The following is a 72089-nucleotide window of genomic DNA, read 5'->3' on the forward strand; positions in this document are numbered from 1 at the left end:
CATTACGAAATGCGTGTATTAGCAGATGCACGTTGTTTCTAAAATTGTTAAAAACTGGTAACATGAGGAAATATAAATTCCTTGTATTGAGTATTTCATCAGCGCTTTTAAGATAAACGTTGTTTGTGGAGTACAGTTTTCAACTTAAATATAATAAAAGGCTCTCTCTGATAAACTGTTCTAATAAGAGCATACAATGTCACCTGAACCATATGGGTCACTGTCGGTGACCATCATTTGCACACAAAAAAGCAACTCATATTTACATGACAAATTGAGCACACACTCAACGTGTTATCAGTATTCAGTAGTTCAAATAAGGGCGTATATAAAACATCTTTGTCTTACCATTGACAACGAAAAACTTCGATTGGGTTGCGAACAGTTGACATCGATCACTGTTTTGCTATAAAGTGTTTGAGTGTCATTTTAAACATTTTATCCTAACAGCTATCTTCCGGTCGGTAAACTTCTATGAGGAGAATGATAAAAATCACTGTTTGCCTTTTGCGTGATGATGCTTTCGGGAATTAAACCTATTGCATGTAATTTGTTTCATATAATTTAGAAATGAGATTTGTTTCTTGCCGTAGCTGTCCCATGTGTAGTTCCCTCATCAAGGTGTCTGCCAATCAATAGTTCTGAAACCATATGTGTCTCCTTCTTCGATGGGACTGGTCTGGACTGGTTTCAAGCTAAGAGCAAGTGTGAGGCGGATTGAGGACGTCTGGCACATGTCGGTAATTACAGCTCCGAGATTGGATTAACAACTACTGCATTACATGCAGAGAGAGCGAGTAATGTTCGTGTTGGAATTATGACATCAGTTAGGGGAGATGATATGACATTTATGACAAATACTAGCGGTAATGTTAGATTATTATGCAATGTGTTGAGTTGTAAATGAAATTTAGCTGTTTTTACAGGCTATCAAAACTTAAAGATTATTTGAATCGTGTATGTTGAAATGATGTCGACTGAAATTGATTATGTCATGCCTAATGATATATGCTATATAGAACAAAGAAATACTACGACCAAACACTTAGACCTTCTTTACTGTTATGCCGCCCGAAAAGACCTGAAATGCACGAACACGATATCGCAACTATGTTCTTCGACGACGTCACCATCCGAATGCGCTGCGTTGGGATGTTGTTTCAACGGTTGCATTTGCCAATATCCAGGTTATAGCATACTGATATTTACATTGTGCTCAATGTAGGATATTAAAAAACATGTTCATTTTTTAACCGGTGTAATTTGATAGTTGACCTTAAGGATTATTATGTAGATTTATTGAACAATTCCTCTCGAACCGCGACTTATTTTTTTATAGAAACATAAGCATTGGTTATTCTGCAACAAGCAAAAGGCGGAACCTAATGTGATGAAAATATTTTTTGAAATTCCCCACATTAATTCTATAAAATGCACATGGTCAAGCGCGCGATCTAGCAAGGTTTTAATAATCTGATAATGTCTGCGCAATGCTGTACAGAAAACAAAACATTATTAAATCAAGTATTACGTCTAAGTTCATCAAAACATTGACGGCGTATGTATTTAGAATTTACTTCGCATTTACAAACATATTATTTCCCCTTTATTTGAGTATGCTTGTGAATGTATATGAATGCTAGCGAATTATTCGAATTATTTGATGTGTTCATGTCACGGACACGCATGTGTGTATGTTTTAGTGTTGCTATAACGGTAATAACTAAAGGTTTGTCGTTCCGATTATTATTATAAAACCTCTCAGGCTATCGCCCACATGATTTAACTCCGAAGCATCGGAATCAAAACCAGCACTTAACCTGTAAATACTTCTTAATTCTTTATTAATAACAAACAAAACGACAATTCAATAATGTCTAAATAAGTGAAACATTACCTCTACTTGTTGAATTTTTTTTCTTCAAAAAATCAATTTGTTGAATCGGTTGATTTGAATTTCACTCGCCTTCTAAGTCCAATTGTGACTGAGCGTTCATGCGTTCAATTGAACAGCAATCATGCATGGAGTCCATTCAACTGTTCAGAACCCGGTGGTATAGGCACGGTCTACGCATGTGAGCGCAGTAAGTTACACACCACTATAATGTTTGCTCCATGTAATGACGATGACTATACAGGTTGATAACATTTACACCAAGCTTATGTTGTACTCTTCACTATGAACAGAGTCTAACATGAAAAAAAGAAGAGGATTAATTATGAAAACATACTTCGCTTGACAGTATCTAACACATTAATATTTGTTATCGCACTTATTTTAGAATGTTCAGAAAACTTGCCCATCGAAACATATCAAAACGTTACTTGGATCGCTCCTGTGACAGCGTCTCTTCTGAGGCCGAAATGTACCACACCTTTGGCATCACATTCTGCGTCAGGGACATCAACTGCAATGTCTTCCCGCATGCCTGACGGCGGTGAAACCGGTGGATCATCAAACACCGCACCAGGAGCTTCATCTACACGAACATCACCTTATTTAGATGGAGTAGCTACGGCTGGTATGTCTCAACATTCCATTCCATCAGATACCTCTGCATAAATTCAGAATACAACTGCTGCTAATGGTGATGGTAAAACCGGTGAATCATTAAACATCACACAAGGAGCTTCATCTACCGGAACGTCTCCTTATGTACATGACACGGCTACTGCTGGTCGTGTTTCACATTCCATTTCAGGAAATACCTCTGCCAAAATTCAACATACAACTGCTCCTCGTGTTATTGAAACTTCGACGGAAGGCAGTCAGAGCGCCGCCTGTCAATTCAAAGTCCAGGTAAGCATTTGATACTGATCTTTAGTAGTAATAAAATACATATAGACGGTGGGGAATAATGTTACCGATACAACACATGAATGAGTAAAGTTTACAAACGATCGTGAAAAACATTATCGTCATTTCTCATGTATTAAAAAAGAGCTTGTATTGCGCTAAATAATAATTACACATGTATTCTTACGCAACTGACATAATAATGATGCCACTTGTAATACAAAATGTTAGTAATTTTATCAATTTTGTGTCTGAACTTAATGCTTAGTTATATATTTTGTATAGCATTTATGAACAAAATGTTCGATGAGGTTACTTCTTTGCGATCATTAGACTAGTATTCATAATGTTCCAATAACAATTACTTTGAAAAGCTCGTATAATCATCACGAGCCTTATTACACGACAAGTATGCAATAATCCTTATATGCCGTCCCTTGAAAAACAAATGTTTAATCAATAATACTAAAATAGGAAACCGAGTACTTAAACATTTGACGAGGAGTATAGTTAAAGCAACATTATCTAACGATTATACATATGAATACTGATAATGACGAAACATGCAGTAAATAGCGCATCACCTTATTCAACAAGCATAACCACTATCATTATGCATTTATGGTTTCTTATACTAATTTTTCACTCTTTTATTGTAGGTTTTTCGGATAACGAAATTGCTGTCAATGTCATTAACTTGTTCATAAAGAGCACTCTCCAAAGTTTACTATCGGACGTTTTACATTTGCTCGATATATTACATATTAATTAAATGCATTACATTTTTTTTTATTGGTAATCGTACAATAATAAACTAACTTTATTTTACTTAACGGTATTTTTTTCTTATCAACAATAGGGGCGATCCTTAATAGTGTTACTGACGTCTTCATATTTTTCATTATTTTTTACTTTTCGGTATTAAAGTGGTTGCATTGGAGTTTTCACCAAATATACAACATGAGCGCAGTTTAAACAACGGACTATTTTCTTTACACATAAATGTTTATGGATGAAAATATCATTGTATCATTTAATAAATGACTTTATAACCGTGGTAATTGTTTGTTATTCGACCCCTGTTTCATGACCATATGCTGAGCCTATGTGTTGACCTGTAATGAGTACTTACCTGTAAATCAATGTCTGCTTTTTCTCGCTTCACGTTAAAAGTAATTTAAATCCCGTGTAAATTAAATTTGTCAAACGGGGATATGCAAACGAACTTGCCTCATTGTAATGCCTCAGAAAAATGAGTCGTGTTCTGAGAAAACAGGGCATAATGCATGTGCGTAGAGTGTTGTCCCAGATTAGCCTGTGAAGTCTGCACATGCTTATCAAGGACGACACTTTCCCCCTAAAATTGATTTTCGGAAAGGAGGGACTTCCTTGAAACTAAAAAATACCATAAAAGCGGAAAGTGTCGTCCCTGATTAGCCTGTGCGGACTGCACAGGCTAATCTGGGACGACACTTTACGCACATGCATTTTGCCCAGTTTTCTCAGAACACGACTCAAATGATATTTGAAATATGCGTATGTAGAATGCGATTGAGTAGGTCAGCTGCAAATATGTTACGAACACTAAAGTTGATTTACGGCCATGGTACTCATCGTAAATAGTAATACTAAAGCATGCAATCACACATGAAATATGTATTGTGTTTTAGAAGTGAATCGGTATGAAGTGAAAATGTATCTTTATTTCTTTTAGTCAAAATGACTCAATTGTATGATGTTAACATTTGGATTTGAGGTCATATCCGAGTGTGAGCAACATGTCTCGTAAAAATTTGCTTGAGTCGCTTGATTCCGGTTCGTAAATTTAACAATTTAATACATTAAATAGAACGCTTTCAAATTATATTCTTATCTGTGAACGATGCTCTTGAATGTTCTCGATGGTTTTCAAAACACAGTCTTGATTTATAAATATATTAATAACACAAGAAAATCTCAAATTTAATATTCATGGATATAAACAGCCTCGGAATATTTGTATAATTGTGTACATTTTAGATTACTGCACTATAATATGTATTATTTTCTTTTAGGTGCGTTGGCTCATGATATTGATGGCAATGTCGACAGTGCGTTCTCGAATAACATATGTCAACTCTTCTGTTTGATATTTCAAATGTTAATAAGCTTTCGGCAAATGTGTTTATTTCAATAATACATTTATGGATGTGACATTAACGTTCTATCTAGTTTGAACATCACATTGAAAGTACGTACATGTACTTCTTACTAGATTTATATATTCCATTGTTAAATGTAGAAATGCTTCTTCATAACTTAATCATAAACACGTGAATAAATCTATCAAAATTATTTTTTGTGTGGTTTCTTCATTCAGTCTGGTTGATTTATTGCGTATATAAAAAAGTTGACCATAAACATCATAAAAATTCTGACTATGAAGAAAAAGATTTTGATCAGTAACAGCTTATTACATAAAAGAAAACATGTTAATTTACTCAATTCGCATTAATACATTTCGTATGTAGTTAGGACTAAAAAAACGACAAAGACTACTGGGTTGTTTAAATGTTATATTTTACCGGTGCAACTTAATTACATAGGCGCAATGAAATGAAGTAGATACAAGTATTACAGATTTGTGTCGTTGACCCCGAAGTGATGGGCATTGGTTCTGTAAATCAAAGTCGAATAAATCATAATTATAACTATCGTGTTTGTCTTTATTGAAGGATATAGAGATGGTATTCCTACGTTTATGCAACGTTTAAATTCAGAGAAGAAATACCGGTACAGATAAAGAGGTTTCCATCTTCAAGCTTATGTCATTTAACGGATGTTTTATTGTCAATATAGTAGTTTACGTGCACGTTAGAAACATCTTAAAAACGAAAAAGAATTTCTTATAAAGCGATTTCCATCAAACATTATTGGAAAAAAAAAATCTAAAACAGCTCTATATTTACAATAAAGGAATAACATTTTAGAGGGCATTTTTCATTACACAGACCATTATACATTTTATCAGTTTAATGGATAATCAGATCTCGGAATATGGACATTCAGCATAACAAACGCATGCTATCACATTCAAAGTAATGTTTTGAGACAAAACATTAACAACATAAGTATGTGTCTATACCCTCAACAAATTGTCTAATGAGCAACATTTTGTCTGTTTTTCCCTGAAAACCGAATCGACGAATTAACATGATAATTTGCCGTATTAAATTGTCTTATCTTACATCCGTTCTTGTAAATATATATGAATAGGACGGTCTTTTTGAGCGCATATTTCGAGCAACTCGAATGGTATAATTTTTACATTTGAAACATCCGGTTCTTGTAAAAATCGTTCGAAATTTGAATAAGTACCTCACAAAGTATAACTCATCTATCTATAAGTGTATTATTTATAAATATATCAATTCAGGAATTTCTTTTTTTTACCTAACGACCTCCGTTCACACAGATTCGAATGCGGCCTTGCTTTGTCAAATAAGCATTCTGAAAATTTTTCTCCAAAATTGCGTTAATAATTTGGCTGTACCGAACAACGTTTCAGCAATATTGAGCCGTACGTGAATGATACCGAGGTATATATTGACGATAACACGGTTTGTTTTCGTTTCGTTTTGGTTACTAAATGTTTGACTCCACTTGACCGAAATTCGAATACAGTTATACTTGAAACCAGTAACATTCAAAGTTCAGCACAGAGTGTGATAATATAGCATACCCAAGCCATTTAACATACGATATCGATGCCAGAATGTGATTGCAGCTCAAGTGTTTATCATTCAGATAATTGAGTACTGACTGCGTGTATTTTGTGACTTTAAATACACAAAGATGGTTTAAATTTATATGTGTACAATAAAAACATGAACGCCACATAAGATGTTGTCAGAATAGTTGTTGTGTTATGTATTTTTTCATTTGAGGTGATTTGTATGATTATGTCGACGAGATAGTTAATGGTACGCTCATATACAAGGGTTTCGTCGAACATTGTATTTTGGCACATTTATTTTCAAATGTTGATCAAGTAAACTAGTCTTAAAAGTTATATGTATCGTGTCATGTGATATCGTAAGAAATTTATTTCTACTAAAGACATGAACGAAAATTTGCAGATTGTGTATCTGCGGGATACAAACTACTTTACGAATAAAAACCTTGAAATTTCATGAAAAAAAAACGCCATTATTTATAATGTATTTGATAATATCGTTTTGTATATTTTGTTTAAATATAAGTATGGGTTGTTAAAAGGTAACACACACACACAAACACACGCACGCACGCACGCACGCACGCACGCACGCACGCACGCACGCACGCACGCACGCACGCACGCACGCACGCACGCACGCACGCACGCACGCACGCACACACACACACACACACACACACACACACACACACACACACACACACACACACACACACACACACACACACACACACACACACACACACACACACACACACACACACACACACACACACACACACACATATATATATATGTGGGGCGCGTATGTATGTCGTTTTCTATAAACTCGTTTGTACAAGTTAAAACGTCTTTACTTGTGTAGTATTATTATTCTACCCTTTCACTTCGAGATGTGTTAAAATATAGTGTTCCTTTTTATCATAAATATACATTTGTTGGCTACCTGCCATTAAATAAATGAGCGGATATAAAATTCCCACTTGGATTATAATAGTTATTCTCCGCCCATAGTGATAAAAGTAATAAGTTGCTCGATATATTAATACATATTTGTCATTTTGCACGCACGGTAATAGGAATAACAGCTGGAGAAATCATATGACACTTATTAATTCTTTAAACGTGACGTTGATAAGGAAAATGCTATCTCGTGAGCAATATGACTTACCGAGCCGTTAGTTGTTTACAGTGCAGATCTCGAATATGAGAAATTCGCAAGTGTAAAAGCAGCATGAGCACCTTGTGTGTGAGATAAAGCAAACATATCGAACACATGTTAATAGTTGCAACTGGATCGAAAAAGCAATAGTCTGAAGGTTGATTTTGTAAATTAGTTCACTTCATAGTGCCACTTTATGAAAAAACGTTCTAGACCGAAATATGGTTATTTCGCTAAACATGCGTTAAGATCGTCGAGCACAACCCGGACGACTATATGTATATTTGCGTTCAAGAAAAAGGGATCTTTCCGATAAAATTCTTTGTAAATCAGGGCCATAATTCAATCAATACCACACATCTATAATATCATAAAATATAAATAAAGTAACCTTAAAAATATGAAAAAAGTAAAAAAAACTATCTGATCGGCAAAAAAGACATTGAAGTTCATGACATGATCAATCATCTTTAAATTTTGAATTTTAATCGTTTAATATAATATACAAGAGAAATAATACAGAATACGTCCATATAACATTATCAAGCGTAAATAACACACGCAACATCTTAAAAAGTAACATATTCGAAAGTGAACGTCCGAAATAAGGCTTCTGAATAAGGAACTTACTAATTACCAATTCCTATTTCAGAGACCATATTTTCGGATACTTTTAATGGATCATTATCGCATAGTACAGCCACAGATCCATCAGAAAAGCGAAAACAAACTCAGCAAAACGAGGACATTTCAACCAAAAGATGGGAAAATAATGCAAAATGGCTAAAACAGTATGAATAGTATTTCATGAAAGACCATGAAAATAAAAATCCATGTTTCAAAATTCAAGGCCAGGTAGAACGACGAAGAACCTACGCTTCTGTAGTTCAAAATAAACAACTTGAACATCAAAGGTCTAAATATTCATATGGGTCAAGACAACACAACCAGACGCGAAGAATTAAACAAAATTACAGCAACCAGAGGAACGCTTTCACAGACTACGAGGTATCGGAAGACCACAACAAATCAGAAATTATAACAATTACCACTGCCAGAAGCAACACCACCATTCATCATTTGAAAGAGAAACAGACCATAGGCCTTACAACAACGAAAGAAGAAATTACAACCGGAGAAATAGCAATATTAACAACTCCATCGATCCAAATACTGACTCAACGCCAGAAGATCCAACAATTGATTTTTTAGACGGGAGAACGGGTGGAACAGTCCAACATAAATATAGAAGGTAACCTAGCTGAAATATCTAAACATCATACTAAAATATTTTATTTGTCAAAAAGAGAATTAACCGATATTAAAATTAAAGTCTTGTTGAGGGGTTTTAAATTTTCACCAACGCCTATTCATAAAAGTGATACATTTGAGGTAAATGAAGATATAGATAATTTCCATCGAACGTTAAGGCTTAAAGAATATTTTAATTATAACCAAACATCAGATAACATCACACTAGTTAAAAATAAAAGTAATTTTGTCCACCAAGAAACAGAAACGAAACATTATAAAAATACATTGTTACAACTAAAACTTTGTGTCCAGAATACAATCATGTAAAACATAAAATTAAACACAACATTACACTAAAAGAAAGGCATGCGAGTAAATCACTGTCTGAAGATAACGGTATAATTATTAAAGAGGCCGATAAAGGCGGTGGGATTGTCATTATGAACAGGGATTTTTATGTAAGACAAATTTGGGATATGTTAAACGATATTGATCATTATAAAGAAATACCTAATTCTGGTAGCCAACAAACATTTACCAAAATACGAACATTAATCCATATCAATAATAAATGAACTAATGATGAAATAAATTATCTCTTAAACTGTGAATGGAAAACAAGTCCATTCTATGGACTCCCAAAAATACACAAAAGCAAAATTATCCAGGACGTTGATAAGAAATAAAACGCAGAATATATTGAACTTTTAGACCCAGAAGACTTAACTTTCAGACCTATTGTTGCGGGTCCAAGTTGTGAAACTAATAGACTTAGTAATTTATTAGATATTCTTCTAAAACCTTTTGTTCAGCATATAGACAGTTATGTTAAAAATAAAATACATTTTATTCAACATTTACCTAAGCAAGTACCAGAAAATACTATTTTAACGTCGTTTGATGTTATAAATCTATACACAAACATACCACACATGTTAGGATTAGAGGCAATAGATTATTGGTTGACTAAATATCCTACTCTTATTAACCAGCGTTTTTCCAAGCTTTTTATAGAGGAAGGTCTCAAAATAATTCTTGAAAACAACAATTTTCGCTTCAACGACAGATTTTATAACCAAATAAAAGGAACAGCTATGGGTACTAAGGTAGCCCCTACATATGCAAATTTCGAAATGGGATATTTAGAACAAAACTTAAATAATCAAATCAAAATAACATATGACGAACATTTTGTTTCCGTTTTTAAACATTTTGGAAAAAGTATTTAGATGACTGCTTTTTGTTCTGGATGAAAAATATAAATGAAATACACTCTTTTCATAGTATACTTAATAATTTGCACCCTGATATTAAATTTACAATAGAAATTAACAACTGCAAATTACCATTTCTTGACATACTTATAATTAAAAAGCAAACGCATATTATCACGGATATATACTACAAAAAATACGGATTCCAGGCAGTATCTCAGTTTTAAATCATTCCATACTTAACATACAAAAATAAATATTCCGTACACGCTGGCTAAAAGAATTTGCACTATTGTCTCCGATTATGAACTTAAACTGAAACGCCTAAATGAACTTGAACAATCACTTTTGCAAAGAGAATACCCTAATTCTGTCATTAAAAAAGGTATCCAAAAAGCTCTTTCGGTTCCGCGTGAAATTTTACTAACAAAAAAACCTGCGGAAAATACATATGTTATACCATTCATTTCTAGATATACTTCTAAAAATAAAGAAGTTTTCGGTGTAATGAAGAATAATATTGACATTTTAAAAACTAACCCAAGTATGAACCAAATTTTACAAAATGCAAAAATAATAAAGCGTAAAAAACAATCACCTAATTTAAAGCAGTTACTCACAAAATCTAATTTTAACAAAGTCCAGCCCACTGTGAAAAAATGTAACAACCCAAGATGCTGCATGTTTGGTTATATGATAGAAGGCGAAAACTTTAATTTTAATGGTAGAATATTTAAAAAAAAACAACATAATGTTATGCGATGTCAAAAATGTTCTTTATGTCTTAGCATGTAGTGTTTGCAATAAATATTACATTGGACAAACTGGGGATAAACTACGTAATCGACGAACTGTTCATGAACAACAAATGCGCGATCCCTCAACAAGACAAATGCCATTAAGCAAACATCTTGATGAATGTCATAAATGGAACCAAAATTTAAAATATTTCCATTTTATAAGTTATATTCGGTCTCTATTTCAGCTAGGTTAGCAAATAAACAATTTTTTATTGATTTATTTAACCCCTGTTAAATTCATTGTTATAATTTGACGTTTGACGTCATAATATAAGTAACGTCATTTGACGTTGTTACTTAGACAATTTGACGTTATTGTTGTATATTTTATATGCCCTGATGAGCTGTGCGAAACCGGTCGGCATATATTAATGCAATTTTTTATACTCATGCGACGTTTGTTTATTTTTTCAATATATATATATATATATATATATATATATTGTAATATGTAGCAGTTATGAAATTATTATGTGTAGGAATACGACCTACATTTTCAATTGCACAATATAATTTGTTATTCCTAACTATTGTTCTCCAAAATTAATGGCTTTCACTTGTATTATTAATCTAAGGATGCATTTGTGTATTGCATTTTGGTAAAGTTATGTTCCAGTTGCAAATGCTTTGGAACTATTTCGTTAGGCGTAGAAAGCCTATTCATCATTTAGTTTCATGTTTCCATTGTATTATTAAAATGTTTAACAGAATTTAAATGCAGAACATTTCTGCCTGATATTATGTATTAATGTTATGTGTTTTAATACAAATTGCTTTTTATAATGTCACAACTCATATTATTGACTTACTTTGTTGATTTAGGATTCCGAAATGCTGTTTAGGAAAATGGCTCTTTGTAAACTTGTTTTATTGGTTAAGGAATTCCTAAGTGCACGTTGATTGGTTGGGACGCCTAAGTTTCGGAATCCTAAAGCATCTTCACTATAAATAGCGCGCAGCATCACGGATTCTTCACCTCGGTCAATGACTCAAAATCCACGTCATTTAAAAGTCGGAAGCCTACCAGCTTAAGCTAAAGCCATCATAATGGTAGGGAATAGTTCTGTAAACTCTTAAGTATTCTTATAAGTTATTTAAAATATTAATCAAGTAACAGTGAAGCTGCGCACCTTCATCATACTTATAGTAATTTATTCGTAAACCAAACTTCTTAAGTCGCGTTCTACGATTTGAATAGATTTGTTAAACCTTAACTCGGTCGTTTGTTCTATCCTGACAACTTAGAAGTGTCTAAGTATTGCAATTGGTGTCAGAAGCGCGGTTTATTTTTAAATAATTTTCCGAGTGATACGAACCCAGCCTAACGTTAGAAAGAAAAACAAACACATTGATATTAAAGCAGTTTAAATTATCCAATCACACAAATCAGTAAACCGAGGTCACACTCAACTATTACTACGTGCAACTACAACTAATACATTATCTACACCACATAAAAGATGGCATCCCCAGACCCTGATATCTCATTTAATCTTCGTTCAAATAATGACACTTAAGACAACATAAACACAGAAAATCAGCACCATGAGAATGACGAAAATGATACTCAAAACCATCGCCCTTCAGTTGATCGACACATGCCCGATGACGATCGTTTTTTCAATGTGACAGGCGATGCAGAACACTATTTCTCTTCAAACAATAACAGTTCACACACACATCGTGAAACACAACTTAGTAGACCACGATTCGAACATCGAGGTAACTTTGCACCCCCTGCAATTCCAGTAGTTCATCCTTCATTGATAAGGCCAGATAATTATGAGGGCTCCGGTGACTTTGAAGCATACATGTCACATTTTGAGGACTGTTCAGAGCTCTCTGGATGGGATGATAAATCCCAATGTCTTGTCTTGGCCAGTTGCCTACGTGGCTCTGCAAGGTCATTCTACATGAGCTTGCCCCAATCTGAAAAAAGGGATTATTTTCTGCTCTGTAGAAGACTTGCTTCGCGCTTCAGTAACAGCAAGCATCAAAACCTTTGGCTTTTGAAGTTCGAAAGCCGGCGCAGGCAAAGGGGTGAATCAATTGCAGCTCTAGCGGATGACTTACGCCAGTTGGCCCAGAGAGCCTACCAAGACCTGGACATACATTCCCAAGAGCGCCTTGCACTCAATCAACTTTATAAACAGGTTTCACCCGATATGCAGTGTCGGTGCATTGATAATGGCTGTCGCACAATCACAGATGCTGTTAATGTTATTGAGCGCTACGAGGCAGTTCTTGGTACGCATTCCACATTTGTAAGGGCACTCAGTGAAGAGAGCTCTACAAACTCTGACACTGATATGCGCAAGTGTCTTCAGCGTATCGAGTCACGTCTGGACAGGTTAGAAAAGGTCTGTCCTAGAGGCCCACCATTTCAGAACTCCCGCCACAAAAAGCCCCAATCACCTGGTTGCTTTGGATGCAAAGCCAATGATCATTACTGGCGCGATTGCCCGAACAACACTGAGAGAAACAGGTTCACAAACACCAACAATATGCTACACCACAATCAACAACCGCCCAATCGCATGTTTGAGCAGAAACACAATGTTCTTGATGGCTCTTCATCTCGCCGCCAGATGAACGACAATAGGTCGGAAAACTAGTTTCAACCGACTCTGAGGGTCAAGAGTCGGTGCAGATTATTAACAGACCCACACCTTGTTATGATAACGTTGTTCCAATGCATTCTGCACGAGCCGGTGCGGATACACACACTTATGACAATGGTTTCTATGTTACCGGCACGGTTGCTTCTAAGCCTGTTAGATTTCTTGTTGATTGCGGCGCGACAACTTCTTTGATTTCCACTCAAACATTTGCAAATATCCAACAATATTGCAATTCTATGACCCCAGTTACTCAATCTTTTCACACGGTGAGTGGGCAACAAATGAACATCCTTGGCAAAGTCGACCTTGTGGTTCAGCTTGGTAAGGAGTGCTACGATGTTACTTTTGTGGTTGGTGACATTAATTCAGATGGAATCCTAGGTCAGGATTTTCTTCGACAAAATTTGGACCACATCAATTACGGAAAGTCCTGTTTGGTGATGGGGTCCGATATTGTACCACTTCAAACTGTGGGCGGCTCCAGTCAAATATGTCGTGTAGAGGTTCGTGACACGGTCAAGATACCTGCACATTCTAGAATGTGGGTTCCAGTCAATATTCCCCTTGCTGAATATATGGCACCACTTGGTTTTGTAGAACCAGATCCTGATGTTTTGGCTGAAAAGGATGTTTTTCCCATGAGCGGTATTGTTGAAACACACTCAGAGAATGTTCTAGTTAATGTTGTTAACTATGGTTCAGAACCTGTCACAATCTTCAAACGAATGCATCTTGGCACCTGCAAACCTATCTTTGAAAACACGCAACAACATCGTGTTGCACGTGTGACACAACAAGTTGAATGTTACACTTTGCCACAGCACCTTACTGATCTGTATGATCGCAGTTCAGTCCATCTAAATGATCAGGAAAAATCTGATCTTCAAAACTTGCTTTGCAAGTACAGTCCTGTCTTTTCCAAATCTTCTGAGGACATTGGGCGAACCTCACTAGTCAAACATGTCATCAACACTGGTAAAGCTGCACCAATTCGGCAACCGCCAAGGCGTTTACCACTTGGTAAACGTGCAATTGAAAAGGAAGAAGTTACCAAAATGCTGGAACGTGGCATCATAGAGCCGTCAAGCAGTGCATGGGCTTCTCCAGTTGTTTTAGTGACCAAGAAAGATGGCACCCCGCGGTTCTGTATAGACTATCGACGCCTAAATGACGTCACCATCAAAGACGCATACCCGCTACCAAGGGTTGACGATTGCATCGATTCACTTTCTGGCGGCAAATATTTCAACTCGCTTGATCTTAATAGCGGCTACTGGCAGGTCGGTATGAGTGATGCTGACAAAGAAAAGACCGCTTTTGCAACAACTATGGGGCTGTACCAATTTACAGTAATGAGTTTTGGACCTGCAAATGCTCCATCTACATTCGAAAGGCTGATGGAGAACGTTCTAAGAGGTCTACAGTGGGAGGAGTGTCTCCTATATATGGATGACATTGTTGTTCCATGTGCCACTGTGTCCGAAGGTTTAGCCCGCCTTGAACATATCTTCGAAAGGCTTCTTGATGCTAACCTTAAATGTAAGCCCTCAAAATGCAGCTTGTTTCAAAAGAAAATAAAATTTCTTGGCCACATTGTCTCAGAGGATGGTATCTCTACTGACCCAGCAAAGATTGAAGCAGTGCTGACATGGCCAACGCCGAGAGATGCAAAGGAGGTTAAGAGCTTTCTGGGACTTTGCTCGTATTATAGGCGCTTCGTCAAGGACTTTGCGCTTAAAGCGAAACCTTTGCACAAGGTTTCGGATAAGAGCTCCAAATTTGAGTGGTCACAAGAATGCGACGAGTCATTCCAATCTCTAAAGACTTCTCTAACTTCCTCACCAATTCTAGGTTATCCGGTTCCTGGTTCCAAGTTTGTCCTGGACACTGACGCCAGTGACATAACAACTGGTGCTGTCCTCTCACAAATTCAAAACGGGACCGAAACTGTGATTGCATATTACAGTAAGGCTCTCAACTCCCATGAAAAAGCATACTGTGTTACACGGAAGGAGTTGCTTGCTGTAATAAATGCGTTGAAAGCACTTCACTCCTATTTGTACGGACAGCCAGTCCTTGTCCGGACAGATAATGCAGCGGTAAGCTGGATGAAAAACCTGAAGCACCCTACTGGGCAAGTTGCACGCTGGCTACAGGAGCTTGGTACGTATAACCTTGAGGTTACGCACCGTAGTGGGTCACAGCACAGGAATGCTGATGCCCTTTCACGCAATCCGTGCTGTAATTGTGCCCGGCAACAACGCCTCAGTGATGAAGTGTCCGAGCAACAAACTGCTACACCTGAAAATTGTCTCCCTGAGGTAGACAAGCATGACAATGATCGCTTAAGGGCCGTTACACGATCCAAAGCAAATGAAAAGTCCCAATGCAAACCTTCAATGGCTACTCTTAGTAACTGGTCACCCACAGAAATCAAAACCGAGCAGCTGAGAGATTCTTGCATTGCTTACCTCATTCAAGCTCTTGAAGGTTCTGAGACAAGGCCACAATGGCAGGCTGTCAGTGACAAAGCATCTGCTGTCAAAATCCTTTGGCGCATGTGGGACCGATTGAACGTTAGTAGAGGTTTCCTAGTACGTACATGGCATGAGGATGAGCTTCACAAATGGGATCAGATTGTCGTACCGTCTCACAGACGAAAAGATGTACTTTATTACTTCCATGACATTCCGTCTGGTGCTCACTTGGGTGTCGAGAAGACACTAGGAAAGATTCGGCAAACTTTCTTCTGGCCAAGTATGCGAGAAGACGTTGAGAGGTACTGCGCGATGTGTACACACTGCGTTTCACGCAAGAAATCTAAGCCGCCTAAGTCACCCCTAGGTCAGAATCACACCTTAGCCCCAAGGTATGCTGTGGACATATATGGGCCGCTTCCCAGGTCTGCATCTGGAAATGCATTTGTCCTTGTGATATGCGACTGCTTTACACGGTGGACTGAAGCCATTGCGATACCAAATCAAGAAGCCAAAACTATTGCAAAAGCATTTGTCGACAATTATGTTTCGCGATTTGGAGTCCCTCTATCAATACATTCGGATCAGGGTAGTTGTTTTACCTCATCTTTTTTTAAAAACATGTGCGACTTGTTGGGAATAAGGCATACTCTGTCCACTCCATTGCATCCGCAGTCCAACGGAACGGTTGAGCGCTTTAACCGCACTCTAGGTACCATGCTCACCATGTACTCTGCCTCAAACCAACGAACTTGGGACCAGTTTCTGCCACAAGTACTCATGGCTTACCGGTCTTCCATCAACACTAGCACCGGACAGTCTCCCAACAAAATGGTTTTTGGTAGAGAAATCACATTACCCTTGCAGGCCTGCATTGGACTGCCACCAGGGTCTGGTACAAACGAAAAACCTTTTCCTGACGATTATGTGTCAGACCTACGTGCAAATTTGGAACACATCCATGATGTTGCTCGTAAAGTTCTTGCGAAAAAGGTGGTCTACCGCAAGCGACATTATGACCTTCTCGCAAAAACTAGGCAATTCAAGGTTGGTGACCCTGTCTGGTTACTGGATTCAACACGCAAACCAAGTGTATGTAGTAAACTACGTCCACAATGGCTAGGGCCATATCTTGTATTAGGAAAGATAGACGATCTTGTCTATCTTATAAAGAAGTCCCAGAAACACAAAGCTAAACCAATCCATGTTGACAGGTTGATGCGATTCAACGGAAGCGAAATCCCTAAGTGGATTCTTAACGCAAAGTAGATATTTATCAGTACAATTTACACAGCTCACAAATTGTTATCTTCACACAGACCACTTCTCACAACAATACAATCTGCACTTTATTATATATATATTGTTTAATCTTCGCTGTGGTTGCAATCACTCGATGGCAAACTTCTGAAATTTGCATGAATCCTGCAATATGATAATTTGATACCGATACAAATGATGATGCTTAAATAAAGATTGAAGTCTATGATGAATGGTGCGCACCATACGCTGAGTAATGAAGTTGGCTTGATCACCCGATTGCGATTTACTCCAGAGAATGATTAGATTCTACGTTAAAGCATATCAGCTCATCAGTAAGGTATTTCCCTTGTGTACTTGCAGGATACAAGCCAATTTGGATATCAACTCATCTGCCCCTTCTGTGTTGATCATCGACCCAAACTCTTCAGCCGTTCTGGTGATTTACGCTACCACGCGAAGTCAAAGCACCCCATTGAGCTCCGAGTAGCACCAAATGACCTTTTCAGCAATAAGGTGGCCTTCTACTTCTCTACGGAGCCAGCTGCATTCATCAAGTGCCATGAAGTTGAAAACCCCAACAGCGCCACTGCGTCCTACGCAAAATATCTTGTAACAAAGTGGGCTGCAGGTAGATCTCCTGGAATTTCTTCATGGATTATGGGTTGGGAGTTGGGATGTGAATCGTCTGCAAAATCCAGGAAACGAAAATCTTCTGAAAGTGTTTCATACATCCGACTAGATGAATTCGGTGCTGTGGCGTATTTGGAAGATGGACCTTCCGTCTATAAGGCCACCATTAAGAAGGGGATCTTCCAAAATCAAAAGTCTTTGAGCGCATTGAAGCGGCGACAGGATTGTATCGCTCCTTCGCAGACTCAACCTCAAGGTCCCTGGGCTGAAGAGGACTATCCAGATCTTTATATGGATATCGCGCAATTGCTTGGGATTGAGGACCGGTTGGTTGCAAGGGTGCAGAAGAGGAGCGACATTGTGTTCCAGGCAATAAGAGAATCGGAAATCGACATTATACCGTCTCCAATGTCGATCCACCTATCTGATCCATCATCACCCGTCCAGCTACCCCTCCAATCCATGCCATCCTTTGATTTGTCTCCCCTCCCCACAGTGTCTGCATCTTTATTGATCATCCCTGTACCAACTTCAACCCCCGCAATCACCCCTCTCCGAAGGACCAATGAGGTTACTGCCGTCATCGCCTCCACAGCCAACACTTTACTCTCCAGCCAGACTCCATCATCAACTACCGCAATCGCCCCTCTCCGAAAGACCAATGAGGTAACTGCCGTCATCGCCTCCACAGCCAACACTTTACTCTCCAGCCAGACACCATCTTCAACCAATCTGTCACCTATTAACACATCTTCCGTCCGTCCTGTTCCAGCCATGATGTCGACGCCTGCAGCCACACTCCAAGCACCCATCACTGCCAACCTGCCTTCCCTGCCAACAGCATCTGTTTTCAAGCCACCACCAACTAATAGGAGTCCCATCACCACTTCATCAATGTTACCCACAACAACAGTCCCTTTTTCTGTCCGATGCCTTCTATCACCTATTAGAGGTTCAACACCTGTATATCATCCAACATCCCCAACCACCGAGGCTCAAAGCGAGGTCGCGAGGTATTCCCCTTCTCCATTGTCTGCGGTGGAACACTACGTGCCGACCCCTGCCAACACACTCCTACAAACACATGCGACGGCACTTCTGGTCAGTGGGGCAATGCCTCTGCTACCCCCTTCCAAACGTGATTGGTCTTCTGTTCCGGATGAGGCAATTACGCTCGTACAAGGTTTACGCTGGCCACCAAAAGGATGGAGGAACCTATCTCCTGACTGCCAATTACTTGCACTGGAGTATGCTGCAACATCCATCCTTCAGTCCACTGCTGTATCATGGAGCATCACCAACCGATGTCTGTTGGTCCACCAATTTCAGCACCTGATGCTCCCTGGTACAGCAGGTATTCTCCTGGACAACAGTGGAAAGGCCCGCCACTACTTACACGAAACAGTCCGAGAGATTGCCAGCGGCGTCAGCTCTCTTCCAACTGAAGTCAAGTCGACGATACTAAGGACCCTCCCAGAACATCAAGACGATCCTCTCCTGTCCATCATCAAGGACATTCCAGTCAGGCCCTGAAGGAAGAAGATGTCATGTAAACTTTGAATGTTTAAAGTTGTTTAGTATAAATAATTAAATTTTATTAAATCATATGTTTTAAATGACTGTTTAAATTTAATGACATAAAAAAAGTACTTGTGCTTGTACATTTCAAACTCCAGGAGGAGTTTATTTCTTTAAGGTAGGGGAAATGTAATATGTAACAGTTATAAAATTGTCAATTGAATCTACTTACACATGTTTTATTAACTCCAGATACTTGCTAACAATCCATTGTTTGTCACAATTCAGTAATTCCAATCCAAAAATACGCTCCATGTTTGTTTACTATGACGCTGTCAGCCAGCTGTGTAGGAATACGACCTACATTTTCAATTGCACAATATAATTTGTTATTCCTAACTATTGTTCTCCAAAATTAATGGCTTTCACTTGTATTATTAATCTAAGGATGCATTTGTGTATTGCATTTTGGTAAAGTTAGGTTCCAGTTGCAAATGCTTTGGAACTATTTCGTTAGGCGTAGAAAGCCTATTCATCATTTAGTTTCATGTTTCCATTGTATTATTAAAATGTTTTTACAGAATTTAAATGCAGAACATTTCTGCCTGATATTATGTATTAATGTTATGTGTTTTAATAGAAATTGCTTTTTATAATGTAACAACTCATATTATTGACTTACTTTGTTGATTTAGGATTCCGAAATGCTGTTTAGGAAAATGGCTCTTTGTAAACTTGTTTTATTGGTTAAGGAATTCCTAAGTTCACGTTGATTGGTTGGGACGCCTAAGTTTCGGAATCCTAAAGCATCTTCACTATAAATAGCGCGCAGCATCACGGATTCTTCACCTCGGTCAATGACTAAAAATCCACGTCATTTAAAAGTCGGAAACCTACCAGCTTAAGCTAAAGCCATCATAATGGTAGGGAATAGTTCTGTAAACTCTTAAGTATTCTTATAAGTTATTTAAAATATTAATCAAGTAACAGTGAAGCTGCGCACCTTCATCATACTTATAGTTATTTATTCGTAAACCAAACTTCTAAAGTCGCGTTCTACGATTTGAATAGATGTGTTAAACCTTAACTCGGTCGTTTGTTCTATCCTGACAACTAAGAAGTGTCTAAGTATTACAATATATATATATATGCTGAGTAATCCGCTACCATGTTTGTCTTTTCCTGCATCTGTTGTTGAGTGTGGAAGAGAAGAGCCAGATCACCGGAAAAATCTAGGTCTTCTTACTGTTTCCACAGAGTCCACTGAATTCCATTCCGCTTCTGCTCCGTCGATGTCTTCATAACCCAGTCTATGGCCAACAGGAACAAGAAAGGTGAGAGTAAGCAGCCTTGCCTCAGTCCGGTTCTCACTTCATAGGCGTCCGCGAGCTGTCTTCCATGAACGATTCTGCAGGTCATTCCTTCATAAGACTTCCTGATGATCTTGGTGATCATTTCTGACACTCCGTAGTGTCTCAGAAGTCTCCAGAGGGACTCCAGGTCAACGCTGTCGAATGCCTTTTCATAGTCAATGAAGTTCACATACTACAGTGAATTCCACTCCAGGGATTGTTCCAGAATGATGCACAGGGTTACAATCTGATCCGCGCACGACCTCTCCTTTCGAAAGCCTGCTTTTTGGTCACGGAAATGCGGGTCTACTGCGTCTTTCATTCTGTTCAGCAGGATGCGATTTAACACCTTTTCTTGGACGGACAACAGTGTGATTCCTCGGTAGCTGGAGCAGGAACTGAGGTCGCCTTTCTTGGGAAGCTTGATGAGGTAACCCTCTTTCCACTCTGATGGAATTTCTTCTTCTTACCATGCTTTACTGAAGAGCCGATGTAGTAGCTCCACACTGGTCTCCACGTCAGCCTTAAGCGCTTCTGCAGGTATGCTGTCAGGTTCTGTAGATTTGCCGTTCTTTAATTTCTTGATTGCGCTGCTGATCTCTTCTTTTGTGGGAGTGCAGCACTTGATTGGCAGATCGCTTATAGCCAGGGGAATCTCCGGTGGATTCGCAGGAGCTGGCCTGTTGAGTAGCTCCTGGAAGTGCTAAAATCACCTCTTCTTTTGCCCTTCATCATCTGTTATTACTCCTCCACGTGTGTCCCTTACTGGCCTCTCTGGCTTGGCAAACTTTCCTGCTAATCTCTTGGTGATGAAGTACAGATCTTTAGTTCTGTTCTGATAGGCTGTTTCTTCCACCCCTTATGCAAGCGTCTCTAGGTAGTTCCGCTTGACTGCTTTAATACTTTGCTTGACGCTCCTATTTGCTTCGGTGTTCTCTTCTTGTGCTTTCATTTGTGCGGATCGTGTTCTGCTGTGGTTGACACTTGCCTTCTTGTTTAGTCTTTCCGCAACTTTCTGAAGTGTCTCTGCTGATAGCCACTCCTTGTGGGAGTAAGACTTGGAGCCCAGTATTTCTTTGCATGTTAAAGTCGCTGCTTCTTTCACGTTCTGCCACTTTTGCTCTATCGTCCCTTCTTCAAGCACCTCCTCTAGGACCTGGAACTTGTTAGAGAGAGTGAACTTGAACTCTTTTTGCTTCCAGATGTCTTTTAGTGTAGCAGTGTTGTAACGTTGGCGTTGGCTGCATCACCTTGCCCAACATGACTTCAGCTTCAGTTTCAATCGGGAAACAAGGAGCTATGGTCCGAAGCCACGTCTGCTCCAAGAATGACACGTACATTCTGAAGAGAGCGACGAAACTTGCTTGCGATGGACAGGTGGTTAATTTGGTTCTCTGTTGACAGGTCTGGTGACACCCAATTTGCCTTGTGTATCCTTCTGTGATGGCAAACATTTCTTCCGATGACCAGATTACTTGTGGCGCACAGGTCGGCGAATCTCTCCTCGTTGTTGTTCATCTCGCTTAATATTTGCTTCCCCATGATCTCATCATAACCTCGGTTGTCACTGTCGATCTTGGCACCCATTAGAATGATGAGGTTTCTCTTTGTCTGTCTTGTATAATGGTTGACAGCCTATTGTAAACGTTGTCCTTCTCATTCTCTTTACTGTCGTTCTTCGGCGCATAGCACTGGATTATGTCTACATTGATCCTTTTCTTTTTGGTAAGGAAAGAGGCCGCCATGATCTGTGGTCCATGTGCCTCCCAACCGATGAGCGTTCTATATGCCGAGTAGGAAAGCATCAGGGCTACTCCCTGGGTGTGTTCTGCATCCTCCTGCACACAGCATCATGTATGTAAATAAACATACATAATTAACCTCACTTCAGCATTCTTAAACAATAAAAATAAGAACTATTCGTGAATTCTATCACACAAATGCGTACCACTCAAAACCGAACTTGTGTAAGCATATAATGTTTAGTCACTAACGTTAATATTAGTAATTTATAGCCACCACAATAATCGTGAACAACAAACAAACATTTAACAAGCTGTATATAAAGCAATTCACTTAAGAAATTCAAAAGTTCGCTAAACACAGTAAAAACTACCATTTAACATTGAACACCTAAAATACAAGTTTATATTTAACCTTCGTACATCGAATTGAAGGAATAAGTCTTAGTGAATAAAATCACCATACAGCGTGGGTTTGAGCGAATACAATGCATTTTAAAATAGTATAAAAATCAATTTGTTACCAAAATTATCAATCTATATATAAAAGTAACATTCAGTTTTCTGTATTCAATAGAAAGGATTTTAAGATATGTTGTCATTTGTGTGTCATACGAAGCAACACGCTGGAAGTTACTGTCTATCAGTTGAGCCTTGTTCTGGGAATACTGGACTTCATGCATATGTTTTTCGCCCAGACTAATCAGGGACGACACTTTCCGCCTAAATGGTTGTCGTTGGTGTTTCGTACGAAGTAACACGCACTGGAAGTAACTGCTCGTCCTTGGTTTTAAGTGGTGCAGGTATGTCTGTAAACTGCGATGCAGTTACCAATGTAAGGTACCCGTTGTCAGGCTGCGATATCGAACTTGCGACGTCCTCTATTTCATCATAGACCGCACCATCCAGCCCGAGGTATGAATGTCTGGGCTTCTGTTCAGAACGATGCTAGGTTAGACAATGTACAGAATATATTTATTAACAATATACGCCTTTCCTTTAAATATCATTTTGTAAACTCTTGCAATTAAATACTCTATCATATGGAAATTAACAAAATTGTTGTTACTTTCATTAAATGTAAGTATGTCACTTTTTAAAACATTTAAAACATTTCATTCACTATTATTTAGTATTAAAGCGGGACAACATATTGCCGTCATTTCACAGTTTTAATCCGGCATCGTAAACGGTAATTTTCATGTAATGCACTAAACCTAGCTATACACATATATACCAATACAACACTTTTATCTTAATAATATTTTTATAATTAAGTATTTAGCAAAGATACTTAATTATATATGGCGGTATCATAGTTACACATTGACTGGACATTTACTTTTTAGGAGCTGGAGCGAAACCCAGAACAGTTGTTCGTTTCAGATTGAAGTTTCTTAACATTTACTCACCATGCATGAAGGAATTATAAGTTTTTAAGAGCTATAAATATATTTTCGTTAACTTAATCAGAAGGTCAGAAGGGAAGGGAGGGTTAAGCAGAATAGATTATGAGCAGCAGTTTTATATTTAGTCGTTCTCTCATCACCGAAATGCGTTGTTTCCAATTGTATAGTAAACTCTATACTCTGCATTACTTGTATTTTTAAAGCAATATCATGTACACGAATGTTTGCTTACAATTGGTTGACCACTTACGGGAAGGGGCTTCGGCACATTGTCAGTGTCTGTGGGCACATCACATTTATCAGCTTTTGGAGAGTACCGGGAATATGGATCTTCAGTATGCAGCTGTCTTCGGCGTCTTCAATTACACATGTTAAACTTCAGACATATAATTATACGACAACATGTGTGTACACTTATTCCAAATTATGTGCACAAAAACTCGTGTTACTTAAAGAGTGCACTATCTTAAATGACTGATTGAAGAACTCTCACACGTATGAGCATCACATACATAGTAAAACTAACTGAATTGTTGCAGATATATTATTTGACAGCATGTAAAGCAGAATATTTGTTTTACTTGTCAAATATATATTTTTTCACGCGAAGCGCATACTTGAAATTTAAAATAATGTAACTTAGCTTACCTTTTGTAAACGAAGACAACAACTGCTGCCGCGACGAGAACTATCACAAAGACACCAATTCCAATGCCGAAGTATCCAGATGTCGAAACTGAGCGTGATGCAGGCGCTTGAGTGAAAGACACAGGCGCTTTGGTGGTAAAATCCGCTAATTTGGAAGTAAAATCAGAATGATGGTGATGAATAAACGATCGAATTTAGCAAAAAGTATTATTACAATCATTAATCCGAACGAAAGCTGAACCTGGTATACCAAAAACAAGGTTAAGGGTCGGCATTCAAAATAAGGGTCGGCACGGTAATGCAAACAAAAAACGTTTTATTTTGCGCCTGAACATTATTTTTGTTCTCATTAATGTGTTGAGTTTTTTAATGATTGAATGATTGAACTTAATTCCGTTTAAACCTGGAATAAAACATAAGTTTTAGGTGAACTATATTTAAAGTATAATTGAATTTCACAGTAAATTAAACACGACGTAACTTTGCAAGTATTATTGATTACATACAATATAAACTTGTTTAAGATTTGGATAATAAGTAAGATGACACGAAATGTTATTTAACGTAGAGAAAAAAAAAATCAGGGGAATTAAAAATAATAGAAGTAAACGTAACTTTTCATGTCGTGTTATTTTCTGACAATGTTAATCAACAAGTAAGCTTAATTTGCCCAAAAAATCACTTATTTATTACACGTATTGTGTTAAGGAATATGTGCACTGACGAAAATAAGAGGTTGTACTTGGTCGAATGATGCACGGTACAGATATGAATAATAATATTGTAGTAAAAATCAAATTAATTATGCGTCATGGCGTCCGGACAATCTAATGTTTGAAATTTTTGTTCATAGGTATGAAGAGATAAAAGCGGATACAAGAAGACTCGTGATCAGTCATCTTTGTTCTGCAGCTGTATATCTAGAACAAAAGACATCCGTATCCATTTTAAGGCCGATTGTCTCAAGATATTTCATGTTCAAATCCATTTTGATAATATTTCGAAGGTACATTAGACGATGATATTCGTAGTAAACTAAAACAATAGTAAAACAATAAACTAGGTCATTTTTTAATGTACCATTGCCGTTGAAAAGTTGACACGTGCCCGTGGGTTCGGGATAAGTGATGACTCCTTTCCATAACACGTGGAAGGACCACTGGAAGTTGGTGAAGTCCGTGTTGTTTTCGTTTGTCAGGACGAACACCTTGTCCGGCCTATTGACGCTTGCGAGGGACAGAGTGAGCATGTTCCAGTTCTGTGAAACAGAAACATTTCCAGGTAATATGAGTCATGTTCTGAGAAAACTGGGCATAATGCTTGTGCGTAAAGTGTCGTCCCAGATTAGCCTGTGCAGTCCGCACAGGCTAATCAGGGACGACACTTTCCGCTTGAACTAGATTTTAGGTAAAAAGGGACTTCCTTTAAACGAAAATACCATTAAAGCGGAAAGTGTCGTCCCTGATTAGCCTGTGCGAACTACACAGGCTAATCTGGGACGACACTTTACGCAAAAGCATTATGCCCAGTTTTCTCAGAACACGACTCATATGATAAATCTGTAGCGTGGGTGTGCACCAACAACGGCAGCTACAATTAGATGCATAACTATTAGAAATACATTCTACGGAACTACAATTGTAATGTGTAGTTAAGTTATCGATGTCCCTTCATTTTCGATACCGTATTATTTATGGAGATGTTGATTGCGAAATTAATATTTTTTAATTTATTTAAGTTTTACGCGACATCGTTGTATTTTATGATTGTGAAGGAGAATATTACATTTTAAAAATAACATAAAAATACACCACTTATTTTTTTTTCTATTTATAAATAATAAATAAATGTTTTCATCGACCGTTTGAACAAACACATTATAAAAAAAAATCGCCTTGGATTATGTTAAAGCTAACAGCAAAGTTGATTGATATATAAAAGCTTACCACGACATCTTGCACGTCTTGATTGAACATGACTAACAATATCGCCATCCTGCCGGCAACCAATCCTATTTGTGGTGCGCGGAAGTTGCAGTAATACTGGATCCTAAGTAAACCGGACTCTTCGGACCACGGATTTGAGCCGCGCTCAATCGGAACTGAAACCCATTTTAATGTTTTTATGGGTTAATTTCATAACAATCAATTTATAAACGCAATTTTATTTAAGTGTTGTTATCGAAATGACTCTAGTGTAAATGATTGCATGTTCTGAAATAATTGTGAAGCTTTAATAGGTTTCGCATTAATTGAACACTTCAATATTTTTATTATCTCCAACTTTTTGTACATCTCTTATTTGAGCTCTATAATATTAACATTTTGTATTCATTTGAATGCGGAAAAGTAACGGTGTGCATTCGACCTGAAAAAGTAATTTATCAATTGTAATTGCATAAAATAGTTTATGAAACCAGTTAAGATTTCGCAAGAAAGTGTTTTGCTTCAAGACACAAACGATTTGATTATATGATAAATTGAATTCTTATTTCTACAATGAATCTAAACTTCATATAAAAAATGTGATTAAACTTCACATATAATCACGATTACGCTGAGTTAAAGGGTATCTAATGGTACTGATATAGGCTTGCGTTTAATGTGAGGCATATAAAGACATGGCCATTTGTTCGCACTGGCATTTCCAACAAAAATAGTTTAGGTAGGTCGAAAACGTTAGTTTCGCGAGTTCGAAAAATTGTTTGCAAAGTTAATAATTAAATAAGGAAATATGCAGAACTGATTGACAAGTTATGTACTGAACTATTTTTAATGACCAAAACATTAAAGTTTGCGTCAATAAAACATTCTAAAAGCATGTGTGTCTGTTACAGAAAAGTTTATGATCGTTACCAAATATAGGATGTGTCGACTTAGTGGAAGGAAACAACATTTGTATTTTACGCCAGAGCAGTATTTAAAGTTTAATTAAGTAGAACAGTTTGTTAAACTTGACGTAAAATTGGAAGAATGATTGGACTTAAATTCATTTAAACCTTCATGGTCGACACTTTCCGCTTTTATGATAGTTTCACCTTCAAGAAAGTTTCTTCTAAGCCAAAGTCAAGTTTAGGCTGAAAGTGTCGTCCCTGTGCGGACTGCACATGCTAATCTGGGACGATACTTGACGCACGCACATGCATTAAACCCTTTTTTTCACAGAGCACGGCACATATATAACTCAAGTTTAATGTAACATGTATTAAAAGTATATCAAACACGACGTAAATATGGGAAAATAACTTGACTAAACTAAATGTTACCTTGTTTAAGACTTAGAAAATAAGTAAGAAGTATATGCTCAGACATACAATGATCGTTTTAGTTAATATAAAAGGAAACTAAACATTCTTTTTCGCGTTATTTTATGACAATAATCATCAATTATTTTGCTATTTTTTGCCGACAATTCATTTATCATTTTTACGTACTGTATGTTAAGTTTATATACACTTACGAACATTTTAGGTGGTATATGGTCGAAATATTCACGATACAGATCTTAATGATGATGGAATTTATCTCTAATTAATTATGGGCCATTAAGTACGAACAATCTAGTGTTTGTGAAAATTATCATTTATAGCCGGAAGATAAAAACGGGTGATACAAGAAAACGCGTTACCAGTCATCCTGGTCCTGCAAATGTATTTACAGTACAAAAATGGCATCCATTTTAATTTCAAGGCAAGCGTCTATTTTTGTAAATTTCGTGTTTCAATCCGCTCTGAGACATATTTCGAAAGCACCTTTGACGATGAAAAATAATAATGAAATGGTAATTATAAAATAACGAAACTTTTGGGAGTAAACCGTTACACAAACAAGTAGGTCTTTGGAAAATGTCCGATTACCAGTGACGAAATCAGTGACGAGCTGACATGTTCCAGTGGGTGCGGGGGTGGAAGTGCGGACGGGAGGACCATAATCGATGTCTCCTTTCCATACCACGTGGAAGGACCACTGGAAGTTGGTGAAATCCGTATTGTTTTCGTTTGTCAAGACGAACACCTTGTCCGGACGGTTAGCGCTTGCGGGCGACAAAGTAAGCATGTCCCAGTCCTGAGAAAGAGGAAAACTTCCGGGTAATATGATATATCAGTTCCGTGGGTGTGCAGCTATACAAAGTTTTTTTCACATAGTGTTTACACTCTTCGTGACCAACATTGCAATTTAAAGTTTAACTATCGATGTCTAAGTGTTTGTGGTATCGTCTGACATACAGTGGTGTTTATTGCAAAATCTTCGTGAAGAGGGATCGAAACAAAACGATGTGTTATTTCCGATGACTTTTTGATCGTGTTTTCGAATGTTTATTTAAGTGTTAGATATACGTTTTACATGACATTGTTGTTGTTGTTTGTTCTCCAGTGATTGTGAAGGAGAACAATACCGGTAAAGCATATCATAAAAATGCATGATGTTTTAAAAAGAGCTGCGCTAAATTTTCTCTATCACACATTCAAACATTCTTTCAATTCACATTAATAAATACATTCATTTATCGACCGTTTAAACTAACACATTATATAAAACAGAAATATTAAAAACAATATACATGGTGTTGATGTTGATTGATTTTTTTTCTTTTGTTTTTGTTGGCTGAAAACGACCGTAAGTAAATTCAGTAAGATTACAGAGTTATGAGTATTGGCGGAGTTTTTTTCTGAACAATTCTTTGCCGCATTATATCTAATTCATATAAATCAGGAGGAACGTATTCACAATCTTACGTAGATTTTACTCTGAGAGTGTAAAATCCGAACAAAGGCTAGTATTTGTGACAACAAACTTGGAGCTGAAAATGTGGTGTGCCAATGTTTATGAATCGCCTTGTCCATCACAAAACTTGAGGGCGCTAAATATTCATTAAAACTCGGTTCAGCAACTCGATAAGTACCCGTGTATGCGGCGTTGGTCGATCAACATCTATATATGGTCTTGATTTATTTTTTTATTCAAAGCTGGATTTTCATTAGCAAATGAATATTTTGCATTTAATAGTTTTTTTAAGAAAAACTAAATGCATTTCACGACAAGAAGTAAAATCACTAAATAATAGTGGGTCTCAATTTCTGAACGGCGTACATCCTTAACGCTATATTGCACAACACATATAGTCAGGTTGTTTTTATCTTAAATGTAAAACTTGCTGATGTAAGTGCAGAACGTTTTCTATTTAGCTTAGTTAAGATATTTTAACAAGTGCGATTGTTCCAGTCATTCATTCGTGCATACTGGCGTAAAATTTCTACAACATTTTATTGGCCGTAAATAAAGGTCAATTAATGTGAAGACATGAGTAAGACAGCTACGCCAAATAAGCCTAGGATAATATTCACGCTAATAGAGCAATAGATTGACATATCAATGCTTACCAAGATATCCTGTACGTCTTGATTGAAAATGACTAACAATCTCGCCGACCTGCTGGTGACCAAGCCTACTTCTGGTGCGCGGAAGTTGCAGTAATACTGGATCTTCAGTAACCCGGTCTTGTCGGACCAGGGGTCCGGACCGCGCACAAATGGAACTGAAACTGGGGTACAGTTATGCAATAGTAATGGTATTATATATATAATAACATGGTACTGCCCTCAAATTGTGTAATATATCTGGTGAGGCAAAATAACGGCAAGGCTCGCCAAGCTGTTGTTTTATTCGCGCCGAGCCTGATATTTTATAGAATGGTATGGGTCTGAATGTGCTTTTCTGTGGTCATACCTTTACTCCCGATTTATTTAAAGACAGAACTAAAAATAATCGCTAAGACGCTTAATTTTCTTTACAGCGGAATGAATATGTTGTATGACTTGTGTATTGTTATTGTTTCTAATTTTCTCGGTTAAAAATTGTTAATTTAATTGATCTGATTTTATTATCAAAAGTGAGAAATTTATATTAATTCAGATTATTTTGACCTACTTATAAACCTTGACAGATGCAAACAATGTTAACGTGATATACCGAATATACTAGACATCTTTTATCAGGCAGATATTTATGTTGTTGGATGATTAATTGTTATATTTTTTTATCTTTAATTACGCATGTAACATACATGGACAATTGTGTTGTTCCCGATCAAAGTTCATATCAAAATACTGCCGTCTTGACCAATAATGATTGTGATTTTTTTAACCATTTTAATTGTAAGGGGAACAAAATACAATCCAATTATACAAAATATGCACTGATTTGAAATCTTTAGAGAAGTTTATAAGATCCATCCGCACACGAGGCTGCATTATGTGATGACTCAGAGTGCGGTGCAGCACTGTTACATATACATTTACTGGACTCAGGAATGTTTGGTGAAAAAATTAAATAAGGTTGCAATTTCCTGCCATTTACTTTTTTAATAAAAGATATTCCATGTAAGTGTAGTCTTGTGCTTACAGGAGAAACCGGCGTACCCGGTAAAAGAGCATCACCTATCCGATATGTTTACTACGAACCAAACGCACATGCGCCGGGAGCGGAGATTGAACCCAGGCCCCCTAGGTGAGAAGAGCGTTTTCAAAACACTGAGCTAAGCGGACAGCCCGATTTTGCTTGTGACGGCAGTGGTTATTAATAAAAAGAGACAATTACTGCGAGGATTGTAGAAATTAAGTATGTTGCATATTAAGTTATAAATAGATTGATTGTCATCACCATTGAACCCACATACCGCATTGCTGCCCTTTAATGACTAAATTAAACATTTAAAGAGGTGCTTTATTTTAATGCTTACCTAAACAAAATGCGTTTCCAAATAAGAGCACATACATCGCCAAGTGCATATGTCCATCTTTTCTCATTTCTGAAAATAAATTAAAATAGATATAATAAAGGCAAAACTATGTAAATTTCTTTAAAACAAGTAATACTAAAGGCAATAAAATCGATAAAAACCGTGCTAACAGCACATGTAGCTTAAAACTGAACTGAACTTGCTTTCAATGAATCATAGTAATACAAATCAAACAAGTCTTATAAGAGAATTTTATGATATGTGGGGACAATAACATGACGGTGGGATTCTTGGTATTTTAAACAGCTAAAACGATTTATAAAAAAATCCTTATGCGCGACAAATCTGACATGTCTAGCAAAGTCTTCAAAGGTTAGCGGAACAGTAATAGCGTAGAACTTTCCAGGATACATACTACCAAGACATTATTGGAGACGAAGAAGGGTTTACAAGAAAGTTCGTTGCAATAAAATCCTTTTTACTGGGTAGATAGCAGGACAACTTACGCCCACTACATACAAGCGAAGTAGCTCTTGCTAATTACTTCATGCCATACTTTGCAGATAAGATTATAAAAATAAGTACAGACCTGGATAATTTACCTCTCTTGAAACCAATACCTCCTCTTAATGATGATATAAAACAACAAATATATCGATTCCATGCTCACCACAAATACTTTTTAACTGCACTGGTATTTATCCGGGAAAATACAATGTGACATATTAAAAAAAAGATAGTGTTGGCCTCATTCCAATATTCGTTTGAGCATGTTTATTTCGGTGTTCAATTGCCCCTTTATTAAGCACAAACCGATTATCTCAATTTCATCAGATATGGTAAAGGCACTTTCTAAGTAACACCAGGATGTCATAAATCACAGTTCACAGGCGAATGTCTGATCATTAAACACAACTGATATAACGGGAATGCACGAAAAAAAATATTACCTACCACCACAAAGGTGGTAAACGCTATTTACAAAACAGGAAAACAATATAGATTAATGATATAAACAACTTGATATTTATCAATCACAATAAATAGTAAAGATGGTTCTTGTTACACTTATTGGCAGTTAAATCTGCGTTATGTGTATGTTTTTCTTTCAGTCTAATGTTCAAATTTATCAATACTGTAAACAAATTATTCAATTTAAAAGAAAATGAAAAAAAAATATTATCATGTACTTGCTTTATTTAAGGCTTCGGAGTATGGTTGATTCAAAGCAAAGCTTGCATTTTCGATAGCCCCTTTAACATTATTAAAAATGCACTGGCATACCCATTACATTTAAAATAATAATTATATAATTATGCATATTATGATAATTATAATTTAAGTTATTGAAATCGCTGTTCCAAACATTATACGGCTTATTTATAATGATAACTTTGCTTCCTGACATTGTCAGTGATGAGTCCTCAGACCAGCTTTACTGAGACACTAATGAAAAACTCGTATTTTTATAAAGATGCAATTAGATGTATATATATAAATTATTGTTACTAAATATGATAGTTTTGTTGTTATTATTATTTAGTTGTTATACTGTTTATTGCCGCATTAATTGTCGATTTAGTGAATAAATAGATGTCTGTATGCACATGTTTTACGTTCCTGTAACTTCATCTTGTGCAAGTTAGAGCGCATGCGCGGACAATACTGAATGTAAACAATAACAACTAACATGTCTATATTGGAAGAAATTGTCACATGCAATAACTAGCAAACACTACTATGCATTTAATTGTTTGCATAAGCTGCAAATAAGCATTTTAAAATGTCCATATCATTCACGGTCGGGCTAATAAGCTGGCCAAAGATTTTTTATGGTACAGAAAGTCAGTATAGACGTTTGCCCTGTAAGTTACACTCTGACCGTGAATGAAGCCATGTGGTTCTTACGCGCAACAAATCGTATCATATATGCTAACATTTGCATAATGTTACTTTCAAATGCTTTAATGCAAAGTTAAGTTATAGGGAGGATAAGACCTCTGTTGACATTCGGACCATAGATCTCAACGTTTTACCTAAACCTTCAAGGAAGAAAAGTGTTACTGTGAGTGACACTACGTCTCATATCAATGTTAGTTAATATTTTGTTAACATTTATCCGATTTTGTAAATGTATGTAGAATATAAAGAAGTGAAACTCCAGCTGCTGGAGCACTATTGCATTCTCATTATATACACTGTGTTGGTCCTTTATTTAAGGCAAGTGACCAATTGCCAAAACTGTACGAAACAGCACAATACGAAACAACATACACAGAAGTTATAGATTTAACAATTCATCGCAAGCATAAATATTTATATTTATCAAGGCATGAGAACTATGACAACTAATCAAGAAAGACATTTTAAAATAGTTCCTTACTGAGAAGCATTGCATTCCAACAACAAATCAATAGCACAGATGTTTTAAGTGTTACGGCTCATTTACAAGTACTTATTTTAGTTCATAAATATTTTGCAATGACATTTATTAAACCTTCTTCCACAACAGTCAACTCGCTTGATATGAAAAGATGTACTGTTCAAAATAAATAAGTTCACCAAGGCATGGCTACTACTATACCAATACAAGCAGTCGAAGACTTGACATATAATAATTAGATGAGTGAATAATTATGTCAAGTATCGACAAGGGTCCTCAAACAGTAATGACCAAGCAGTTTGTAAAAGAAAGCGCATCGATGCGTTAAACATAAGATAATAAGAAACAAAAGCAAGACCGTCTATGGATGGATCTAGAGAGTAAATGAGAATTGGGAAATGTGATTATTAAAGGTGACACGTCAATAAGAGAAATTCTGAGGAACCTAATAACAAAACTGAAAGATAAATATATATGTCAGTTATTTACAAAATGTAGCATCTGGAATAAAATTGGCTTTAAAAAAGGAATGAGAGAGGCTTAACGAATCAATTGAGTCGATAGAAAAACTATTTATGTGAAGAATTAAGAAAACGCAAATATTAGCACAATCAATCTGTAAACATGAAGAGAACATAAAATAACTTCAGAATGTGACAGAACTATACAGCAAAACAACAATATCAAAATTCGAGATATTTCTTGATTCAGCAACGAAGGTAGTACAATTCTTGAAAACAATGGTGCAAGCCTGAGGCTTTCGGATATCGATACAGCTCATTGTCTTCCCAATACACACAACACTAACTCAGAAATTACAAGTACGCTTCGTATCTTCGGGTAGTGAGGGATGAAGTTATGAGATAAATAAATATTTTAACTTCCATGTAAATAAATACATACGCCAATTTTGAGTCACCGTTGTGCACATCCATTACGAAAAAATATGATGTACTGCATAATATGCTCGTAAAGATATAAAAACGGAACTCATTTCTTTTTTAAAAACTATAGAGCCCGCAGTGATAATTATTCAACCTTTGTAAATTACTTACGGTCTTGCTTTCGTACTGTTTTGCTCATGTATTCATGTCAAACATCAATTGAGTTGAAATAAAAGGTTGTTTAACTTTGGCTTGACTGGCAAATAAACGAGTTATATTGTAAACAAAGCGATCCATTAAATACAATCAATGATGCACGACATGCTATCGCGATTCATGCGATGTTATATAGTTTATGTTTACAAACTATCAAGAGATTATTGGTGTTACGGAGACACCTACTATGGTTTTGGTGTAAAGATAATTCATGCAATTAGCACATATGGTACATCCTTTTCACAGATAGGCAGTCAACAATCTGTTATAAAACAGTGTTATATAAAAATAAAAAAGTACTAGCTAGACTTGCGAATATCTTTGTTTTTTCATCGCACTATTATAAATACAATATGTTTACGTTTTAAACATAATATTTGTGATTAAAAGTTAAATTCAATTAGTTTCATGTGATCAAACATCAAATATATAAATGAATGGCTTAAACAACAGACAACGGAAGTTGTTTACATGTATTAACAATGGGTTAGGCGTTTTTGCAATAAAAGGTGGCAATTTCCAAGATCTCCTTGTTTTGGGCAATGCTTATAGGGATCATTCATGCCCAAGATGTCACGCGGAAACGAAACATTATTACAAAGGCGATAATTATCTGAAAAGTATTGGAGCGGAACGACCAGACAATATGAGCGTGTCTACCTTTTAAGGAAACTGTATATAAAGATTAATCTCACGCGGACATGAAAAAGTTATTAGTAAAGGACGTATTAATATTCAAAGTGTATTATCTTTTAGAATAAAAACAACAATATTGCACCGAAATGACCATACAACGATTCGCATGTTAACACTATTGGAATAGTTAATATCAAGTTTAGACGTATAGACGGATTCGGATCAGAAGTGTTTCAGATCTTGCTCGGAAATGAAAAATGTGATGGGAGGAAAATACGGAGGGACGGAAGAATGGACGATATGACGGAAGGATATCGAGAAGGACGGTAGCGTTATCGGGTAAACTCGTTTACAGACCCACGCACACTAAATTCAATAAACATTTTGCGAGATGGTAGCATGCATGTGGAGTCACCCACCTGCTGGTTGAGTTCCGGATCTTGTGCCTAAAAGAGATCCAACCCAAGAAACCAGAGGTTGAACCCGCTATCTGGGTTGAGAAGAACGCGATGCAAGGAAAGCGCTACGGCAGTCTGGGGAGGGGGGGGGGGCTTGCAGCGCTCGGCTACCGTATCGCAGAGAGCTGGCATGTCCATTTGAGTGATCGACAAGATGAAAGACGAAGTTCTTGGCCCAATTGTTCCAAATGTTAACGCCAATAGTTTAATAATGAACACAACATCTCTTGACAAAAATCGAATCCGTAGACAAGCAACGACGTTGATCTTTCGTATGTTCCAAGTGTAGTTTCATTAATTATAGTCGATACGGTATTTGATTTTGAAAGCATTGTAATGTGTCAGCTTGGTTTGTATCCCAATTGAATTATTTCTGTTTAGGTGCCATTTTAATTAATTCAAAAACAAAAAAGAACTTTTTCTTTAAACATTCATCAGCATAAAAATGTGTAACACATTAAAAAAGGAATAAACAAAAACTCTCCATTCAAAATATCAAGGCTGTAAGCTTAAGTCGCCGTTCGAGTTTTAAACGACATGTCGCAGGTCACTACAATACTCGTTAGTAATTCATCAATTTTCTCACACTTCATTGCGTTGATTGAACTCCAGCTTGTACATGAACAGTTACATTTTACACCAATAAAGCGTCAAAAAAAGAATCTTCTTTTACATTATCCAGTTTGTTAATATATAAACAATTAAGAAATTTAATTTCACTTTATAAATTATTGTATTATATACGTTATATATATAATATATATTGTATTATATAATGTATACATCAACAGTAATGAACTATTAGTGTATTATATTTAACAAATCTTTTATCAATCAAATTCATATGCGTTACCACATTATTTTTGGCAAATGTAAGCAATTTAAGCCCCCCCCCCCCAAATCATTATAAGAAGCAAAAATATTGCATGCAATATATATATAACAATACAGTTAATATTATAATAATAATTTTTAATATTAAGTTCGCTTAAGAAAAGTACTTACTACTCTGCTTCACGTTTTCCCTTAATAGTGTAGGCAACAGAAGTTGATATTTGACCTTCATACATCGATTTGAGTTATTAAGTCTTAAAATCCAATTAACAGTCAAAAACGACGAATATTTCGTACACTATTTCGAAAAATAAGGTTTACACATAATAGTATACAAAATCAATGTTCCTTATAGCAATAGCCAAATTGTCAACGCCAAATGTCCTCTGGTAACATAGATTTAGCAATATACCCAATTATTTTGTGTGTGGGACAGTATATCAAACACATGTTCATGTACCATATTAGTGTTCGTGTGTCGTATGAATATATATCGTCGCAAGAAATTAAAATGGGATATATTGTGCCACCAAAAATAAGAAAGAGCATTTTGTATATCGTTAAATCTATGTCACCATGCCAAATCTAGCGTTGAATTTTTGGTAATTTCTATAAGGAACACTGATTTTTATGGGTTTAATTTATTTTACGAAATATTGTGCGAAATACTCGTTGATTTTGAGGATTTATGTTACTTTAATTAGTTATATGTTATTTTACAATTTACATATAGCGAGTGTTTGAGTGAATACAAATCATTTTATTATTGTTTAAAAACAATTTTTAACCTGAAGAAACAATGGTATAAGGGTATATATCTTATCTTCAGTTTACTTTAAGTAATACTTGTTTACAATGTTGACACTGAACTATCTGTTGTAGTTGGTATTTCGTACGAAGTGACACGCACTGGGAGTAACAGATCGTCCTTTGTATTAAGTGGTGCTGGTATGTCCCTAGGGAGCAAAGGAGATACCACTGTAAGGTACTCGTCGTCTGCGCTGCTCTTTGCGCCCGGGGGAGAAGGCAGGGCTCGTCTAGGCGGCAATATTGAGCTATCAACGTCCCCTATTTCATCATAAACGGCACCATCCAACTCGAGGTATGAATGTATGCGCTTCTGTTTGACACCATGCTAGGTTAGAGAATGATTAAATATATATTAATGGACAGTATGCGTCTTTTCTCTAAATATAAATTGTTATGCATACTCGTGAAATGCAATACTGCATCATTCCGTCATTTACCAAAAATTGTTGTTACTTGAATTAAATTTATTCCACTTTTAAACATTTTATGCAATATTATTTTATGTAGAAGCGGGATAACATATTGCCGTCATTTCACAGTTTAAGTCCGGCATCGTTGTCAGTTCTTTTCATGTAATGCACTAAACCTTTCAACACATGTATAAAGTAATATACCAATTTCTTCTTACTTATATTTTTATATTTAAATATTAAGCAAACAAAATAAATAGTATTTTGCAGTTATCAAAGTTACAAATTAAATAAATTAAATTTAAATGGACTGAAGCAAAACACAGACAAGTTGTTCACTTCAGCTTGAGGTGTTTAAACATTAAATATACGTGCACAAATAATATATTTAAAGAACTATACGTATATTTGCCACGACTAGACCAACGGATCAGCAGGAGAGAAAAGTGTAGGAAAAGGAGGCCTTGAGTAGCAGTTTAATATTACAATATTAAAGTCTCTCCCAGATCACCGAAATGCGTTGTTTCAAATGTATAATCTGCACTACTCGTCCTTCAAAGCAATTGCATATACACAAGTGTTTGCCCACAATTGGTTGACAACTTACTGGAACGGGCTGTGGTATATTTTCCGTGTCTGCAGACATATCACATTTATCAGCTTTTGGAGAGTACCGGAAATTTGGATCTTCAGTATGCAGCTGTCTTCGGCGTCTTCAAACACACACGTTCCATTTCAGTCGTATAATTATACTACAACATGTATGTACACAGAGTCCAAAGTATGTGCACTCGTTTTAGTAAAAGAGTACACTATGTGAATGTTTTATGACTGATTGAAGATCTCTTAATCCGTACAGGCATTTATGTAGTGTCTTTCATCAAATACATAGGAACAATAACTGAGTTGTAACTGATATATACTTTGACAGCATATATAGAAAAATACAGGCTTCCAAATGTATATTACTTCACACGAAACGCATATGTAGCATTTAAAATAATATCACTAAGCTTACTTCTTGTACGCGATGACAATAACCGCTACCGCTATGAGAACCAACACAAAGACACCAATCCCAATGCCGACGTATCCAGATGTAGAAACTGATCGTGATTCAGGCGCTTGAGTGATGGACGCAGGCGCTAGAGTGGTAGAAGCCGCTGTAAAATAAATGACGTAAAATTAGAAAGATGTTGACGAGTAACAGTCAACGTAGCAAAAATGATCGCAAACTAATAGTTAATTAAGGGAATATGATTAAGTTTAGCAAAACTCATCAAAAACACAACCAAATGTTTGAGTGTAGTAACACAAAAATAAGGTTGATATGATAAGTGGAAACAATTTTTTTATTTTACGCCTATTTTTTTTTCAGTAAAAGTTGTACCTTTACGTGAATGTTGAAGAATAATTGAACTTAAATTCACTTCATCCTGGAGATAAAATTCAAGCTGCAGGTGAACTGTTTTGAAGTTTTATAAAATTGTACAGTAAATTAAACACGGAAGTATGATATGATTAAACGCAAAGAAAACTCAAGAATTTATGAATTCTCATTAATAGCTATGAAGATACCATAGGAGATACACAAGGACACGTAGTCAGTCATCTTTGAACAGCAATTGTATATCTAGACAAAAATGCTATCCGTATCAAGTTCAAGGCCGTTTGTCTTTAAAAAATACATTTTTTCATGTTCAAGTCTACTTTGAGAATAGTTTTTAGGTAAATAAGACGATGCAGATACACTATTCAAAGTAAGTCATTAAAGAAAAATAGGCCATTTGTTAATGTACCATTTCCGTTGAAAATTTGACACGTGCCCGTGGGTTCAGGATTGGTGATGAATCCTTTCCAGATTCCGTGAAAGGACCACTGGAAGTTGGTCAAGTCCGTTGTGTTTTCGTTTGTCAGTACGAACACCTTAGCCGACCGGTTGGCACTTGCGGGCGACAAAGTGATCATATTCCAGTTCTGTGAAAGAGGAAAACTTCTGGGAAGTATGAACCATCAGCAGTGTGGGTGTGAAGTAGTTGTTTTGAATGTTTTGATCTTTTATGACTACATACGAACAGCTCAAAGTTGTTCGTGATAAAGTCAACGACCATTTATTTCTCATGTATGTTTTAACAATCGAGTTAAATCAACCTAATACATTTTTAAAACACAATAACCGTTTTGGGCGAAGGTAATGAATTGTCGATTTGAGCAAAGCGCAAGAAAAAATGTTACGCGGGTTGGTTTTATGCTGGCTTTTGAAATCGTATAGTGTATAACAGTGTTGTTTGAATAAGGACACATTCGTATGGCTGTATTATCGTTGCAATCGGTAAGGTGGCATGTTCAATTATCAAGTTGAGTTGAATGATAGTGCTTAGGTTTGCATTTTAAACAAGTTGTTAAAAAATAAAGGTGAACTGTGGTATTGGTTAAACTTTTTCTATTTTTCTGAGTGAATGAGGTGTTTGAGCAAGAAATGCTTTGATCATTTGCGTTTCTAATGTCAAGTTAAAAAATCACTTTCTGCATCAATTCAAATATTTATTGAACTAATAAATTGCATTGCATTTGTTTCAATGTATATAAGTTAAATACGACATCTTCTTTCCCTATGATTGTGAAGGAGAACATTACCGTTAAAGTATAATATAAAAATACATCACTTTCATAAATTCTTTCATTTATAAAAAATGACTAAATTCATTGATCAACCGTTTGTACTAACACATAAGAACGAAAGTAAGTATTGGATCATATTCAAGCTAACAGCGAAAGTGATGAAGATATCAAAGCTTACCACGACATCTTGCACGTCTTGATTGAACATAACTAACAATACCGCCATCCTGCCGGCAACCAATCCTATTTGTGGTGCGCGGAAGTTGCAGTAATACTGGATCCTAAGTAAACCGGACCCTTCGGACCACGGCTTTGAGCCACGCTCAATCGGAACTGAAACCCATCTATCAATTTATGAACGCCGTTTTATTTTACTGTTGTTGAAGTGGTGTTTGTTTTAATGATTGTGTGTGCTGAACAAATTGTGAAGCTTAAATAGTTTTGCATAAATTAAACAATTTTATTTTCTGTTTTATTCTCTATAACTTTTTGTACATCTTTTATTTGAACTCTATACTTTTCTCACTATTATTCAATCGAATGCTGAAAAGTAACGGTGATTATTGGTCCTCAAACAATTATATAACTTTTGTCATTGCATTCAATATTTTATGAAACCAGTTAAGAATTTTGCAAACAAAAGTGTTTTACTTCAAGACGCAAAGGATTTGATTATATGATAAATGGAATACTAATTTCTAAATTAAGTCTAATCTTCTTATAAAAATGTGATTAAACTTCATATATAATCACATTTACTTTGCGTTTAATGTTATTTTATGATACTGATACAGGCTTGAAAAGCACGCGTTTAATGTGAGGCCCATAAAGACAATGTCTATGTTTGCACTGATATTTCTAAAATAAATAGGGTACATAGGTCAAAAACATTACTTTCGCGAGTACGACAACAATTGTTTGCAAAGTTAATAGTTAAAGGAATATGAACGAACTATGCACAACTGATTGACAACTAAACCTTGAATAACAAACTTATAAACGTTTATATGGTGAACGTTTTTTAATTCAAAGTTTTCGTCAATAAAACATTTTGTCTCTCCTTCTGTCACAAACAGTTTATGCTCGGCAACATAAATAGGATGGGTTAGTATAAGAGTTTTTGTCAACCTGACGATAAATTGGAAGAATGATTTGACTTAAATTAGATAGATTATTTTGGCAAGGAATGCATACATGGGCATTTACAACATGTACAGAATATAAAATATCACATACATGTACATAAATATACCATGACATACACACCAACACCAAGGATAACACAAAAATGAGTAAACCCATATTTCCGTTGTGGTCCTTTGTGCTGGTGGAAGGACATAGAGTGGCACTTATAAAAATGGAGAATGCATAACATTTATGAAGATAGGATCAATGTTGATACAAATTGATGACTAAAAATGATTCCTTAATCCCCAAAAAAAACAATACACATACAAAGTCACATATTTGCTAATAAATGAGTTTTTAAAGACGACTTAATAACAGACAATCTATCAATCTGTGTTATACTGGAGGGTAAATTGTTCCATAATGAGCATCCCGTGTAACAAAAGGACTTTGACCCGAAACCTTTGACTTTGGGGACAGCAAATGCACCTTTTTGAGTTGACCTGGTCCTGTATGAATGAATAGAGGCCTGCGGAATAAAATGTTCTCCCATATAGTCAGGGGCCAAACCATTTTTAATCTTAAACACATGGCCAAGAACAATCTGGTCTACACGTGTATTGACTGGTAGCCAGTTGAGCAATCGAAAGTGTTTAGGCCCAATATGTGCCCTTGCATCGAGACCTAGGACAAACCGCAATAACTTATTCTGGATGATTTGGAGCTTATTTTGTAACACTTTGGTGAGACTATGGTACCATATAGAGCAATCATAATCAAAATGACATTGGATCAAAGACATGACAAGAAGTTTCTATGTTTGCTGGGTGAGATATTCTTTCTTTCTATATAGATATTTTAACCTGGAGTTGGCCTTCTGAATGACTTAACGAACCATGGTTTCAAAGGACAAAGTTAAATCCAATGTAGCCCCTAGGTATTTGACTGAAGATGTAGATTCAATAATGGTACCATTACAAGAAATGTCGAGAGTAGGGTTGACCTGATTCTATGCCTAGAACCAAAAAGAATAGTCTCCGTCTTACCTAAATGCAGAGACAACTTATTATCAACCAACCACTGACTAACCAGATGTAAATCCTCTTTCAATAACCTTTCAATATCAGTTTTACACTTACCAGACACGAGAATACCTGAGTCATCTGCATATAGGAGGAGCTTATTTTTAACCACAGCAGACATATCATTAACATAGATTAGGAAGAGCAGGGGACCTAGAATTGACCCTTGTGGAACTCCACATGATATTGGGGCTGTACCGGACTAAGTGCCTGAAACATCAACAAGTTGCTGTCTATCTGAAAGGTATGATTTGAACCACCTTAAGATATCATCACCAAGACCTGCTGCACTTAATTTCCTGAGAAGTATAGAGTGATAAACAGTGTTGAAAGCCTTTTGGAGGTCTAGAAGAATCATCCCTACGAGATTACCTTTATCCATTTCTAACTTGATATAATCAGTCAGATGTATGAGACAGGTGTCCGTTGAAAAACCACTTCTGAAACCAGACTGAAATTTATACAACAATTTGTTAACCTTGAAGTATGACTCAACCTGGTCATATACAACCTTTTCATATATTTTAGATATAATACTCAAAAAAGAGACTGGACGGTAATTACCAACAGAGGTTTTATCACTTTTCTTAAAAATAGGAACAACCCTAGCAGACTTGAGATCCTCTGGAACAACACCCTGTATAAGAGATAGATTAATAACATGAGTGAGAGGTTTAGAGTTAATTGAAGCCCCATCTTTCACAAAACGTGAGGGCATACCTTCTTAACCTGTTGCTTTATTAGAACTAAGCTGGTTTAAATATTTGAGCACTTGGTTCTCAGAAACGAAAGAAAAAGAAAACTGTTAACTGCTTTTATACCAAAGTTAGCATAAAAATTAATGACAAATGATTTTCCAAACTTAAGAACACTAGATGGTAATTTATCAACAATCTTTGAGGCAACTGTAGTGTAAAAATGGTTTAAAGAATCTGCAATAATGTCCTTATCAAAACATATATTTCCATCAATGTTAAGACAAATATTAGAAGAGGAAAATAATCCTTTCTTAGATGGTAAACCAAGATTCATTTAACTTCGATATTATAGTTATGGTAAAATGTGTTGAAAGTTAATCAAACACGACGTAAATATGGGATAATAATTTGACTTAACTAAATGTTTACTTGTTTTATATAAACCAAATAAGTAAGAATAATATGCTAAAAAATGAGAAAACAAAATGTTCATGTGATTAAATATAGAAGGAAACTAATTTTTCCATGTCGCGTTATTTTATGACAATATAATTTGACTTTTTTCCGACAATACATGACTCATTGTATACGTGCTGTAATGTTAAGTTTATTTAGACTAACGACCAATTTAGGTGATATATGATCGAATTATGCACGATACAGATAATAATAATGATGGATAAAATCTGTAATTAATTATTGCTCATAGAACACGAACAAGTTCGTGTATGGAAACTATCGGTAATGGCTTAAAGAAAAAAAGGGTGATACAAGATTAGGCGTTTCCAGTCATCCTGCTCCATCAAAAGTGTTTACAGTACAAGAATGACATCCGTGTTAATTTCAAGGCAAATTGCCTTTTTTTAGCTCATCTATTTTTTGAAAAAAAATTATGAGCTATTGTCATCACCTTGGCGTCGGCGTCGGCGTTGGCGTTGGCGTTGGCGTTGGCGTTGGCGTCGGCGTCCGGTTAAGTTTTGCGTTTAGGTCCACTTTTCTCAGAAAGTATCAATGCTATTGCATTCAAACTTGGTACACTTACTTACTATCATGAGGGGACTGGGCAGGCAAAGTTAGATAACTCTGGCGTGCATTTTGACAGAATTATGTGCCCTTTTTATACTTAAAAAATTGAAAATTTTGGTTAAGTTTTGCGTTTAGTTCCACTTTTCTCAGTAAGTATCAATGCTATTGCATTCAAACTTGGTACACTTACTTACTATCATGAGGGGACTGGGCAGGCAAATTTAGATAACTCTGGCATGCATTTTGACAGAATTATGTGCCCTTTTTATACTTAGAAAATTGACAATTTTGGTTAAGTTTTGTGTTTAGGTCCATTTTATTCCTTAAGCATTAAAGCTATTGCTTTCATACTTGCAACACTTACTAACTATCATAAGGGGACTGTGCAGGCAAAGTAATGTAACTCTGACTGGCATTTTGACAGAATTATGTGCCCTTTTTATACTTAGAAAATTGAAAATTTGATTAAGTTTTGTGTTTAGGTCCACTTTATTCCTACAGTATCAAAGCTATTGCTTTCATACTTGCAAGATTTATGAACTATCATAAGGGGACCGTGCAGGCAAAGTTATGTAACTCTGACTGGCATTTGAACGGAATTATGGGCCCTTTATACTTAGAAAATTGAAAATTTGGTTAAGATTTATGTTTTGGTCCACTTTACCCCTAAAGTATCATAGATATTGCTTTCATACTTGGAACACTCACAAACTATCATAAGGGTACAGTAAAAGGACAAGTTGCATAACTCTGGTTGTCATTGTTACGGAATTATGGCCCTTTTTTGACTTAGTAACTTTTAATATATGGTTAAATTTTGTGTTTCGATCCACTTTACTTCTTAAGTATCAAGGCTATTGCTTTCAAACTTCAAATACTTACATGCTATCATGAGGTTACTGTACCTGGCAACTTTAATTTTACTTTGACCTTTGAATGACCTTGACTCTCAAGGTCAAATTATTAAATTTTGCTAAAATTGCCATAACTTCTTTATTTATGATTAGATTTGATTGATACTTTGATGAAACTACTCTTACCTGACATACCACAATAGACTCCACCCAAACCATCCCCCGTGCCCTCCCCTCCCCCCCCTCCCCCCCTCCCCCCCTCCCCCCCTATTTTTTTTTTTTTTTTTTTTTTTTTTTTTTAAGATCATCTCACAAATGACCACCACACCCTCACACTATACCCCCCCCCCACCCCCACCCCCCCCCCCCTAATTTTTTTTTTTTTTTTTTTTTTTTTTTTTTTTTTAAGATCATCTCACAAATTACCACCACACCCTCACACTATACCCCCCCCCATTTTTTTTTAAAATGGTTATGTTTGAAATACCGTCCAACCATCGCACCCAAACCCCCCCCCCCCCATCGCCCCCCCAACCCCCCCCCCCCCCCCCGGATTTGTTTTTTTTTTTTTTTTTTTTTTCGCTTTTTTGGAAGATAATGTAATAAATGTCCACAACCCCACACTATACACCCCTCTTCACTCCACTCCTCCCTCCTTTGTGATTGAAAATGAGAGTCCCTTCACCTTTAAAAAGAAAATAGATGAGCGGTCTGCACCCGCAAGGCGGTGCTCTTGTTTAAATTTCATGATTCGATCCGCCATGAGACAATCCGAAAGCACCTCGGACGATGCAAAATAATAATGAAATTATAATAATGAAATAACAAAACTCGTAGAAGTAAACCGTTGAACAGACAACTAGGTCTTGGGTAAATGTGCCATTACCTGTGACAAGATCGGTGCCAAGCTGACATGTTCCAGTGGGTGCGGGGGAGGAGGTGCGGACGGGAGGACCATAATCGATGTCACCTTTCCATACCACGTGGAAGGACCACTGGAAGTTGGTGAAGTCCGTGTTGTTTTCGTTTGTCAGGACGAACACCTTGTCCGACCTGTTGACGCTTGCGGGGGACAGAGTGAGCATGTTCCAGTTCTGCGAAAGAGATAAGCATTCGGGTAATATGATAAATCAGTAGCGTGGGGTTGTCTCGATACTTACAGTTATCCATAGTTGCATTCGCGTTTTGTTAAAGTTAAATTGTATATGTCCATAAGTGTGTGGTATCGTCTTACAAATGGTGGTATTGAATGCAAATTCTTCTTTAAGTGGGCTCGAAACAAAACGATTTGTTATTTCCGGTGACTTTATAATCGTGCGTTCCAATGATTTTTATAAGTGTTAGATATACGTTTAACATGTTATTTTCTATGATTGTGAAGGAGAACAATACGGGTAAAGCATATCATAAAATATATATATACACTTGAAGAGCAGTTCGAAATTATTCTATCACTTTTCTAATTTCATTTGACAGTCATCAATTAATTCGTGTATCTATCGTTTGCACTAATACATTAAAAAAACACTAGAAATATCTTAAAAGACAGATACATGGCGTTGTTTTTGTGTTGGCTTTAAACGGCCGTCACTAAATTCAGTAAGATTAAAGTGTTTTGGGATGTTTTTGTCTTATCAATTCTGTGCCGCATTATATCTTATTCATATAAATCAAGACAAACGTAGTTTACAATCTTATCGGAGATCTTACTCTGAGAGTGTAAAATCCCCACGAAGAATAGTCTTCGTGACAAAAATGTTGGAGATGAAGATGTGGTGTCACTCTATTTATAATTATCAAACGCCTTGTCCATCACAAAACTTGAGCGCGCAAATTATTCATAAAAACTTGGTGTAGCAATTCGCAAAGTACTCGTGCATACGGTGTTGGTCGATCAACATCTATATAAGGTCTTTATGTACGTCTTTTTTCAATACTGGATTTTTATTAGTAAATGAATATTTTACAATTCATAGTTTATTTTAAAAAACTAAATACAATTCACGACAAGAAGTAAAACCTAAATCACTAAATAATAGTGGGTATTTCTCTATTTCTCATCGGCGTACATCCTTAACGCTATTTTGCACAACAAAGATAGTATTTTTCAAATTAAATGTAAAACTTGTTGATGTAAGCGCGGAACGCTTTCTATTTAGCATAGTTAAGGTATTTTCACAAGTGCGAAAGTTCAAGTCATTCATTCCTGCCTACTGGCTTAAAATGTCTACAACATTTTATTGGGCGTAAATAAAGGTCACTTAATGTATAAAAAAAAAACATGATTAAGACAACTACGCCAAATAAGCCAAGGGTCATATTCACGCTAACAGTGAAATTGATTGATATATCAATGCTTACCAAGATATCCTGTACTTCTTGATTGAAAATTACTAACAATCTCGCCGACTCGCTGGTGACCAAGCCTACTTGTGGTGCGCGGAAGTTGCAGTAATACTGGATCTTCAGTAACCCGGTCTCGTCGGACCAGGGGTCCGGGCCGCGCACAAATGGAACTGAAACTGGGGTAACGTTATGCAATAATGAGGGTATTATATATATTATAACAGGATACTGCCCTCAAATTGAGTAATATATCTGGTGTGAGGCAAAATAACGACAAGGCTCGCCGAGCTAATGTTTTATTCGCGTCGAGCCTGATATTTTACAAAATTATATGCTTTTCTTTGAATCATACCTTAACTCCCACTCTTTTTAAAGACATGAAGAAATATAATTGCTAAGACGAATATTTTCTTTACAGCGGAAACTAATATGTTGTATGACTTGTGTATTGTTACCTAATGAGCCCTTGCGCTTAATACTTGTAAAATTTGGATTTGTTTGCTATTAGCGTAGCTATTTGTGTCTAAATAGTTTATTTTCTTGATAACAAATAGTTTCTTTCATTGAATCTGATTCTATTTATCGAACGTGAATAATTTACAGTTGACTCAGATTGTTTTGACCTATTTCCAAACCTTGACTGGTGCAAACACCGTTGTCGTGATATAACGAATTATACCAGACACCTTTTATCAGGCAGATATTAATGTAGTTGTATGATAAATGGTTATATTTGGTATCTTTAATTACACATGCAACATACATGGACAATTGTTTTCTTTAATCAAAGCTCAATTGATACGGGGAACCAAATACAATCCAAGTATACAAAATATGAACTGTATTTTATAAAGAAGTTTAAGAGATCCTATTTCATAAAAAAAATCCGGTTAAGTTTAAACCCTATTTATTTTAAGGCGATTGCATCGAAAGCCTAAGGCTTATATAAACGGACACCCTATATATTACAACACTGCGACCTTTTAAATATTCGATTTAAGTGTTGTATTGTGCTTTAAGGAGAAACCCGCGTACCCGGTAAAAGAGTCTCAACTGTCCGATATAGTTACTACGAAACAAATTCCGCCGGAAGCGGAGATTGAACCCAGGTCGCCAAGGTGAGAAACACAAAGCTTAGCGGACCGCCCAGTTGTGCTTGTGACAGCATTGGTAACAAGGGACAGTTCTTGCGAGTATTGTGGTAAAATAGTTAATGGTAGTATTGCATATTAAGTTATAAATTGGTCGATTGCCATCCACAATGCACCCACATGTCACATTGCTGTCCTTTAATCAATGTGTAATTATTGCAAGTACAATTAAATAAAGTTTCTTTATTTGATGCTTACCAAAACAAGATGCGTTTCCAAATAAGAAAATGTACACCGCTAGGAGGATATGTCCATATTGACTCATTTCTGAAAATGAATTATAATAGTATATAAAGGCAAAATATGTCAATGTTTTCTTCAATATATAAGAATAATAAAAACGGCGATTAAAACCGTGGTAACAGCACGAGTATTTAAACTGAACTGACCCGAATCCTGCTTTCAACGAGTAAGAGTAATACACATCAAATAAGTCTTATTGGAGAATTTAAAGATTTGCGGGTACAATAATACGATTGTGGTAATCTTAATCTACAACAGCTAAAACAGTAAAAACGATCTATAGAAAAATCTGTATGCGATACAAATTTGGCATGTCTAGATAAGTCTACAAAGGTGTGCGAAACAGTAATAGTATCGAACTTTCCAAGGCCTGTGATACATACTACAAAGACATTATTGTGGACGCAGAAGGGTTAACAAGAAAGTTCGTTGCAATAAAAATAATTTTACATGGTAGATGGCAAAAATATACAAGTGCATTATCATTTGCCTATGACTTCATGCGATACTTTGCAGAGAGAATTTTTAAAATCATAAATAACCTGGACAACTTACCCATTGAAACAACATGCAACAAATGGTCTCCTCAAATCTAGCTGTGATAAGGAATGCATTTAGTGCCTTCAAACCACTCTTCCCAAGTGATATTTTTTAACTTGTAAATGCATCCAAATATACAACATGTGAACTTGGTGCGATCTCAACTATAAGAACCTCTTTTAGAAGTGACCCCTATATTGACAAAAATAATATATTGCTATCAAACATATTCCCTAACGCATGAAAACAGCACTATGATTAAACAGTTAATAAAATAGAGAGGTCTCCCGTTGAAACTACAGAACTATCGTGTAGTGAAATTTCTGTAGAACACACATGAATAATCTACTTTAAACCAAATTACCGTTCATATTGGTGCTAAAACTTTCCCTAAGCGTATCAAAGTGCCTTCAGATACTATCATAGTGTTAAAATAGCTATGCTAAAAATCAATACTGACCATCTAGAAACCATTAATGAGTGTCAAGTACGTGGTCATTGTTGACTTAAGTGCAGCGTTTACCCTATTGATATCCCAAACATAATTCGCATTTTTTTCAAGACGAATATGGCATATTTGACATTCCCTATAAATGGATGAACTGTTATCTTACAAACATCTACGGAAGCATTAGTACAAGGATTAGTTAATTAATATATTGACTTTTGTTATGGTTTTCTTTACGGAAGTTCCTGCTTATCAGATCAAGAAATTACAGCAAGTCACATATCATGCTGCAATAGAACTTATGAATGCTTCTTTTGAAGAACCACGCACTGACCTTCTGATACAATTATACTCGCTTCCAGTAAAAGCCATTGTGATATTCAAAGTCTAAGTAGTTGTATTTCGTAACAGCAATGGTATAGCTCCAGTATACATGAGGGAAATGGTTGGACCTGCTCGATGAGGTACAGATTACGGTCACCAAATAAGACAAAGTTCTAAATTCCTAGACGGCGAACAAAATGTGCAGATAGATCTCGTACCCTCGGCGGCAAAACAAAGTGGATTAATCGACCTGACTATCTTAAGGATTGTCGGTTTGAGCCCGATATAATCAAGGCTAAAAGCACTTATTTATGGATTTTTGCAAAAACAATGTATGTGCTAGTGTACTTAACAGGACGTCTGCAAGTTAAAGCTAGTGCACAGATGAATACTGTCTACAATTTTTTCAACTAAATGCCTATTATGTACATGCGTAGGATATTAGCATGCATTCGCTTTTGTATTGACAACGCTCAAGAAAAAGTTATAAGTGTAAGTTAAAAAAAGTCGCACTGATTAAAACAGCAATTTCCAATTACCTGTGGATTGTAAAATAAATAATTGGTTCTCTTATTGCATAATTTACATATTCAGTAGTGCTACTAACTATTTTAATAATAAGGCTACTCACCAGAGAATGTTATCTCTTTTGCCTCATCGCTGTATAATTGCATCTGTTTGGAGTTTAAAACGCATTTGAAAATCCGATTACTTCAACTGAGTTTCAATTCCAGATGAAACCACAACGTATGCAAATTACCTAATAAATATCCATGCGTTTATGCAATTTAGCCGTATCTTCCAAACAGTGCATACTGAGGTAAACTGAGCTTGATGCGGTAAATGATTTTCATTTCTTAAAACATGTTACTCTGAGTATATGCGATCGGTATAACGCAACATTAAACACCAACTATTGTGTTGATGTGTTAACATCGCTGTATTTATTCAAGCAATAAAAGTAAATTGTTTACATCTCATTTAGTGATGATGTTGTTTCAACTTAATGTGTTAGTATTATAATATTAATTTATCTTTAACATAATAATTCTTACTTTTAAAGACCTTTAAAAGCGTATCTGCATAACTATGTATCTTATTTATTGTTTAAATCTTCTCACTTTTGTCCCAATTCACTACATTAAGTAAACTTTCTTACTTGACTCTCTTGACTAAATTTTCCAAATAATTTATTGTAGGAACTACTGTTTTCCTGTTGTTACTTCGCTCTGTAAACAGATGACCAAAGCACTATTAGAACACTGGCTTAATAATCAACAAAACTTAAAGGACATATCCCATCCTTACTAGAATTTACCAGTGAGTTTGATTTGGGTGAATGAGCAAACATGCATTTTTGTTTATATGTTTGCCTGACGACGATCATTTACGACTGAGGAGCGCAGCGCTCCGCGATTTTTTTCGCAATTTCGGTCGCACCGAGTTAGTGGTATGATTGCTACGAGCTGCACTGAAGAATATATGGACTCAACCTCTTCGATAAAAATATTCGCGCCATGAAAACGCCCGCAACATTCAATGGGGTCACAGAAATAGGCCCACGACCCGTTAGCTTACGATGTACACTGCGGGCCTTGATTTCTTCTGTGATTTCGTGTATATGTGTAGTTAAACATTATATATTTTTCTGTTATGTCCGCCTTTATAATTTTTAATAAGCGCTGAGTATGATTATCAATTAACTTCGTATGACTGGACCTTCAACTGGTCAAGTGTTTAATAATCGTTTTATTGTCTTTAGATATATGATAAATGACCGGACTTGTGCCATCCGCGGTTTCTCAGTTTACAGCATCAAGTAAGTTTAAAGTCTCTTAGAGATTATAATAAAAAAATGTCCCTGATTATCAGTTTAATTCTCCTATAGTTTATATTCAATTTTATTGAACTTTTGACTGGTATATCTATACGAACACAAGTGGAATATTAAATGTAACATTAGAACAGTATGTTGAGTTCTGAATGGGTGTATAATTATAAGTACTCCGTGTTACATCGTATAGCGGAGTACTTTTGTCCTGACGGACATGAGAAAACAAACCGGTTTTGCTAGTTTGTTTGTGTAGGGCTATTTATAGAAATAAATAGCGTTGGATTTCAGCAATCTCCACGCAGAGTTGTCGTTCCTTGAACTCACATACAACTCTGCGAAATGCACAGCTTGCCATTTTGTCTATAAAATAGGTAAAACCGAACAAACGCATTCAATGTATATTTGATTGGATATTTAAGATCGCATGCATTAAATTAAGAAATATGACTTTTAAATGTACGATCAATCGTGCAAAAACTTGCCAGTTTTAATGCAACTCTTTGGAACTAATTTATTGCCCATTTACGCAGATGGAATCATTCCACGCACTTAACAAATGTAAACAATTGAACATATTTTTTTTGAGTGACGTAAGGAATTGCTTCGACGTGTGTATGTATGTTGGTTTCTTAACATAAAAAACCATATCAATTTTATAATAATGAATTAAGACTGATATAAGATATCATGGTATGAGATGGTTTTCTTTAATGCAGTGAATGCAATGTAACCGTCGTGCAAGAGATTGTTTAGTGTTCTGTAACCTCAATGATGAACGCTTGGAATGATCATGACATAAATGAGACGCTTTCATAACAATAGTCCGTTCCGAGCCCAACACAGAGGTGAATGTAATGTAACCGTCGTGCAAGAGATTGGGATTTCAGTTCTAGCGAAGTCGTTTACGTGGCAACATCGTGAACCGAAAATGGAGGAGCACATAAATCTGATTAGCAAAATCGTTGATGAAAAGTTGAAATCTTCTTTAGTAGAGCACAATAATTCGCTGTTTCATGACATGGAACGCATTGTAGAAAAGATAAGTTCAAAAACTAACGTTACTCAATTAAATCAAATTTCGAGAATAGTATCTGGCGTACCATCATTTAAAAGAAAATCAAATAAAGAGCAATTTAAGCACAATGCGAAAGTAAATTTTGCGCTAGAGGAAGTAGAAAATTTGTTGGCAAATTGAAATTTCGAAGAAACACGACACAACGTCGCAGAAGGTCAGTATTTGACGAAAATGTATATCTTACTTATTAGAAAGAAACTTTCTATACTTTATTGCGGTGTAAACATAACATATATGTATTTATAATCATTTGATGAGTCTTATGCGATTGATTTGTTTTTGAAGTAAAAGCACTGGTTGTTCACCGCCAGAAATTAATCAGATTAGCTGACGAATCAGAGTTGGGTTGGAGATTCGTGAGCGAATACTAGTCTAACCCGCTAGCATCTGACTCTGAAGACGAAAAGCGGATGTACAGGGCAGAGGCGCGGGCAAACAAGAAGTTTAAAGCGGAGTGGTCGAAAAGTCCCGAGGCGCGCGCAACTGGCATACCGGAAGCCGGTAGTTGCAACCAACAATGCAACCCACGGGGTGTCGATGAAACAGTCATTGAGACGCCCATGTTTCGCTTGTGAAAAGCCGGGCCATTGGAAAGGAGCAGCTGAATGTTCATCAAGCAGCTTAAACAATAAGATACGTATTTTTATGTTTGAGACACCGATATCCAAAAGATTAGTAGTTCCGATTCCATCGGAAAACGGTAACGTACTTGAAGCTGTAAAAACTGATATGGATCAAAAGGATCCTATTACAGAGATTGATACCAGAAGTTCGCCGGTAAGTAGACAAGTGGCAAGAAGCTACTGATAGTAAGTACATTTTAGATGTAGTAAGTGAAGGATACAAGCTTCCTTTTAAAACTGTTCCCGAACATTCTCGGATGCGAAATATCTGCGAGAATAAATTCAGTATTTGTAGAAAGCGATATAAAAGCTTTATTAGAGAAAGTTGTTGTTTCGAGATGTAACGATATTCCACATATTGTTTATCCGCTTACAGTAGCATTTAATAAGAAAGGGAAACCACGATTAGTTCTAAATTTTAGGTATATTAATCCACTTTTTCACCAGTTTAAAATAAAATTTGAAGATATTTAAGTTGCTGAAGCTTTGTTTGAAAAAAAATCCTTTTTATTAACTTTCGATATTAAAGGAGCATATCATCATATTGATATATTCAATGAACATAGAACATATTTAGGATTAAGCTATCAAGACAATACCAAACAGTGTTATTATATGTTTAATTCGCTTCCATTCGGCATAAAAACAGCTGGTCATATATTTACTAAACTTCTTAGAGTTGTAGTACCATTCCGTAGATCAAAAGGACTGAAAATAGCTATGTTTTTGGATGATGTTATTGGTGGAAATGTAGAATATGATAGAGCATTATATGCCAGTGAATTTACAAGAAATAACCTAGTAGAGTTTGGATTTTTATTGGCCGAAGATAAATGTAAGTGGATTCCTTCTCAGAGAGTAAAATGGTTAGGGCATGTGCTTGATATGCAAACAAATCGGCTGTTCATTACTGAAAACAGAGTGACTAGACTAGAGAAAAGTATTGATTCGATGATCCATCAAATTCATCAAACAAGCGAAAAAATATTGCCAGTAAGATTCGTAGCTAGCATTGTAGGGCAGATAATTTCCTTTCAGAGTGGAAATAAAGTAAGTTGCTAACAAGACATTAATACACTTGCATAAATGCCAGGGCTAGTTTGAGAGCTCCCGTTATTGTGACAAAGCAAGCTATTTCCGAACTTACGTTCTGGAAAGAAAATGCTAGGCAATCGAATAGCAGTGAAAAATATTTCAAACACAATCAAGTGTGTTTGTTTAATATATTTGCTGATGCAAGTAGCAAAGGTTATGGAGGTTTTATAGAAAGTTGTAGTTTTCATGTTGATAGGCAAAATGATAGTCAAGTTTACGACTTTCATGGAAATAAAAGAGCAAATTGAAAAAGCAATTTGTTAAATTCACTTGACGAACAGAGTAAAGGTACGGATGTATGGTCTCTGAGAAAAGGTATGTTAACGCTCCCGGAAGTGAGAAAAAAGAGTAAGCTATGGTCCTCGGAAGTTGACATAGATCCCAGTAGATTGCTCCCGGAAGTGAGCAGAGAGAGTATGCTATGGTCCCCGGAAGTGGACATAGAGCCTATGCTATGGTCCCCGGAACTGGACATAGAGCCCAGTATATTGCTACCGGAAGTGCGAAGATATTGTATGATATGATCCCCGGAAGCGACATAGAGCCTATACTATGGTCCCCGGAAGTGGACATAGAGCCCAGTAGATCGCTCCCGGAAGTGAGCATAAACGGTAAGCTATGGTTCCCGGAAGTGGACTTAGAGCCCATAAACTTTCTCCCGGAAGTGAGCAAAAGGTGTATGTTTTGGTCCCCGGAAGTGGATATAGACTACGTAAGATGCCTCTCGGAAGTGAGTAAAAAAGGTATGATTTTGTCCCCGGAAGTGGACACAATCTCCAAAACATGGCTCCCGCAAACGAGAGATGACGTATGTGGTTAGTCCGCGGACGAGGACGTTAAAGAAATTAGACAGTTGTCAGAGATGGGTTATAGATTTTATGGTAGGTCGGCGGAAGGTGACGAGTTTAATCCTTTTTGTATAAAGGAAGATGATAATACTGTAAAAGATGTAGAAGTAATTGGCATCTGTTCTGATATAGAACAGACACGCCGCTCCACTTGGCAAGAAGCGGAAGCAGTTAACAGAATAGTTAAAACTTTTGGAAATGCTTTACAAAATTCGTACATAAAAGTGTATTCAGACAATAAAAACGTAAAATCAATATTACTGAATGGTTGTCGAAAACAGGGTATTCATGAAATATCTTTAGATTTAAATATGTTGTGTGATCAAAATAATACATCCATATGTCCGGAATAGATTCCAAGAGCAAACAATGAAAAGAGCGACTATTTAAGTAGATGGTTTGATTCAGATGACTGGCAGATAAAGCCATGTTATTTTATAGCATTAGATACCACTTGGGTTAAACATTCAGTTATTATATTCGCATCGAATTTAAATAATAAATGCAGAAGGTTTAATTCCCGATGGTGGGTTCCAAGAGCAGAGGCAGTGGATGCCTTAGTTCAATATTTGGGAAATGATGTTAACTGGTTAGTCCCGCCACCTAGATTGGTTCCGAACTGCATCGCTAAGATGGTATCGGAGAAAGAAAAATGCACCCTTTTTATCAAAAAATGGGTCAGTTCGCCTTATTGGCCAATGCTGATTTCGTCCGACGGCATATTTAGAGATTTTGTAAAAGATTGAAAAAAATTTTGGAAGAGATTCGATTCCTGGATTGGGAAATAACGGTTGTTTTGGTAAAATAGATTATCATTTGATATGATAGCATTAAGATGCATACCATAAGTCATGTATTGATGCATATTTCACATATGTTTGACAGGTATTGGTTTGAGAGAAACTCTAAATGAGCGAATAGAGGATGCGGGCTTGCATGGGCAACACAGAGATCAAATGGCGGACAGAATGGCTGGATATTTGATGCAATCAAAAGCAGACACTACGGTGAAGAAATATAATTGTTCATTTAAACATTTCAAAACATATTGTGAAGAAAATTCGTTAGTTGCAATGCCAGCCTTACCTATATCAGTAGCAATGTACATGACTCAATTGATGGGTCAAGGACAATCTAACAACGTTGTTTCATCTGTGTTCTACATTATCAAATGGGTTCATGCCATAAAAGGTGTAAATGATCCAACGGAAAACAATATTGTTTAACAATTATTAGAAGCTTCGAAACGTGTTTGTTCAAAACCGGTTCAAAAGAAAGATGTACTTTCTTCAGAAATGATACAGTCAATATGTTTGGTGTATACAGATTATACTGATGTTATTGATGTAAGAGATTTAGCTATGATCATGTTAGGATATGCTGGTTTCATGCGTATGAACGAAGTAAGTGAACTTCGTTGTAAATACGTTTAATTCAAATCTGATAATTTAGTTATTAATGTGCGCCATAGCAAAACTGACATTTATAGAAATGGTTCGGAGATTATTATTGCAAAAGGTGCAACCACAACTTGCCCATATGGCATTTTAGCAAAATATATGCCAATAGCAAACTTATGTAATGATTCAAATGATTTTTTGTTCAAACCAGCTTTTCATTCTAAAACTGTATCCGCTTTAATTAAGAAAGATAAGAAATTAAGTTACAGTAGAGCAAGAGAATGCATTGTTAAAAAATGAAATTAGTTGGTCTCGAACTTAACCTTGCTTCGAGCGTTTCTGAAAGATGTCTTAAGATGCATGGGAGATGGAAAACTGACATAGCAAAAGACGGTTATATTCAAGATTTTTTAGATAAAAGATAATCAGTTACAAAAACTTTAAACTTGTAACTTGCTAGATATTGTAAATGCGTGTACATTTGTATACTACTTATGAAACCATATGAATGAATTTGAAGTTGATGTTTATCCTACTATACTTTGCATGGTCTATATGCGTCTCTCGCAAATCGGTCAACATAGTTGTTGTTTTTGTTTGTTCGAAGCAAAGTTATGACTTATTAGTACTCCGCATTACATCGTATAGCGGAGTGCTTTTGTCCTGACGGACATGAGAAAACAAACCGGTTTTGCAAGTTTGTTTGTGTAGGGCTATTTATAGAAATAAATAGCGCTGGATTTCATTTCTAGAGAAGTCGTTTACGTGGCAACATCACATTCAAATTCATGTTGTTGTTGTTGTATACAAGATTATGTGTGTATATATATGCATACGATTTTTCCGATTGCTATATTCTTAAGAATGGACTAAGTGCTTGGCTACGGTTTACACGTTTCTTCCTTGGTTGGGTGTTCCCACCAGAGAAAAGTAAAGGGAGTTGTTCGTTGGCGACTACCATTCTTGTGATGAATATATGGTTAAATCTGTAGTAAATCGGAAAAGAAAAGTACTTTATGGTAATGCGGTTCAATTTTAGTCAGTTATTTTTAAGCTTGAACCAGACAAAATTTACATAAAAAAACAAGGGAAAAAATTGTCACAAAACCTGGTTTTCTATTTTAAAAAAAGAAGTCTGATAAAGGGAGACAAGTCAAACTGAACTGTTTGTTTAAAATTAACCCCCTTTGTTTCAAAATAAATCTATTTTAAGTCGTGGCGACCTTGACCTTGGAGATATTGACGTAATTCTTTTGTGCGACACACCCTTCAATGATGGTGAACAAATGTGCCAAATGATTTTAAAATCTCACAATGAACGACACAGTTATGGCCCGGACAAGCTTGTTCCGCCCGCCCGCCAGCCCGCCCGCCAGACCACCAGCCCACCAGCCCACAGCCCTCCAGCCCGCCCGCCCGCCGACATTCGCCAATCTAATAAAAAGTTTTTTCCTTCAGAAAACCTGGTTAATTACTACCGATTTATTCTGAGCATACACTTATGCACAGAATACAACTATGTGCATGAATTATACTTGTTAGTATAGGTTAGAAGTTTTGTACTTGCTTTATAAAAAGAACGTTTGTATTGAAGCTCTGTGAACATGTTGCCACAATATATGCGTCTCTCGCATATCGCACAACATAGTTGTTGTTTATGTTTGTTTGGAGCAAAGTTATGACATAATCTATCACTGTAAATACGATGCACAGGTTAATATCGTAGAGAGAATACCCTTCCTGCACAATTAAATTAGGATTGTTTTTTTCGTGCCGAATGTTATGAAAATAATGTACTGTATGCTTCAGATGCACATCTTAAAGGTGTATGTACAGTCAACATGCAGAGTGTGCATAATCTGTCTAATGAAATACTAACACTACCTCCTCTCTTCCCACAATACCTCCTCTATTTCACAATGCATCCGCCTTTAAACAATACCTCCCCACTTCTCACAATACTTCTATCCTTCCCACAATAACTCCTCGCTTAGGCAATAATCTAACGCCTAATAGGCCAATCTTAAAATTGTATCATTTGTATTATAAAATATGAATATTACCTCCTCGCTTCTAACAATACCTTCTCTCTGCTCACAATACCTCCTCTTTAGGATGAAATAAACAACAAATATATCGATGTCATGCACACAACATCTAATTTTTAACTGCACTGGGAAAATAAAACACTGCGACATGTTACATAAATATTTCTAGATTGTTTTGCCTCAATCTAATATCCGTTTGTTCATTTCTATTCAGGTGTTTAATTGCCCCTATATGACGCACAAACCGCTTAACTCGTTTTTATCAGATATGGTAAAGACAAGTACTAAGTAATAACAGGATGTCATAAATCACAGGTTACAGGCGAATGTCTGATCATAAAATACAACTCATATACAGATTATAATTTACGGCAATGCACGAAACAACACGAAATTACATTTTCCAACAACGGTGGTTAACACAATTTACAAAACATTAAAACAATATGGATCGTGCTCTGTGGAAAGGGGGTTTAATGCATGTGCGTAAAGTGTCATCCCAGATAAGCCTGTGCAGTCCGCACATGCTAAACAGGGACGAAACTTTCTGCTTTAATGGTATTTTTCGTTGACAGAAAGTCTCTTTTTAGTGGAAATCATGTTTAAGCGGAAAGTGTCGTCCCTGATTAGCATTTAGTCTTATTATTTAGATCAGAAAAATGGGGCTTAAAAGTGTGTCGTGAATTAAAAATATTCATGTAAAGGTTTGAAAACAATTTAATATTACTACAATTACATGCATTGATGCAGTTTTTACTGGTGGTAGAGAGATAGATTCAATTATTAACTTACATGTTAACTCACCGGAGCTAGCGAGGCCAAATAGTGTTCTTCGTTTTTGTTTTCTACCACATATATATGTACATTTTCTAATCAGGTATTCACTTTATGATTGAAAATGCTCTTCAAAGAAAAAAAACATTATAAATTGTGATTTCTTAAAGAGTTTTCCTTTTTGTGGAACGAGTAAAATTTGTCTGACAAATTTACACCCAGTTTACTAAACTAACGTGTATCATGTTTAATATTGGTATTTTTTTCCACCTTTGTAAATAAGGTACATTTTCTGAATGATAATCTTTTTTTCTTTAAAAAATATATTTTCCGATGATAACTCATACTTTTTTGGTTTTTCGTTCTCGGCATCAGTTGCCTCGCGTCATAACTTGACTTGCAATATTTTATTATTCCGCAATTTGGTATTAAAAGCTTTAATTATCGCGTCTCTTTCGTTTGTGTTTGTAATAAGATGTTCATTTGATTTGCGTACTTTTATTAGTTTTTTTTATATTAAATTCCTATTTCAGATATCCCATTCATTCTAAACAGTTTAAATGAACATAAGTATTTTGACATTTGTCCTATGCTTACTGTTCAGTCTGCACATGACAGATATCAAACAAGACCATGCTCTCAGCTTAGGCTTGAAATGAATTACTAATTGTCAATTAGCTGATATATTTGTTTTATTAGCTCATCTATTTTTTTGAAAAAAAAATTATGAGCTTTTGTCATCACCTTGGCGTCGGCGTCGGCGTCGGCGTCCGGTTAAGTTTTGCGTTAAGGTCCACTTTTCTCAGAAAGTATCAATGCTATTGCATTCAAACTTGGTACACTTACTAACCATCATAAGGGGACTGGGCAGGCAAAGTTAGATAACTCTGGCGTGCATTTTGACAGAATTATGTGCCCTTTTTATACTTAGAAAATTGAAAATTTTGGTTAAGTTTTGTGTTTAGGTCCACTTTATTCCTTTAGTATCAATGCTATTCCTTTCATACTTGCAACACTTACTAACTATCATAAGGGGACTGTGCAGGCAAAGTTATGTAACTCTGACTGGCATTTTGACAGAATTATGTGCCCTTGTTATACTTAGAAAATTAGGCTAAGTTTTGTGTTTAGGTCCACTTTATTCCTAAAGTATCAAAGCTATTGCTTTCATAATTGCAGCACTTACTAACTATCATAAGGGGACTGTGAAGGCAAAGTTATGTTACTCTGACTGGCATTTTGACGGAATGATGGGCCCTTTATACTTAGAAAATTGAAAATTTGGTTAAGTTTTGTATTTTGGTCAACTTTACCCCTAAAGTATCATAAATATTGCTTTCATACGTGGAACACTTGCAAACTGTCATAAGGGGACCGTAAAGGACAAGTTGCATAACTCTGGTTGTCATTTTTACGGAATATGGCCCTTATTTGACTTAGTAACTTTGAATATATGGTTAAATTTTGTGTTTAGATCTACTTGACTTCTAAAGTATCAAGGCTATTACTTCAAATACTTTCATGTTATCATGAGGGTACTGTACCTGGCAAGTAAAATTTTTACCTTGACCTTTGAATGACCTTGACTCTCAAGGTCAAATTAATAAATTTTGCTAAAATTGCCATTACTTCTTTATTTATGATTAGATTTGATTGATACGTTGACAAAACAACTCTTACCTGACATACCACAACCACAATAGACTCCACCCAAACCATCCCCCACGCCCCCCCCCCCCCGAATCAAATCCCCCCCCCACAATTTTTTTTTATAAAGATCATCTAATAAATGACCACCACAATCTCACAATGTACCCCCTCCCCACCCCCCCTCCCAAAAAAAATTGGTTTTGTAAACATGGTTTAAAAAACAAAAATATTAATTTTTATTATTGAAATACCGTCCAACCATCCCACGCAAGAATCCCCCCCCCCGCCGAAAATTTTTTTTTTTGCATTTTGTTGGCATTTTTGGAAGATAATGTAATAAATGACCACACCCCCACACTATACACCCCTCTCCATTTCACCCCTCCCTCCTTTGTGTTTGAAATTGAGATAGGTCCCTTCACCTTTAAAAATAAAAATACATGAGCGGGCTGCACCCGCAAGGCGGTGCTCTTGTTTTATTATTTTATTATACTATTCTAAAAATAAGGTTCAAATTTATCCGGCACAGTACGCTTAGTTTTATTAGAAACAAAAAACCACGACGATGACGTAACTAGGTCAGGATGGTGCTTTTGATCATTTGACAGGGCAATCATTAATGACAAATAATTAAATAGTCAAATCGTAGTAGGTTTAAAGTATCTTTTTTAGTTTCTTTTTTACTATGAAATGCTGCGACTTAACATTTGGCCAGTATGCACTTTTGCAAACTCAGAAAATCTATGCGTTGTTTTATGCAAAATATTGCATTACTGATCAAGGACCAAAAGCCGAAGAGGAGCAATAAGAAAACAACTTGATTTAAATCTTTTTATCTTGTCAAATGAGCTTAGAAATTATACATCCACGACTTTAAGACCACAAGCATGTGCGGTTTGCTTTAAAGCTGCAGGTGCAAAATGAACAAGAGCTCCGCGGTCGGAGACAGATGCCCCCCCCCCCCTAAACAGGGCCTTGACACCCATCACTCAATCATTTGATGACATATAGAACGGCAACACATTCAACACTTAATGTTAAAGTTACCTTGACCTTTGAACTAGCGACCCCAATTTTAATTTGGGTCATCTACTGTCCGAGACCAATGCGCAAGTGATGAATCAAGCTAATCGTTGAATTCGTTGACGAGTTATTGATCGAACACGCCATACGTAAATGACATGCCAGCTGTCAATTAGCCATGTCGTTGTTTAATGAAGTTTTGAGGTAAAAACAGTATTTGTTGTAAAAGATTTATCTTTTGAATAAGGTGTCTTAAGTCAGTTGTCATGACGATATTTAACAAAACCAAAAGATGATATATATGAATGTTTGCCATCATTATGAAAAACTTATGTTTTAATACGACAATAAGATGCGACTATCGACGTTTTCACACAAGAATGGGGTTATCACTGTGTTTCGTTCTCAAAGTGAAACGCATGGTCTTTTTGCTAGAAGAAAACCCAAGGCCAGAAAAATTCGAATGACAAAAAATGTGACGCAACTCTGGACAAAATACTTGTCACGTTAAACACAATGGATTGATGCGGCGGTTCATCTAATTAACGTGCTTATATGACGCATCCGGATTTCAAACTTATACATCTGGCGAACAAATATTTATCGTTAACCTAGAAATATCTTAAAACCAGAACTGACCCAACACCTAATACACATTCCAAAAATATATGTATAACATATGTGATGCTTTAATGCTTTCTGGATTTGATACAGTTCCTTACTTTATAGAGTAAATTAAAATAGCACTTAATCTAGAATTAAAAAAAATCACTGACTGTTTACTCGAACAGACAGTAAAGATAGAATCCAATGAAATGTACTTGTTACGACAATGGATGTTTGAATTGTTTTATTACCGCAATGATCTTGGAGCCAAAGTTATTTCAAATTATTTGTTGAGTGCTCAAAGGCTTCAATTCAACGATATATTAATACGCGGGGTCTCATAGGGTATGTTAAAAATGGCGAGCTAGTTATACAGAAGGAAATCAATCATTCCAGTGACGGCCTATGCATTTTCCTAGTACTAACGACCAAGAAGTGGATACGATAATGGACGAATCAAGCCAGTCGCCATTGAGCCGCATCTTCAAATATTAACACTTAAAAATAGGACGCTCTGAACCTGATGAAAAGGCTGGAAGATTATTGACATTTGTAACATGCAACAAAGAATATTTGAGTGTCTTATTCCTGACTTTAACCATGTATAATGCAATATGATATCATAGGATTTATTTAAACATGGCAGCCGTTAGTAATTACTACGAACAATGTATGCCGAGTTACAAGTATATTAATGTTCCTGCACAGATTTCCACGGTTGGCGGTAGATGTATGGGCGGTTTTACTGTTTTACTTCCCACCTTAAAATTCACCAACATCGAATACATACACATATGATATATTTAAAAATGAAGAGCTCATAATTGTTTACAAAAATATTGTTAAATATGACTTTATTCTAACCGGTGACTTGAATGCGAGAACTGGAGGTAGGAATGATATTGTTGAACACGTGGACAATATCCCTCAATTACACTATTGTGTTTAATTATTTGATATCAGCGAAACTAAAAGACATTCTAAAGATAAGTGAATAAGATTGGGACGTGTAATTACTATTGGTTCTATGTAATATGTACGGATTATTGAGAACCAATCGAAGGGTTGTGGATCCAAACATAACGTTTGTAAATTTAAGAGTGTAGTCGACTTTTTTCATGTATGTTAAACACTAATGGAAAATGAGAAAATATCAAGTTCCCCGTGCGATAAACAGTTGCCGTTACATAGATCGATAGATTTAACTATTAAACATTGTATTTGCTAAGAATATATATAAAACAATCAAAAGGTGTTCAACAAGTGGACAAGTTAATATAAGGTAGTGTGCATACGCACATGATTTCAATATGTAATAAAAGAGAGCATACAAACTTTACATAATAGTATAAACAATTCTAGGAAATGTTTGCGCCGACATACGCAAATTGTCAGGTTAACATACCCCAGATACTTCTGCCTTTATTGTAGATGTGTGATTCCATTATTTAGAAAAAAAGTTTTTTCCAATGAGTGTGATGCAAAAGAACCTGGCAATAACTTTCAAACTTAGGACGCAGATGAAATACTGGACTGTGTATTTAATTTGCACATAACGGATAAAGAGTTTATAGAAAGAATATCGACATTAAAATCAGTTAAGGCTGTGGGCGGACTGATGAAGCCAATATATTTCAAAACCTGGTTTAAGCAGTTGCTACTTAACATAAAACTATTATTAAATAAGATCAGTTTTTTCTGAATCATGTTATATAGCATGGACGAAATTGACATGTACATTTTTATGACGAGGTAAACTTGTTATGCTGAAGTAAATAGTAAATTGCGCGAATCATTTAGGTCGGATTCCAGCAGGATAGATAATGCGTATATGGTTTAGAAAAAAAGAAGCCCTTATATGTAGCATATAAAGATTTCAATAAGTTTTTTTATTCTATTTTGAGGTCAACATTTTACGAGATTCTGAGAACAAGAGTAATTAATGGTTATTACTTTGAATCTATACGGGAATTGTTTTATTCAGTTAAAGCGTGTGTCAATACATCTGAAGACTCTTCAAATTATTATGCATGCCCAATCGGATTACGTCCGAGCTGTAGCTTAAGTCCGAAGCAAAAAAAACATCAAACAATAAAAAAAATTAAACTGTAATTCAATTTGTCTCACGCGGTTTGAGTTGTTCATTAATAGGCCATACGTTTTTTTTAAGAATAAAACAATATGGATCCAATTGTTCAATATTTTATGAAACTATCTTTATTAATATTTTCCAATGATGTAGCCCTAATGTCCGAAAATTTTAGTGGGTTGAAAAAGCAACTCAATTTGTTGAACGATTTATGTAATAGTACGAAACTAAAAGTCACGATGGATTAACAAAAGTGGTTGTGTTTAAAAAAAAAAGTAGAAAGATAGAAACGGCTGAAAATGGCTTAATTATAATAAAATGCTAGATATACAAATTGGCATGTCAGGATGAATTTTTGCAAATATATTATCTATGCATAAGATAGTGAGTATTTAATAAAATTGTTTATGTCTAGAGCAACTACGATTCATGCCATACTCTATTTTAAAATTAGTGACGCTAAAATCTGCTCCGTTTATCAAGTGGGTCAGAAATATTGATCATAACAACCGCAATTAGGTCATATATTGAAAACATTTAGAGGTTTGTAAACGATTGTTTAAATTGCCTACTCATTTATGTTATTATGAAGTTTGAGCTAACGTCAACAGGTATATATCCTTTTTATGTTGAGTCTTTTATAAGATATCTAAAGTACTGGTTAAGAAAACATTGTACTGATAATGTTAAATAATACATATGTCATAAAATGATATGAAATATTTCGCTTCTATGATAATAATGGATATACATTGGTTTCAAATATAAGAATACATGTGTTTTTAAAAGGATTCGGATATGTATGTGAGCGACAAAGTGTCACACGCGCTAAGTTTAAATTTTGCGATTTATTCATAGGGACTTTATTAGAAATTTAATTTGAGTACTTAATCAATTTTAGCATGCATTACCGGATATTTGATTTTTCGGTGGACATTTAGTGTAAAACTTAGACGTACATCTTTAAGAAGAAGACGATCTATTTCAAAGTTAAACAAGAAACACACAGCGAATATGCTTTGGAATACGGCTTAAATATACGAGAAATCTGGCATTCTTGAATTGAGAATATGCGTTGTGTGTTGTTTCTTCGATTTCAACAACAAAAAATGATTTCTTATTTTGTTATAATAATAATGCGTAAACTCACAAAAGGGACTCAATTAGTATTTTATATAAATAATATATATTTAACAGTAATTTATTATTTACATCACACCAAAAAATAACATTTTTGTTTCTAATCAACCTACTTTATAGAAGTACGATTCATTGAGAAACGATTATCTCACTGGTTCTGTTCTGTTTGCTACAACTTAGCAGTAAATAAAGAAAAATCTGATACAGCCTACATGCAATCAATTTTTACATGTGTGGGAATATACACATATCAATCAAATTCGTTTTACATCAATATTCTGCGCAATATTTCATCACTATCACGATAATTTACAGCGCTACCTTCAATAAACATCCTTTGAATTACTTCTCTCAGTATCTCAATCTGCCGCATACATATCGCCTGCAGGATTATATCCGTGTCATCATACTCATCGTTCTCATCCATACATCGCGCGTGTCTGTTTAGCCACTCCAGCTCCAGCATCTCCAGCTCTGTCCTTCTGCTGTTTAACCACAGAAGCGGTTCTGGGTAACATATAATGGCCTGTCGTATCCTTGGCAACCGAAGTATCACCCTCGTACCTTCTTCCATCATGTCCTTGATATATTCTACCCATTTACGCCGCTGTTCATCCTGCAATCCACACGCTACCATCGGATTACATTACGGAATCATGTAGTATGACAGCTGTTTACATGATATTACAGTTCTAAGTATTCCCTGTGCGTCATGCAACCAATTGATCAAATTACAATCTTGAAACATAGCGGGTGAATTGCTTTCAGCTTGTCAAAATATAATATTTTTCAACACATAGGACGTTATTTCTTTATTGTTAGGTTTCAGTACTTCTTTTACGACCATTTTCAGAATAACATACACTTTTGCCTGAGTGCCGTTAAGATTGTGAACGAGTTCCGTTTCACCTATATTAAAGCAAATCCTCCACTCTAAATGTTCATATTCACTACCTTTAAATCCTACGGGCGTAAGAAAAGATTCTGATGATACAACTTTCTGCACGACATCCGGTGGCGGCCAATGTCGAGATCGTTGAGCCCATCTCTGCAGGATGGAGGGACTTTGACAGCTCATTGCATGCACTACGTCAATAATTATTCCACCTCATCCTAACGTCGGTAGTGAAGGCCCCGCGCGTTCCCGATGAAATAACCCAACTTTTGGGTTTTGCCTCTTCATCAAGAAATAACTGACTGCTTAGCAAAGCGTTCCCTTTTCCGCCAAGACACAGAGCATTATAAATTTCAGTAGAACATGTGCCAGATAGTCCCTCCAGTAACAGCTTACAGTGCCCTGGGTATGCACGTGTATCCATCCTGAACACTTCTATATCGTCTGGAATGGTGTGTAGATCGACCACAGCTTCCACACCACAGGCACTGTTATGCACGAATAAACGATCAAGGTCGCTTTCTAGTAAGCAAGCCAGACCCTCGGCCTTACTGCCTGCTGTGATGACAGTTTTAATATTACTATGTATATTTTTAGCTCTTGCGGTAAACAGCATGTCATTTACCCTCACCTTCTCAACACGTCTCCATCTGATTTCCTCTCCGTACCCCAGCCGGGACATTATATTGCAGACTTCCACGGACACATCTTCCACATAATTCTGAAAATGAACAGAATAAAAATAGGGCATTGTGTTTAAACATCATGCTATTTATTGTTTTCATATTCCAACATTGCCCAGTTCGCTTTTATAATAGTATACACATTGTGATAAATGTGTTATCGTTCCTAATGCACATATCATAGAGCGATAAATAGAATACTTAAATATAAATTAACAAATAATTTTCTCGCACCAATACACATTTATAAAATTATCACTTTTTAAAATTGTATTGTGCGCTATCAAAACAAGACCAATATATAAAAAACATTCAATTAATAATTAATAAAAGGTATTTTAAACTATTTATGATATAATATCAATAAATCTAAATGTGTACAAAGTGATAACGCAAGCCTTAAGCAGGGAACCTAGATTGCATCACATTTACGGCAATGATCTTGTTTGCATTACAGATTTGTGTTAATGAAATTAATGCCCCAGCTTTGCTTCGTATTTCACCTAATTCAAACGTATAGAAACGCAAAGACATTTAATATAATGTGTATTGAGTCCTCAAGCATTTCGACTTAAATCTTTTAAATGTGATGCGTACGCCACAATAGTTAATGATTTGCTCACTTTCGGGATTTTCTCGTTGAAAATTATAATCGTACCGCGACGACGCAAGTTTGTTAACATGCACCTTGATGATTGAGGATAACAGTTGAGACTGTTCAAACGCTCTTCGGACCAGATGTCATAGTGAATAAAGAATACATTATATACGATGACATACATACGTGTTAAATATGACTTAATCCGGCGCTCATTGTGCGTGTATTTGTAAAGTGCATGCACTCTCAGTTTCTACGCCTTCGCATTACACGAATGTCTAAGTGAGGCCGAAACACGTTCGTGACTTTTTCCCATTAAAATCAGTTAATCAAAAACATTTTACAACCAAGTCGGCGCAAGCCAATACCTGCCGAGTCAGCCTTACCATGGCTTCTGTTAGAAACTGTGTATGCAGCATATATGTTTGCCAGTTACAATGATAAAAGATGTCAGTTAATTAAAGTTTAATTTCAGCATTTACATTTTAATAAAGACCGTAAACAGTTTCATGGAATAAATATAAGTGTGCAGCCTCGACAGAGTTAAAGCAGCAATTTTTATGAGTTATGTATTTTTATAACTTAGTTCACACTATTTCAGGAATGAAATCGAATTATTTTTCGAATGTAATGAATAAACAACGCTATTTCTCCACAATTATCTGAGACACTAAATTATTTGATCAAAACATTCTATTCTATGAAACGAATTAATACGTTACGAATGTATACGCCCTCGGGCCGTTATGTCGGCAGAGGGCCGATTAGAGACGTCCGGCCCAGCTCTGCCGTGTGTTATTATCAAAATATAATTATTTCTTTATGAAGGTACTAAGACCATTTACTTATATATTAGATAGCATGTCATGAAAAATCACTCTGCTAAAACTGCAAGTAATCCTTAGAGGTAAATATCAGAGGCGATGAACTACCGAAATAGTATTAGACCGTTTTGGCTCAATGCCAGTGTACGGAAATAGCCATAAAGGTACAGGCGGTCGATTATTACACACTATAGTGATGTCAAAGTTATGCATACCCGTCGCTGTTCTTAATATGAACAAAACACATGATTCTGTCTGCGGGCTCGGATATAATTGACACGATTATATATATACAGGTTGAGCGAATCGGAATTAATTAATGCCACCGACAGTTCGTTGTTAGCCATAAGTGTAGAACAGGAGTTGTGTACAGGCGAGCTGTTCTCTTGTGGAATTTGTGAGGACAGTTGCGATAGGAAAGCCAACTTGAAGCGTCATTTGAAGACACATGATGATGGATGCATAACGTCTTCAGTGTGCACTCAGTTTTTTAAGACTGAGGAAGATAAAAGGAAACACGTTGAGGAGAAGCAAAGCCCAATCATGTGCGAAAGCTGTGGACATATTTTTCCAGTAGAAATAACAGATTCGGTTCTGTGTCTCATACGTTAAGTTTTATCGCATGAAAACCATTCACCCAAATATAAAAATAATACTAAATGGCGAATAGTATTATTATAATGTGTTGGCAGTCTACCCTCTGACCGTAACCGTGTGTATTTCAAATAGCTTTCCGTGTGTCAATCTTTTCCTACCCTTTCAAAACACTTGCTAAAATAAACAGCAATTGCTTGTGTGAGTTTCTTTACATATGAGGAACCTAATATGTCACCTAATCGGTATGCTTTAAATCTTCACACTAAACTATAAAAGATCTGCACGATGCCAACTTGTCTTTTGAGGAGTATTGACCTTTTTGCGTTTTGGAGTTGTGCGGGTGATGAAGATTTGAGAACCCATTACTTCAATAGTTCCTCCCCCCCCCATTCTCCAATCTAATGGGAATTATCCCTTTGTGGGACTTTTACTGGTATTTTAGATTTCGCTATGAAGAACTAGTTCAATATAATTATTTTAAGGTCTGGCACTTGTGGCCTTTTTCTCTGTTATCAAATAGTAACATAATGATAGGAAATTAGGTAAAATATTTGGGTTTACTTTATGTAAGAAATATTGAAAATTTTATCAATGCCGAGTATACATGACAGTCACAAAGTGAGATTTTAACTATTTAGATATGGTGTATGTTTAACAACAAAAGGGGGTCGACGCTGTTGACATAAGGATTTGAGCGGTGGTGTGTGTTTGCCTTGAGCACACAAAGTTGCATTGATCATACGAAGCGTGCATCGGGAAACACACTGCATGTAAAAACTTGAACAATTTAATCTATCCAGTCCCATGATGCAATTCAAACAACCAGCAATAAGCGCGCATAGAATCGACCAATCAAATATGTTATAAAAAATTTATTATTTTATGTTTATGTGTAGTTCGATAGAACGAGATGTTTGGTGTGGAAACGACGGTTAGACAGCGTTTAGACTTGGAGGCGTACGGAGCGAGAAGGATACGATCATGTAGCTATCAGACTGTATTTGTATAACTGAAAATATTAAGTATGTTAGACATTAAATTGGACTAGAAACTGATATATGGTGTTGTTGAATATTTCATCCCACATTACGCAGAGAAATTAACATTAATAGAAAGGGACGGACTTGTCCCATGCGCGATACAGCAAAATGGTAGTTAATGCAAATCCCGTCATCATGACAATATGCGCATGACGAGAAATCGAATGATAGGCTACATACTAGTAATTCAAGAGAAATGAATGTTATTAGTAACTGTGTGTCAACCATGAATGATGAACGATTACGTGACAGAATTGACCTCCGTTATCGAAGTATCGCCATACCCAGCATGTGTTAGGAACGACTGCACTACCATATTATATAACACTTTCAGTCTGACTTGCCCTTGAGTGATGACTGTAAAGGCTGGTGTGTCTTATAACGCGTTCAGTCTCTGACTTAATCAGGAGGAACGACCCGATAGAGTACTGCGTCTGGAAATGCTTTCAGTCTTTGGCTAAACCGTGAGTGAGGAGTGAACATGCAGGTGTGTCTGGGAACGCATCAGTCTTTGACTTTCCAGCACATTACAACTGCAAGGCCGATGTGTCTAAGAACGCTGTCAGTCCCTGACTTACCCATAAGACACGACTGTAAAGGCAATTGTTTCTTATCCGGGAACGCTTTTAGTTTTTACGTTCTCATGAATGAAAGTAGACTGCACATACTTTCAGTTTCTGACTTACCTACAAAAAATCTGTCGTACAGGCTGTTTTGATTGGGAAAACGTTCAATCCCCGAGTTGCGACTGCACAGGTTCTTTGTCCGGGACCGCTTTCAAACCTTGACGTACATCTGAGTGACGAAAGAC

The 72089-nt window shown here is 36.1% G+C and overlaps 2 protein-coding genes and 2 long non-coding RNA genes across 6 annotated transcripts in view; 1 reads left to right on the forward strand and 3 right to left on the reverse strand.

Moving 5' to 3' along the window:
* Window positions 1–1946: 1946 nt before the first annotated feature.
* On the forward strand, window positions 1947–5131 carry LOC127835086 (uncharacterized). Its single transcript, XR_008028342.1, has 3 exons — window positions 1947–2084; window positions 2283–2800; window positions 4852–5131. It is a non-coding gene; the product is annotated as an uncharacterized LOC127835086 (long non-coding RNA).
* A 15489-nt stretch (window positions 5132–20620) lies between these two features.
* LOC127836081 (uncharacterized) lies at window positions 20621–36710 on the reverse strand. 2 transcript variants are annotated; one of them, XM_052362504.1, is made up of 9 exons: window positions 35882–36710; window positions 31344–31412; window positions 29986–30146; window positions 28462–28669; window positions 26552–26706; window positions 25686–25863; window positions 24606–24750; window positions 24208–24313; window positions 20621–23496 (listed from the first exon to the last, which is right to left on the reverse strand). In XM_052362504.1, the coding sequence occupies exons 2-9, from the start codon at window positions 31408–31410 to the stop codon at window positions 23272–23274; spliced, it is 1245 nt and encodes a 414-aa protein (XP_052218464.1). In that variant the 5' UTR covers window positions 31411–31412; window positions 35882–36710; the 3' UTR covers window positions 20621–23271. The 2 variants fall into 2 exon arrangements, with proteins under 2 accessions (XP_052218464.1, XP_052218463.1); XM_052362503.1 differs by lacking the exon at window positions 35882–36710 and adding an exon at window positions 33727–33738.
* Window positions 36711–36752: 42 nt separating this feature from the next.
* On the reverse strand, window positions 36753–59626 carry LOC127836080 (uncharacterized). 2 transcript variants are annotated; one of them, XM_052362501.1, is made up of 9 exons: window positions 59395–59626; window positions 49080–49148; window positions 47746–47906; window positions 46271–46478; window positions 40775–40929; window positions 39774–39951; window positions 38993–39137; window positions 38582–38687; window positions 36753–37889 (listed from the first exon to the last, which is right to left on the reverse strand). In XM_052362501.1, the coding sequence occupies exons 1-9, from the start codon at window positions 59507–59509 to the stop codon at window positions 37605–37607; spliced, it is 1422 nt and encodes a 473-aa protein (XP_052218461.1). In that variant the 5' UTR covers window positions 59510–59626; the 3' UTR covers window positions 36753–37604. The 2 variants fall into 2 exon arrangements, with proteins under 2 accessions (XP_052218461.1, XP_052218462.1); XM_052362502.1 differs by having other exon boundaries at window positions 36754–37889; window positions 59375–59518.
* Window positions 59627–64627: 5001 nt separating this feature from the next.
* LOC127836504 (uncharacterized) overlaps window positions 64628–72089 on the reverse strand; it is an 8436-nt gene continuing 974 nt past the window's right edge. The window contains exon 3 of the long non-coding RNA XR_008028798.1: window positions 64628–68257. This is a non-coding gene — a long non-coding RNA (uncharacterized LOC127836504). The remainder of the gene's footprint in view (window positions 68258–72089) is intronic.

Source organism: Dreissena polymorpha, chromosome 6 (genome assembly GCF_020536995.1).
Source record: "Dreissena polymorpha isolate Duluth1 chromosome 6, UMN_Dpol_1.0, whole genome shotgun sequence".
NCBI lineage: Eukaryota > Metazoa > Mollusca > Bivalvia > Myida > Dreissenidae > Dreissena > Dreissena polymorpha.

Excerpts from the sequence above, each read along its gene's own strand:
- LOC127836081 (XM_052362503.1), bottom strand. Across the intron at positions 25,864-26,551 it reads AAGACGTGCAAGATGTCGTG|AACTGGAACATGCTCACTCT; the intron begins GTAAGCTTTTAT and ends TCTGTTTCACAG. Across the intron at positions 24,314-24,605 it reads GTTGTCTTCGTTTACAAAAG|ACGCCGAAGACAGCTGCATA; the intron begins GTAAGCTAAGTT and ends GTGTAATTGAAG.
- LOC127836080 (XM_052362501.1), bottom strand. The coding sequence starts at position 59,509 with ATGTCGCAGTGTTTTATTTTCCCAGTGCAGTTAAAAATTAGATGTTGT. Across the intron at positions 39,952-40,774 it reads AAGACGTGCAAGATGTCGTG|AACTGGAATATGATCACTTT; the intron begins GTAAGCTTTGAT and ends CCTCTTTCACAG. Across the intron at positions 37,890-38,581 it reads ATATACCACAGCCCGTTCCA|CATGGTGTCAAACAGAAGCG; the intron begins GTAAGTTGTCAA and ends TCTCTAACCTAG.